This window comes from Leptodactylus fuscus, chromosome 2 (assembly GCF_031893055.1).
Source record: "Leptodactylus fuscus isolate aLepFus1 chromosome 2, aLepFus1.hap2, whole genome shotgun sequence".
Lineage (NCBI taxonomy): Eukaryota > Metazoa > Chordata > Amphibia > Anura > Leptodactylidae > Leptodactylus > Leptodactylus fuscus.
Window position 1 is genome coordinate 248370542 of NC_134266.1, and position 72089 is coordinate 248442630.

General features: G+C 42.5%; 2 protein-coding genes across 2 annotated transcripts in view; both read right to left on the minus strand.

Annotated features, from left to right (window-relative positions):
* The window catches only part of LOC142193937 (uncharacterized), a 3788-nt gene extending 1404 nt beyond the window's left edge, over positions 1–2384 (minus strand). The window contains exons 1-2 of the mRNA XM_075262954.1: positions 1173–2384; positions 1–72 (exon numbers count right to left, since the gene is read on the minus strand). The exon at positions 1–72 is cut by the window's left edge and continues 14 nt beyond it. Coding sequence (XP_075119055.1) covers positions 1–72; positions 1173–2352 — 1252 coding nt within the window. The 5' untranslated portion in view covers positions 2353–2384. The remainder of the gene's footprint in view (positions 73–1172) is intronic.
* Positions 2385–11337: 8953 nt separating this feature from the next.
* LOC142195897 (NEDD4-binding protein 2-like 2) lies at positions 11338–25243 on the minus strand. The gene is made up of 6 exons (XM_075265992.1): positions 25172–25243; positions 16463–17742; positions 13695–13819; positions 13189–13277; positions 13008–13084; positions 11338–11900 (listed from the first exon to the last, which is right to left on the minus strand). The coding sequence occupies exons 1-6, from the start codon at positions 25235–25237 to the stop codon at positions 11702–11704; spliced, it is 1836 nt and encodes a 611-aa protein (XP_075122093.1). The 5' UTR covers positions 25238–25243; the 3' UTR covers positions 11338–11701.
* Positions 25244–72089: the final 46846 nt, after the last annotated feature.

The following is a 72089-nucleotide window of genomic DNA, read 5'->3' on the forward strand; positions in this document are numbered from 1 at the left end:
TCCATTTTAGATAGATTCTTCGGGACAGATCATATCCAAGTGGTACAATGAAGTCCGCTGGATCAAACGCATCTGTAGAGTTACATATAATGGAGGGTTTATTATACAGTAGATATGCTCAGCAAATACAAAAAGCAGCAGCACCAAGATACATGTGTACAAAATATAGAGGGGGTGTGAACTGAGACAAGAAGTCTGAAAATACATCAGACTCCATATACACACAAACTTTTTTTTCCAGAAAACAATTTAGATGCTTCTGACTGAGAAAGGATGGGGGGGGGGGGGAGGCATTGCTTCCCTGGGGTTATTTGAAATGAAAGGGACATAAGAATAATAAGATCAGGCTGCTTATGTTCTCCTATACACTCTAGTTAAAGTGAGAGTGCCAGTGTATGCCCCTCCGCTTTAACCAGGGATATTTCTAAATCTGTTATGCTAGGTTCACAGAATTCAAGCTTTCCATTCTTCGGGTCCGCTTGGAAAAAAAAAAAAAAAAACAGAATGCCAACCGGCTTAAAAAGTGAATACCCACGGACCCCACAGACTGTAATGGGGTCCGTCGGGTTTCTATAAAAAAAATAAAAAAATTCAGAGAGAAACATCTTTTTTTTTAAGCGGGATCAGGGATGGAAACTCTGAACATATACAGAGCGCTAGTGTGAACCTAGCCTTAAAGATGTTATTTGTTTTAGAAAAAAAACAAAAACACACGATTAGGGCCCAAACCCCAACAGCACCAGAATTGGAGCTGTTTAAAGTTCAGGGTCCTGCTCAGGGTAAACTGTAACGCACTTTGCTCAAACCCCAGACAGGACATGTTCAAGAGGGGGGTTGTCTTTGTGTTACCTGAAATCAGTTAAAGGAAAGTGACTGCATTAATATAACTTATACTGACATCTCATTTTATATCCAGGTCAATACCAGCCTGGCAGGGTACTAGTAGAGCCTGCAGCTACTTGTATAATGTACCCTATGCTGGCAATTTCATTTTTTTTCTTCCCCCTGGCTCCATTTAGCTGTGAACTCCATTATTATTGCCAAATACCCATTGAATTGCCTGACACACACACACACACACCTCTGTAAAGTAGCTGTTTCCTATTGAAAAAGCAAAAAATAAAAAAAATAAAAAATACAAAATTCTGACAATACTTTTAAGAAATACTTACCTAATTTTACACCGGGGTGTCCAAAGAGTTCAACAAGCTGCCTGGCAAAATGTTCTGGCAAGCAGAGACTGGGACAAGACTGTGCCCCTGGGGGGAAACCGGTGTCACTTCTTACTGCCGAGTTCTCATGACCATCTGAGTGCTTGGAGGTCTCAGGATAGAGGTCATCTTCAAAAACACCCACATTGCTCGCAATTCCATCCTTTGCTCTATGACTTGTCTCTCTTTTGAGCAGACCATCTTCACAGCCATCTGGGATCAACTTTCTTACATCATGTTTCAGTGGATTCTGCATTGCCAATGTTGCATCAGTTTGGGCATGTTGATCACTCGCTCCATCTTCACCGCTGTTTTCCCAAGTACTTATTTGGGTCTCTGATAGAATTCTTCGATGCTGAAACGTTGGTGCCAATTTGTAGACTTTCCTTAGGCGCTTTTGACGCCCTGTGGTTGTCTGCTTGATTTCCATATGCGTTTTTGAATTGTCCCCGATCTCAATACACTCAGGTTTACTTCTTTCTGTATCTAAACAAGGATCCTTGCATATTTTGTACTCTAAACACTTCTTAAATTTTCCATCTTGGTTCTTACTTACTCTAATGATTAATTGATTCTTTGGCAAATTGACATTGTGAGGAATGAAACATTTCATCCCAGAGAGGTGCAAAGTTTGTCCTGCAAACATTTTGACTAGATTAGAATACAGGTCACAGCTGGCATTAATAATGTCCCGACCTCTAGAATGGGCTTGGTCTTTACTATGGAGTCCTTTGGACCAAGCTTGGAGCCAGCAGAAGAATGGACTTACACAATTTGTGCCTGTATATAACATACTCGTCATCGGCAGAGATCGCCTAGAAGAAAGCAAACACCGTCTATAGGCAAGTAGAGTCCCAGTCTCAGGCATTAACGGAGTTCTAGGATTACCTGGAAGAGCCAGGAGTCTGGCCACCAGTCCAAAAAATGCAGCGATACTAAAATTTGTGCATTGTGGCAAAAATGCTGTTAGAGAACCAGATAAATATCCTTCTCTCGCAAAATAAATAATCTTCACTTGCACGTTTGCAGTTCCCTCAACATGTAGTATGCAATCCCCTACAGCATAGCTATTCCTCATCTTCTCTACTGCCATGGTCTCCAGTCTATCTTCTTGGGGTGGTAAACTGGGTTTCCTACTCATGGTTTCCCTTCCATTCTTCCAGTGTCTCGATCTGTGAGGTTTCTCTTTCAGCTTGTGCGTCCTTTAAAAGAAGAACAAAGAAAGAGGATTTCTTAGATGTTTTCCGAAATTATTAAACATTCAACTTCTCAATGCCCAACACCTCTATAATCTATCAGACCAGAAGAAATTATGTCTAATAATCTGTTCTTTAGACCTTTGGTAGAGCTGGATCATCTCCTTTGAGAACAGAAGAATTAGGAATGTCAATACAGTCCACCTCCCAAACATGTATCAAACATGTATGGCCACATTATAGAGGTTGTCCAGGATTTGGGGCAACCTCAGGGGCTGCCAGATGGGGTGTAAAGAAAAAAAAAATTTCCAATGCTCTGGTTCCAATTATGTCCTCCATCCCTATGCTGGGGCCTGCAGCGACAGAATCAATGTCACTGGTAAGCGAGTCTCAGTGGTCTTGTAGGCCCCGTTACATAATGGAAATAGGAATAGGGCCAAACAGACGAGTATATATTTTATATATTTATTTTAAACACCTGCCCGACCATCTGCTTCCCATTGCACTCATAGCAGAATCCGCCTCCAAACATCCAACATCTGAACATACCCTAAGCCCATGATGGCGAACCAATGGCACGGGTGCCAGAGGTGGCACTCAGAGCCCTCTCTTTGGGCACCCATCTGTGGCACAGATCATACTGTGTGTGGTCCACTGTGAAGCAGAGTGTAATGAGTGGGGGCCCTTCACTATTTACATCAGACAATATAGGTTATAAAGCAGACGTGATATTATTACAGGTCATAACATAGCATGGTCACTATAAAACAGATCTGTGCGATGTAAATGGTGAACATTGTTAAAAATTTATACCAAAAGCAGAACAAAATGGTTTCTATAATTGAAAGCTCTGTAAAGCCCCAGTCACATGACTGTATTTTGTGGGTCCGTAATTGCCTGCACTTGTGGATCCGCACAGTATTAAGGTTAAATGGACGTGTTGGAACTTTGCAATGTTTTAGTGGGTTTTGGGTTGCAGTTTTGGCACTCTCTCAAAGGTTCGCCATCAGTCCTAAGCCTTTAACTTTATATTAAAAAAAAAACCAAAAAAAAAAAAACACACACACCACCACACTAAGGCTATAGATGACCATTATAGAACTCAATCTGTATTTGTAGCCATTTTTCCCATGCTGCAGTCTGTGTCTTTCTTGAATTCCAACTTGTACCTGAGCTAGTGGGTGGAAGCGAGCTGTCAAGAGGTGTGCCAAAAACAGCACACAGAGAAAACCAGAAGCAGCGGCATATGCAATGAATGGCCACTTTATTAGAGATACCCATCTACCAGATTTTTTTTGTTGCTAATTAGGCCAGGGGAGAAGATGATAAAGACCCCCCCCACCCCCTTCAAAACATACCCACCTGTTCGTAATGCTCCAGTGTCTCCCAGTGTGGTCCGCTCCTGCTGCTCTGAGGTTTTCCTCTGGCAGAAGTCTCCACTGACTACCAAGGACAGTCAGTGGCCTAAGGAAGGGGCACGGGACATCACAAGTACAACCCCTGGCAAAAACTATGGAATCACCAGTCCCTGAGGATGTTCCTTCAGTTATTTAATTTTGTTGGGGGGGGGGAAAAAAAAAAAAAAGGCATTTCATATGGCAACTTTCTGGCTTTAAGAAACACTAACAGAAAAGAAAAATATTTGTGGTAGCCAGTAACAGATTTTTAGAACAAGTACAGGGAATAAATTATGAAATCACTCAATTCTGGAGGGAAAAAAATAAATTATGGAATCATGAAAAACAAAATAACACTCCAACACTAGGACTTTGTTGCACCACCTCTGGCTTTTCTAACTGCCTGCAGTCTCTTAGGCACTGACTTCATGAGTGATAAATAGGACTCTTCAAAGATGGGATTTACATACAGAAAAGCTAGAAGAAAGCCATCACTAACACCTAAACAGAAATAACAAGGTTACAATGGGCTAAGGAAAGGTAATTGTGGACTGTGGATGAAAGTCATTTAGTGAGGACTCTCAAATCTGCATTGGGCAAGGAACTTGCTGGAACTTTTGTTTGGTGCCTTCCAGTGAGATTTATGCAGACAACTGTCTGAAGAAAACATACAAATTTCCACAGTCATTGATGATATGGGGCTGCATGTCAGGTAAAGGCACTGGGGAGACAGCTGTCATTAAATCTTCAATAAATGCACAGATTTGCATTGAAATTTTGGACACTTTTCTTATCCATCTATCGAAAGGATGTTTGGGGAATGATTAAATAATTTAGCAAAACGATAATGCATCTTACCATAGAGCAAAAACATTCCTTGAAGAAAGACACATAAGGTCAATGTCATGGCCTGCAAACAGTCCGAATCTCAATCCGATTGAAAATCTGTGGTGAAGATTAAAGAAAGGTCCATGACAAGGCTGATCTGGCCACAGCAATGAGAGAAGGCTGGAGCCAGATTGATAAAGAGTAAGGTTCATCACTCATGTAGTCAATGCCTCAGAGTCCACAAGCAGTTATAAAAGCCAGAGGTGGTGCAACAAAGTCCTAGTTGGAGTGTTATTTGTTTTTCATGATTCCATATTTTTTTCTTCAGAATTGAGTGATTCCATGATTTATTCCCTGTGCTAGTTCTAAAAATGTAACTGTTACTGGCTACCACAAATATTTTTCTTGATTTCTTTTAGTGCTTCTTAAAGCCAGAAAGTTGCCATATGCAATGCCTTTAGTTTTTTTTCATGGCTCTGCGGTTTTTTTTCTACAAAATTAAACAATTGAAGGAACATCCTCAGGGACTGGCGATTCCATAATTTTTGCCAGGGGTTGTAGACACATCCCGTGTCCTTCACGGAGGCCGATGATTGGCCTCTGCAGTCACATATTAGTTGGACATTTCTGTGGTTTTCAGCTGTAGTCCCCCCCCCCCCCCCCTCTTCCTTCCTTGACGGTGCACTACCTGTTCATGAGACAGATTCCGGATATCCTCCTCTGGCTACTTTGGTCAAGAACTTTAAATCCAGAGGATCATTTTTAGTTGGAAGTTTCTTCCTGATCACACCTTACACTGTTGGCCAAAAGTATTGGCACCCCTGCAATTCTGTCAGATAATACTCAGTTTCTTCCAGAACATGATTGCAAGCTCAAACTCTTTGGTATTAAATATCTTCATTTATTTTGCTTGCAATGAAAAAACACAAGAGAATGAAAAAAAAAGTCAAATCATTGATCATTTTACACAAAACTCCAAAAAGGGGCCGGACAAAAGTATTGACACCCTCAGCCTAATACTTGGTAGAACAACCTTTAGACACAATAACTGCGCACAACCGCTTCCGGTAACCATCAATGAGTTTCTTACAATGCTCTGCCAAAGAAGAATGGTCTAAAATTCCAGCAAACTGCTCCAGGTCCCCCCTGAGATGTGAAGGGGGCCTTCTCCAAACTGCCATCAAGAGATCTCTCCACAGGTGTTCTATGGGATTCAGGTCTGGACTCATTGCTGGCCACTTTACAAGTCTCCAGTGCTTTCTCTCACCACCATTTTCTAGTGCTGACCTGAAGTGTGTTTTGGGTCATTGTCCTGCTGGAAGACCCATGACCTCTGAGGGAGACCCAGCTTTCTCACACTGGGCCCTACATTATGCTGCAAAATGTGTTGGTAGTCTTCAGACTTCATAATGCCATGCACACGGTCAAGCAGTCCAGTGCCATAGGCAGCAAAGCAACCCCAAAACATCAGGGAACCTCCGCCATGTTTGACTGCAGGGACCGTGTTCTTTTCTTTGAAGGCCTCTTTTTTTTTTTTTTCCTGTAAACTCTATGTTGAGGCCTTTTCCTACTTTTGTCTCATCTAACCAGAGAACATTCTTCCAAAACGTTTTTGGCTTTCTCAGGTAAGTTTTGGCAAACTCCAGCCTGGCTTTTTTATGTCTCTGGGTAAGAAGTGGGGTCTTCCTGGGTCTCCTACCATACAGTCCCTTTTCATTCAGACGCCGACAGATCGTACGGGTGGACACTGTTGCACCCTCGGACTGCAGGGCAGCTTGAACTTGTTTGGATGTTAGTCGAGGTTCTTTATCCACCATCTGCACAATCTTGCGTTGAAATCTCTTGTCAATTTTTCTTTACCGTCCACATCTAGGGAGGTTAGCCACAGTGCCATGGCTTTAAACTTCTTGATGACACTGCGCACGGTAGACACAGGAACATTCAGGTCTTTGGAGATGGACTTGTAGCCTTGAGATTGTTCATGCTTCCTCACAATTTTGCTTCTCAAGTCCTCAGACAGTTCTTTGGTCTTTCTTTTCTCCATGCTCAATGTGGTACACACAAGGACACAGGACAGAGGTTGAGCCAACTTTAATCCATTTCAACTGGCTGCAAGTGTGATTTAGTTATTGCCATCACCTGTTAGGTGCCTCAGGTAAGTAACAGGTGCTGTTAATTACACAAATTAGAGAAGCATCACATGATTTTTCAAACAGTGCCAATACTTTTGTCCACCCCCGTTTTTATGTTTGGTGTGGAATTATATCCAATTTGGCTTTTTGACAATTCTCTTTGTGGTTTTCCATTGAAGACAAATTAAATGAAGATAATACCAAAGAATTTGTGATTGCAATCATTTTCTGAAAGAAAATGAGTATTATCTGACAGAATTGCAGGGGTGCCAATACTTTTGGCCAACACTGTATATTCTCAATACCAACACAGGGTGGGCAATCTTTGAAATAAAGGCCTGGCTAATGCAGCATCGGTGACCATCTTTCACTCACAGTTTCTTAGATCTCAACTGTCCCTTTCCAACATGGATTCACACAGAAAGGGATCCAAAGGAAGCTTGGTCACTTGATCTTCTGCTACACTCCGATGTGTATTTCTGATTTCCATACAAGGAGGTGCTAATCGCAAAAGGGCATTGAACAGTTTTCAACAGGACATGACAGTACTGAAGAACTTCCCTCTTGGCTGCCAGAGTCCCTTCTCTCCTCTCCCATCCACTCTCCATATAGACTTTTATGGATGCAGCTGATTCAATCTATCTTGGAGACAGATTTAGGAGAGCGTTTGTGAATATCAGTTTAGGAGGTAATGGGGGACTCTGGAGGAAAACGGCATGATAGTGGACAGAAGAAATATTATGTGGTTATGTCACGAAAAATATTTATCCTAAAAGATAGAGGATAAACACCTGATTGGTGGAGGGGTCTGACCGATCCCAAGAATGAGGGGTCCTTTTCCCTGCTGCACATTCAGCCTGACAACAGCCTCATGGCATAACTAAATTTCACCTATATTACCGATTATGGAAATTTTGTTGAGAAGTTAGTTTACCTCTCCCCCCACACGTACTCTGGGGTAAGCTTTATGAAAATTGACATTACCAAAACCATTCTTCAAGGACCCAAAACTAGCAGAGGGTTTGCCTCTTATTTGGCACACCATATATCGAATGTTACGATGGATACAACCCCTGCCCCACCTTTTTTAGAAATGTGGCAAGAGCGGTTCAGAAAACAAAAAGTTGCTAATTTTTTGTGTGCAAAAGCCCAATTTGCAAAAAAAAAAAAAAAATAAACTGTGACTTATGCTTTGTATGTTAGAAAACTGGTATAGAAAGTATATTGTATAGAAATTTCTATCCAAACATTGGGCACATGCTAATTCATTTAACTCATCTACATTCACATGACACAAACTATCAAAAACAAAACACTATGTAGACAATAAGAAACATCTTAGACACTTACCTCAGTATTTCATGAGCCATTATATAGTAAAGCATTTACAGATGAATATTAAATCGGTCATAAACCAATACATCACACAGAAGCGAATATACAATATTCCAAAATGTTCGATTTCAAAGACAACTGGAAAGCTCATGTGAGCCATAACAAAGACCGCGCCATGGGCTGGTTACTTTTAGTTAACACCTTTCCAAATGTTCTCTTTGCGAACCAATATAGGGGCCCTATATGTCCTACTGTTACCTTAACCCTTAAGTACCATCATGGTGTCCATCATAATGATGTGTAGGATAGTGGTGTAGTATAGACATCATAATAGTACTTAAGGGTTAACAAAGAAAAAAAAAGTACATCAGGTCTGTGAATAAGGCTGGTTTCACAAGTTTTGAGCATAAAACCTTTGCGCCAGGTTTACCACCCTGAACACTATGCTGCGAGACAGATTCCAGTCGTGGATGATGTTGAAGTCCCTGCCTCCCTATATAAAGGTGTCCTGCAGGGATTACCATACAGGACAGTATAATATCTATACTGTTAGGCCATCTCCCTGCATAGTCTTCAGGTTGGTAAATCCTTCACACACGGACTAAATTTCGCAGCCAAAACGAGGTCATGTGAATCAAGCCCAATAATGGGATATTCCAAAATGCTTAGAAATCTCTACAGTGCAACAACCATAGGACAGAGGCAACCCTGCAAGGAGCTGTGACAAACCGTGAAATGTGGCCATATTACATTTGTCTGAAGAAATGTCATCGAAACATTCAGCCACAATAGTTGCACAGATAACACTGAGGAACAGCAATATAATTCAGGTTTTATAGAGCGTCCATCACCATCCACTTTATCTAATCAGATAATATTTATTTTATGTTCTTACCATTCTAAATAAAGACCACCCATAAACAGAGAAAAGACAAGACAAACCAGCCGATGGGGCTTCCCAACCCTTCCTCAACACAACTTTGGAGGAAAAGGAAGGATTGGCAAGTTGAATTTCATCATTCATGAGATGAGCGGCAGCTTACCCTTCATGTCCTTATAGAACACTATATGAGGTTTTTTTTATATTATAAGACAGTCATATAGTGTTCTAAGATATAAAGAATAAGCTGCTGCCAGACACCTCTGGTAGCCACTTGTCTCCCCTGAAATGTAAAATTCGACTTGCCCAAATCGCTTGTTTTCTCAACCAGTTGTAACCCTGGACGCCCAGGAGGCCTAGACTACAATGAAATTGCTCCCTAGAGACTGAACTCAGGAGTGGACTCCATTTAATATACGTTCAACTAAATTCTGCTCCAGTGCAGCATGCTAGGTCCTGAGGATGTGAGCAGGGAGTATGGGTGCTGGGTGAGCAAGTGGAAGGAGGTTTCGCACAATGTCTCCCCCCTCAAAAAAGCTTTTTATATAAAAAATAAATGCATTTTTACATGTATTTTCACAGTGAGAGGGGACAAAAACAAAAAAAGACCCAAACCATACACATCCCGACACCAAGTAAACGTAGGCTATGACTAAGGCAAGCACCACATTGCAAAAGCCAAGGAGAAGAAAAAAAAAAAAAAATGCAACAGAAAAGCGAAAATCTGCATTTTCAAAACCATTTGTCAATTATACCTGTGGAAACTCTGTCATTTTATCTATAGATATTATAAGGACAAAGTCCGCAGAGGAAAACTCTGCAAAAATGCAATGAAAAACATTGCACAAAAAACATGTGTTTCCACCGCTTTTTTTTCTGCATTTCACTACGTGGGGCCTTAGCCTAAGGGTCCATTCACACGGAGGAAAACGGTGAGGAATTTGGTGTGGAATTTCCGTGCTGAAAAGAAAGCCTTTTTGTGAAAGGAACCCATTGAAGTCAACGGGAGGCTTTTTTTTTTTTCAGTGCTGAAATTCCACACCAAATTCTTCTGTGTGAATGGACCCTTAAAGTACAACTCTTATACTTCTCCCTTCTTCTAAACCTACTATTGCAAATCTGCAACAACGAAAAAAAAAAAAAAAAAAATCCATCTTTTCCACAACATGTGGCCTCAGCCTAGAGCAGCGACTATACATTAGATTGAGATCAGCTGAACAGTGTGATTTTGGTATGTCCAGTCAATGAACCAATGTGAACCACTGCAGTTTCCAAAAAAGGAAATCTCTGAACTTTCTGTTCAAAGCACTGCGGGAAAAACCGTGATGCGTTTCCACGACAGCTTTTCCCGCAGTGCTTTAGCGCCGCCAATTGTCCCGTAGGGTCTTAGTTTTAGGACGGGGCCTCACAAGACGTAAACGCCACGATTCGCCCGCAGCGGAGAGAAAAAAAAAAAAAAAGCGTAGGGGTGGACACACTGCCATTTCAGCTTTGCAAATCGCAGCATGTCAATTATATCTATGGAAATGCCGGTGGCTTTCCTGTAGCTATAATGTTAAGAGAAAGTCAAGAGAACTTTCTGTTGAAAGCGCTGCGGAAAGAACTCAGTGCTTTAGCGCTGCGATTATGGCAGTGGGGCCTTAGCCTTAGAGTACAAAGTATCTTTATATCAAAAAAGGCTCCGGCTGCCAATGTTCTTTCTGTATAAATGTAGTCTGCATCTATATCATGTAAGATGGTGGCAGGGACTCTGGATGACCCGCTTTACCATATAATTATACACAGAAAACTTAGATGTTAAAGTACTTTCTTACTGAAGTTGTCTTTATGCAGCACATTTCTACCCGAGCGTCTTCCGATAATACAATTATAACCAAATCCACATCACTATGTATGTGGAGTCATCACACTCAGGCGCTCCATAAGTTTACATTGAATTGTAATGGCTGTGCTGCTTTTGTATTTTATATGTACAGTATTTCTCAAAAAAAAAAAAAAAAGGCAAAGATGTTATATATCCACGAGTCACCTTCTCAGACTTCCTACATGCAGGATTTCACAGAAAGGAGCCAAAATTTGTTAATAAAAGTATAAATGACACAAACGCCACTAGAAAATCAAAAGGGGTCCAAAGGTTTACTTACACTTTACAGGTAATTTGTAGGAAATGGACAGTATTTATATAACTTACCATTGTAAATCTGTACGGATTACGACATCTGAGACGAAGGATTTTATTTTTAGGAAAATAAATTATCGCTGTACATTTTATATAAAGACAAGTAGTGAAAATCTCATGAACAGAGGTCAGCGTTTCTTTTATTATTTTTTATTTTAATTTCTCTTTTTTAAAAAAAAAAAAAAATTGTTTAGGGAGAGTCTTAATTAAAAATCCTGTGCTGTTTTCTGACACTACAAATAAAATAGATGTGGATAAAAATGAGTCAGTGTGTGTAAAAAAGGGAACTTACCCTGAGAGCCTTAGTAAAATACAGACTGGCTTGTACCATAATGATCTTCTACCAGAAAAAGGGCAATGGCATTAAAACTGCCACAAACACTTCTGTGCCTCAGTAAATTCATAAATTAAAAATAAAAAAAAATAAAAAAATTGGGGTGGGGGGGTGCGTGTACTTTGAGGAGGGATATTTAAGCAGAAATGTTTTATCTGTCTAGTATCTCCCTCCTGATTCCCATGGCTGCTCAAAAATACTGAAGAGTGTTATTTGCTATGGAATGATGAGCTGTTTTGTGAACAGTCAACAGGGGCTCCCCACCTCGGCCGGGCCTCTGGAGGTGGGCGATTAGGGCGAACACGGCGGGGCTCCACTGAGTTCATGACCACATGGACAGTCATATCATGCTCAAACCGTTCCAACATTTGAGAAATCTTTTCACGTGGGACTCGGTGCGTGTTCCTCCTGAGGACAGAGAAATTACGTAATTGGTTTAACCACTAGCAGAATTGTGAATGCAGCTCTGGAGTATAATACAGGATCAGATAAAAATAGATCAGTTCTGATAATTAAAGGGATTCTATCATTAAAATCACACTTTTTCCCCTCAATCACATGTAGGAATAGCCTTAAGAAAGGCTATACTTCTCCTACCTTTAGAAGTCTTCTCTGCGCCGCAGTTTGAAAGAAATCCGCTTCTCTTCTGTATGCAAATGAGTTCTCTGAAACCCAGGACGGAAGACGACACAGGGAGAGGGCGTTCCAGAAGAAGATTGAGGCGTCACTGGAGATTTCTCTCACAGCATTAGGGACACCCCCAGTGCTGCGAGAGAACTCATTTGCATACAGACGGAAACAGGGATTTCTACCGAACGGCGGTGCGGAGAAGACATCTAAAGGTAGGAGAAGAATAGCCTTTCTTAAGGCTATTCCTACGTGTTAGCGAGAAAAAAAAAAAGAAGTGATTTTAATGATAGAATCCCTTTAAGTTATGCAATTTACTGTAGATTACAGAACCATCAATAACAGCTGAAGCACAAGTTGGTCATTACTTTTCCCCTGATGTGGCAAAGCAGTAAAAACATAGAACACAGCTTTCAAAAGAAAAGCCACATGAGAAGAAGTTCACCCCTCTATGAAATCCTTATGCTTCACGAGGTCATATAGAAGGGGTTACTATGACTTTAGAGGGGGTTTCCTACACAAAATTAAGTTGTAACTTGCAAATCAGCAAAGGACTGACCACACAGAGCCCCCATAGATAGAGCAGTATTCGCCGCACCATTAATTTCAATGGGAGTTCCTGAGATAGCGGATGTACAGTGCTTGGCTACCATTGGCAATCCTATTGAAATCAAGAGAGCAGTGCACGCACAGCCTGCCTGACCACCCCCCAAATCTGCAAGCTTTAACTTCCTTTTATAGAAACCCCCCACTAAATAGCATTCCCTTCAATATATCCTCTTGATCAGTGAGGATCAGAGCACAGTCGAACCCCACTGATCTTATGGATAGAGGATAGCTTTGTTTACTTCTAAGATTGAGTGACTGAGAACAGAGAGAAGATCTTACTTTTCCAGTTCATGAGCATCTTGTTTCCACCAGGTATCTGGCTCCAAGAATTCTACATCATATGCCCGGTCTACGGCCTAGAAAATAAAGGTATAAAAGTGAAACGAGTTAAGCTCATCAGTCTTCTGCTTGTACATTTCCTTGGATTCTTTATGTTCCAGTTTTTGTTCATGGTCCTCACCATCTGCACATACGGCTTCATTTCCCAGCCCTGGATATTCGTGTTATCGATAATAACAGGAGATCGGCCGTCATCCAGCGCTCTTCTGGCTGCAGGGATAATTCAAAGGTCACAAGATTCTTCACATTAGGTCATGATATTGAAAAAGTAGGGGGGGGGGGAGAGAAGGCAAATACATGTATAAAATTTAATTTATAAAATTTTAATTTATCCCTTTAAGGGTGCTGTTCAGACTGTGGAATTTCACCTCAAAAATCAGCGCCAAATTCTGCCTGAAATCGCTCTCCCATAGATAACAATGGAAGGCAAAGATGGAAGCAGGACACTAAACAAAAATAAGCGTCCTGCTTGATCTTGCTGCAGAGCCCATAGCACAAACCCTATTCATCAGAGCCTAGTCAGGGACAGAAAGCGGAGGCTCTGCTCTACACTATTAGCATAGCATACTATTATTTCACAATATATAAGCCATTCCTCTACAAGTAATACCCATATACATTACTCACCTCTATTCTGATTCCAGTTATGGGCATCCCCGAGCAGCACAACATCGTACGTGTATCCATTTTCTTGGCAAAAGTAATCATCGGTGCTGAGGACAATGCCGCCAGGAGACTCCTGGAGCAGAGTACTGTGAACAGAGAGAAATCATAGGGATATCATCTCAAAACTTACATGCAAGATATATTGCAATGCGTGGTGCTTGCAGAAAATAAACTAGCTATCTGGGACCCCTACAGATCCTGGGAATGAAGGGGCCGCAGTGTCGGTTTAATCTTGCAACTACATTTTGTAAAATTGTAAAGCCAGCAGCCATGGTGCTCAGGAAACTGCTCAGGGAGTCTGTAAGCCAAAATTCGGACTCCTTCATAAATGGCTGACAGAAGACAAAGCAGTAAATACGGTATATAACATACCATACATTATACAATATTAACTGTTTAAAAAAAAATAATTTAAATAATTTTATTTTGAGTCCGTAAATTCTTCCAGACTTCATAGCCCTTGTCTCTTAGATTTGACCTGCAAAGATGATGGCTGGGCTGTGAATAGGACAAAAATAAATAAAACTCTGGGAGGGGGAGACTGGGGGCTGGGTTCGCACTACAATAGTTTTCCATAACCATCTAGTCATGTATATCTTACCTGTCCAGGCGTGGGATGTAATACATAAGAATCCATATGGAGCCCTAGTCAATATTTTATATTCATTAATACAATAAATGTTCTAAACTCACGTGTGGCCCAATAATCCCAGAATTACAACAGGTCTGCCACGCTATGGATACTATTACATAACTATTAGAGATGAGCGAACACTATCCCAAACAGCCGTTTCAAATAGCACGCTCCCATAGAAGTGAATGTACGTAGTCAGCACGTGGGGGATTAAACGGCTGGCTGCCGGCCGCTTCCATTCATTTCTATGGGAGCGTGCTAATCGAAACGGCTGTTTCGAATAGTGTTCGCTCATCTGTAATAACTATGCCTCGGACAGCTTATAATTGGTCTGCCATACTATACTATACATACAACATGCACTTAATACATTACTCTTATCCATTACTATACATCTATATATGAACATTCACAACCATAGGTGTGCACAGTTCATGATGGATCACAACCAAGCACAGTATAGAAATACATTACCAGAATCAAGCACAGTAAGCACATTACCAGAACTTGTCCGGATTAGTACCTAGCACCCCAGTCAATCTGGAGGAATGCTGCAGCCTGTCTACTGTTTTATAATGCTATGTAGTTATTGAAATTCCTTGTACTCTAATGGGGCAAAGCTTCAAACAGACCATGTGACCAATGTATATGACATCACCTGAGCAAGCATTTCTTTCAACAGCTGATTGAAAAGGGTTTGACATCTGTTAAACCACCAAATCTAATATTAATGGAAAACTCCTTTAGGCTAAAGCTCCACGTTGCGGAAACGCATCTTTTTTTGTTGCAGATTTTGCTGTGGTTTTTTTTGAGCCAAAGCCAGGAGTGGATTGAGCAGTAGGGACAAGTATAAGAACCTCTCATATATCTCCCATTCCTTTGGTAGCCATTCTTGGCTTTGGCTCAAAAAAAAAAAAAGAAAAAAAAAACAAAACACACAGCAAAATCTGCAACAAAAAAAGCTGCGTTTTCGCAACATGGGACCCCAGCCTTAAAAAGCTAAAAAAAAAAAAAAAAAAGCCACACCCACACATTTGGGCAGATTTATGATTACTGGCACACTCTGCGCAAGAGGAAGTCCACCTTCCATACAGGGATATGGACAGTACTGTCAGGAGGGGCACGTCTCACAGCCCAGCTGCCAGGAACGCCCTTCTGACAGTGGGAGATATCTGTACCTGCAGCAAAATCTCCAGCCCCAGGGCACATAACGGGAAAGCCAACAGCGCGCTGAATTCAGCACACTGTCGGCTTTCTAACAGTACATAGAACTGCATGTGCTCGAGGACATGAAAGGCTTTCAGGCTATAGCCTTACATCACAAAAATAAGAAGGCCGTATATACTAGAGTATAAGCCGACCAGAATATAAGCCGAGACCCCTAATTTTACCACAAAAAAACTGGGAAAACTTATTGACTCGACTATAAGCCGAGGGGGCGAATCCACCATTGCAGATAAAAAGTCTGGTCATGTGTCATGGGCATTGCATCTTAACATTAATAGGCAGAGTAATTAAAGGAAGGTCCCTGTGTGTGTCACGTTATTGTAGCTTCCTCTCCTCCATACAACAGACATCTTCCATAAGACACAATGAATCCTGGCCACTCATCTGCAGGGGAGATGCTAAATCCTAGTGTGCTAAAGGACCTCTGATGACGTCATCACCAGTACCATTACATACCAGTGGCTACAGGCCCTTTGATGACATCACAGTCACGTGACCTCATGACAAGCCAATTACAGAGCAGTAGCACTAAAGGACCTTCCCCTTCCAGTTTTCTGTGCTCCGTGGACCCTGACTCATGTATGACTCATGAAAAATGTGCTGAAAAAGTCGGCTTATACTCGAGTATATAAGGTAAGCTAGAAAAACCTTTGCAGAAAAATAGAGTTTTTGTTGCGTTCTCAGAATTGAGAATTTTTGAGCCAAAGTCTGGAGTGGATTTAGCAGAACAGAAGTATTTCATTTATATATTCCCCATTCCTTTTACTGCCTCTCTTGGCTTGCCCCCCCCCCAAAAAAAAAAAAAAACCCACAAACAAACAAAAACACACAAGACGATCATGCAAGTAGCAATTCTTATGATACTAACCGAGCCAGCGTACTTTTACCCGAGCCAGGAACTCCTCTTAAAAGCACCATTTTCCTTGAACTGTCATCCTTGAACCTGCCAGGACATTGCTCATATGGCACATTAGCCGTCTGAGGTAACATTCTTTCACCAAATTGTCCATTTTCTGGTCCACAAATCTCATTCCGTTGAAGGTCTTGCCACTTCCTTTCAGCTGTGCTTTGTGAGAATGGTTTGTTATAGGGGGTCCCCTGAGAGGTGAAGCAGCTGCCAGGAGGTACAGGAGGTCTATGCCACGGAGGAGGCTCATTTCTACTACTGTAATTAAAATTTGGAGAAAGTTGTTGGGGGTGGACATTACTTGGCCTTGGAAAAGTCATTGGATAATTAAATCGTGGGGGTGGAGGACCATAAGGTACTATAAAAGTAGGTGGAGGAGGACCTTCAAACCGGGGAGGAGGTATTGCATGGTTTACAAATGTTCTTGGATGATAAGGAACTTGACCATCACGATAAAACTGATTATTAGGAGGTAGTGGAGGTCTATCAAGGTGTGGTCTAGGTTCTTCTCGAGCATGACAGGTAACCGATAAGTTTGAAGGTCCGAAAGTCTGTGAGGTAGGCACCTGGCCATGATGGTGGTTGGAAAGCCGAGTCGCTGGTGTCCTGTCGGAGTAAGGATCAATACGCTGCTTAACATCTACATCGGTATAGGTGACCTTGTTAGCCTGGTCATCGGCATCTAGTTCATTTAGCTCCTTGTAAAACTGGCGTAGCTCGTAGTCCATGCCATCCTTGCCTTTCGACTGACTGGCCAATTTACCCAACTGCACAGTTGTAATTCTGAAAGAAGAAGCAGCCGTTACATTATTTGTCACCTCAGTGACCGGTTTTTCTTGAGGTGAAGGCCGACATTGTGGTCCTATAAAAGAAGTACTGGTTCCTGAAAATATCACATCCGGTTTGTATTCAGCTTCCTCAACAAATGGATGCGGGCTGGTTTTATTGCAGTCTCTTCCATTGGCATCACCTTGACCCAGGTGATACCTCACATATTCTAGATCGTATTTTACATCTATAGCACTTCGACCTCCTTCACTTTCACATCGGTTGGACTGATGGGATTTTTCCTCCAAGCTGGTAGACAAACTCCATTGCTGAGAGTTAACTTCATGTTCTCTGTATAAATCAGTATCTCTCCGTGCCCATGGCGAGGAGTGGTCCGCCCTGGACTTTTTTAAGCAAGGTTCAACGATGGAATCACGCATGTGGTGTGATATGTTTTTTTCAGCATGAGGCATCTAAAAGGGGGAATATAGACAAACTCAATGAATAAACCTCACAATAAAAGCAACCTACACATTTGATACATTTCGTAATCTAACATTAGACGCATAGGTTAGGCGCAGAAATATTTGGACAGTGACACACATCTTCATGATTTGGGCTCTGCGGCCACCACATTGGATTTGACATGAAACAACTCAGATACAACTGAAGTGTAGATTTTCGGCTTTAATGAGAGGGACTGCACAAACACATCCTGTGAAAAGTTTAAGAATTGCAACAATTTTCCTACAAAGGGGCTCAGAACTAATTGGACAAATTAATATTACCATAAATAAAAGGTACATTTTTAATACTTTGTACAGAATCCTTTGCAGGCAATGAATAGTCATGTTCATGGGTTTCAAACTGAAGGAAATTGCCGTATTTCCGCCTTTGTGAAGCTTTGGCAGGCCTTTAGTGCAGCAGTCTTCGGTTGTTGCTGGTTTGTGGGTCTCTGCCTTTAGTACGGTCCCAAGCAGGTGAGATCTGGGGAGTGACTCGGCCATTGTAGAATATTCCACTTCTTTTCCTTAAAAACTCCTGGGGTGCTTTCTTCTCCTACCTTTAGATGTCTTCTCCATGCCACCGTTTGGTAAAAATCCCGGTTTTCATCGGTATGCAAAAAGAGTTCTCTCACAGTACTGGGTGCAAGAACTCTCCAGCAGCGCCGCCTCCATCTTCGTCTGGAACGGTGCATGCCTGCCAGCCACAAGAAAAGGACTGCTTACACTTACTGTGTGCGCAGTTGGCTTTGCCCGAGACCTAGAAGCTTGAACCAAGCTCTGGAAGAAGACGCGTGAAGAGGCCGTTCCAGATGAAAATGGAGGCGGTGCTGGAGAGTTCTCTCGCAGCATTGGGGACGCCCCGTTGCTGTTTGAGCGCTGGGGCCCACCCCCAGTGCTGCAAGAGAACTCATCTGCATACCAACGAAAACCGGGATTTCTACTGAACAGCGGCGCGGAGAAGACATCTAAAGGTAGGAGAAGAACAGCTTTTCTTAAGGCTATTCCTACGTGGTAGGCAGAAAAAAAATACAATTTTAATGATTGAATCCCTTTAAGAAAGATTAATGGCTAAACAGGGCTCTGTGCAGCTGACCAATGCAATCTGTACGAGTAAGCATGAATGAACAGATTCACAATACTCCCCATAAGCACTTGCTGCAGAAAACCATACAAACCTGCTCTAAGGATAGGGGCTACACGGCTCATATTGCAAGACCAAATATTGATCTGTCGCCCTGTGGTGACTGGAGAGGCATTGCAACCTAGGGGGATGTTGTAGTGTGAGATGTTTTTTTGCAACTGGAAGCCATGGTCACAGCATCCCCCAGAGAACACTGGACTCCATTCCCTTGTATCAGTTAATCTGCTGCAGGGTGACTAATATTTGGTTGCTTGCCAAGAGTTGCAGCCAAAGTCGCCATCTAACTCTAGCCTATAGACCTTGTTCACATTACGGCAGAAAAAGTGGATAAGCCCTTAAAGAGTTTGTGCAGTCTGATAGTACAGTAGGACAGAAGTCTGGAAATGTAATTCCCCGAGGTCTCATGCTCCACCGTCTATAAAGGGGGAAATTCAATCCTAGTCGTTGCAGTATAGTTCTATATACCGTATATACTCAAGTATAAGCCGACCCGGATATAAGCCGAGGCCCCTAATTTTACCACAAAAAACTGGGAAAACTTATTGACTCGAGTATAAACCGAGGGGGGAAATGCAGCAGCTACTGGAAAATTTCAAAAATTAAAATAGTCGGAGTTTTTGGATGCAGTAGGTGCTGGGGAAGGGGAGGGGGTGTTTTGGTTGTCTGTCTGCCCCTTCCCTGAGCTTGAGGACTGGGTTTTCTCTCCCCCACATGGAATTCAGCCTGGCTGACTATAGGGTATCTGCAGTGCTCCTATTAACCCCTTCCCGACGGAACAGGAGCACTGCAGATCCCCTATATTCAGTAGACCGGGCACTGTCAGACACAGGGATACCTAATGTGTATGTGTGTCACAGTCATGTTCTACTTTTATATGTGTTCTAGGGAAAGGAGGGATTTAGAACTTTTAATTATTCTATTTTTCTTATATTTTTTAAAGCTTTTTTTCTTCACTATTTTATAGGAGATGCTATACATTACTATTGCGGCTGGTCATAGATAGTTGTCGGTCAGAAGATGTTCGGAGACTCGAGTAATGACAGCACATTGATACCAATGAGCACCGTAATGCATCATTTGCCCTGTGGGGACGCTGCAGGCCTTGTGGGGTAATACTGATAGCCAGGTTATCCCATAAATCAAAGAATGCAGTGAAAATGTTCCCAGCACATCTGGCATTTGTATTCATAGGGCCCCAGTCTCCCAAGTGTCAGACGGGTATCCCTCTGGAAAACACTGGTATACCCATGTCCCCAATGGTATAGAACAAAACAGTCCGGGAAAGCAATGTATCTTGCATAAGTTTATATTTTCAGTTATATGGGAGCCTATGGGTTACCTACAATAACAGTCCCACACGTTGGAGCCTTGTGTCAGAGACATATGTTGGGAAATCCTGCAAGTGTTATGTGAACAGAGCCTTACATATACATGACTAATCCTAGATAAGACACCAGTCAGGTAATGTTGTACTATTAAATTGTAGGACTCTGTATCAGAGGTACATGGGGGCGCTATAGGCTGACCTTGGTAGTGGATATTTTCTGGTAGGTTCCTCCGGCTGTTTGTTAAACAGTCACCCGTGAGCTGCCAACATCTACTGTAATGTCCTTGTGCCGTGTGATGCCAGGCCTAAAGCATGCCATGCTGACTGTGCAATGTGTAACATGGCAGCGTAACTTGTCTCCAGTCATTTCCATAAGGCTGGAAAAATTTGCTTGGCTTTCTTCACAAAGAGACTGTATGAGGGGCATCTTCTGCACCCCCCACAAAGTAGGCTACTCTTAGACGAAATTCGCCAAACAGGGATCATTTTGCTAATAAAGTAAGGGAAAGGATCACATAGAAGTGAAAGTTTAATCCATTAACTAATCGGTTGCTGTTATATGACTTTTAGATAGGACAGGGGTCGGCAATCCCCAACACATGAACCAAGAGTGGCACGTGAGCCATAACCCCCTGACATGGCGGCTTCCCACCTGTGATGAACGATACTGATGATGGCTCAGCTTCTGGCAGCCACACGTAGTGATCCCCTCCAGAGCGTGGCAGTGAGTGGAGGACCATGTGACTATACACAGCACTCCGCCTTTATTAGTAAGAGTGCAGTGTGCTACTATACAGGAGGCTGAAGGACATGTACAGGTACATGGGCCTCCACTCACTGGCAAGCTATGGACAGGAGTGTTATGTGCAGGTGCCATTGGCTAAAAGAATGATCATCAGGAATAAAGCACAAGATAGGCAGGACTTTGTGGGGCACTAACTAACGGGCGCTCAATGGGGCATCATACTCTGTGAGGAACTTATACTCAGACACTATACTATGCATAGGGGACAAGAAGGGGCATTATACTGTACTGTATGTAGGGGGCCTGGCATTCTGCTGCACTTTTTGTTAGAATGTTTTCAGGTTCACACAGCTGTAATACTGAGATAACGCAAGTCTTGATATAACTTTTATATAAGGGTTTATGATGCTCATTATTGCACAGCACCAAGTACCTTATCCTTGATCTTTTTATTTAAAGGGAGTCTATCATTGGCTAGATAGTTTTTTTAAAATAATCATATTATATAGCCTTTAGAAAGGCTACTCTAGGCATACCTGTCATTCATTGATCCTCGCAGACGTTTTTTTAATTAACCCAGTTTTCTTCATATGCAACCTAATCTTCAGGGAGCGTTATTTCTGTTCCCCAAGTACCGTTGAGTCATCAGCTGCCTTCTTGGAAGACTATCCCCCTCCTTCTACACCTCTTTACTGCTTCCTTCAGAGCAGCTAGTCACGTACAGCGCATGTGCGAGATTTTAATTGCGCTGTACGTGACTAGCTGCTCTGAAGGAAGCAGTGAAGAGGCGTAGAAGGAAGGATCATCTGTAAGGCTCTGTTCCCATGGAGTAATGCTCCGCTCATTCTGACACGTAAACACGTGTCAGAGTGGAAGCGTTCAAAACAGATCCCATTCACTTCAATGGGTGTCGACTTACGGGCGCCACACATTGAAGTCAATGGGAGGCTTTTTAACCCATTGATTTCAATGTGTCGCACACGTGAGCTGGCACACATTGAAGTGAACTGGATCTGTTTTGGGCGCTCACACTCTGACACGTGTACTTGTGTCTGAATGTGCAGCGTGTTACTCCGTGGGAACAGAGCCTTAAGAAGGGGACGGTGAGAGACTGAGGCGGTTGATGACGCACAGATGCTTGGGGAACAGGGATAACGCCCCCAGTGCTCCCTGAACAGTAATTTGCATATCAAGAAAACCAGGTTAAAAATCAAAAACAGCTGCGAAGATCAATGAATGACAGGTATGCCTAGATTAGCCTTTGTAACGGCTACGTAAAAAAAAAAAAAAATGCTTATTTAAAAACCAATCTAGTCAATGATAGACTCCCTTTAAAAGGGCCTGCCATACAACAAAGGTTGCCTAGCACCTTACATTTATTGCAAGGCACACAGTTTAAAAAAAAAAAAAAAAAAAAAAAAAAACACACACAAACTTCATCATGACCCATCAGAAAAAAAAAAAGTCAGTTAAAGAAAAACAATGTAAGCGACTCCCACTGATGTGAATGGGAGAGCTGAGATGATTCCACTTAATCTGCCTGTAAAGAAACTCTGTGTGAACTTACCCTAAGGCCTAGTTCACACGGAGTTTTTTGGATCGGAACCTGAGGCGGAGGCTGCCTCAGGTTCCGATCCATAAAACGTGTTGCGGAACTGAAAGCAGGTGCACGGCACCGGCTTCCAGCTGCGCACCCGCCTCCGGATCAGGCTCAATGAATGGGCCGAGTCCGGAAGAGGGTGTGTCTTCAGGCTGACTCGCGAGGCGACTCGGCTGAAGAATGAACACCTCGCTTCTTTTTTCCGGGAGGCGGAAGAAACGGCTCCTGATTTCAATGGGAGCCGTCTTTTTGGTACGGGTTGTGAGGCGTTTACGGCCTCAAAACCCTGACCAAAAAACGCCGTGTGAACTAGCCCTAAAGGCTCGTACCAAAAAGGTGTGGTGGCTGGTGGGGGATATGTTAGTGGGATAGAGTCCCAATCCTTATAATACAATGAGAAAAGATCCCACTAGAATGCAATTAGTTGATTGAAGGTGTTTATTCACAAGAAGGGTACATATTGCTTGGTGTAGAATATAATCTGGCCTTCTTCAGACTCATGACAATTTTATGAATAGTAGAAAACACGAGGAGGTCTACAAAGACAGTGGTGAATCCTCCTAAATGTATGGAGATGGCATATAAAGTTGTTGGTAGATAGTGAATGCATACGGTTCATGCAGACAAACACTATCTACCAACAACTTTATATGCCATCTCCATACATTTAGGAGGATTCACCACTGTCTTTGTAGACATCCTCGTGTTTTCTACTATTCATAAAATTGTCATGAGTCTGAAGGCGGCCAGATTATATTCTGCACCAAGCAATATGTACCCTTCTTGTGAATAAACACCTGCAATCAACTAATTGCATTCTAGTGGGATCTTTTCTCATTGTACCCTAAAGGCTATCACATTCACCATCATCAGTTACAATGTAAGGGCTAGTTCACACAGGGATTTGGACAGCGCAATCCACGTCATAATCCTCCTCCATATGTAGATTGCTAGCCTTTTTTTTTTCTGCTAGCTGATTTTTTTTGCTAGCAGAGAAAAAGCAGCGACATGACCTTTCTTCAGGCGTTTTCTGCCTGAAGAAGGCAATAGAAGTGAACGGGAGTCGAAAACCGTGCGTTTTTTTGCAAAAATAAGCGACACTTTTTTTTTCAGCCCATTCACTTTACAGGAGGGGAAAACAGCCTGGCTTTTTTTTTTAAAGCTGTTTTTACACACAAAAAAAAAAAAAAAAAAAAAAAAAAAAAATGGAAAAGCTCCAAAAGCTTGGCAATGTCCAAAAAAAGCTTCCTAATTATGAAGCTCATTTTTCCGGTGCCAAAATAAGCCACACGTTATTTATGTGTGAACTAACCTGTAGTACAGGAGTTTTTCCTCGCCCAAAATTGAACATCACCCTGTATCCCTAGCCTTAAAGCAGAACTAAACTTTTGGACAACTTGAGTTTCTGGCAGTATGTGTGTCATTAATAGATTTTGTTATAGACTTTATTACCTAATTTTGGCTCCTTTCTGTGACATCGTCCATTTTTTCACTCTTTACCTTGTTCCTGTATTGAGAGCTGTTTTTAGGAGTAGGAGAGGGTCACTCCAAACAGTTATATCTTGGGTGTTATACACAAGGCCGCAGCGCTAGCTAAATTACTTTCAGACATATCGCTGGTTGTTAAAGCAGTCTGGATTGGGATTCTTAGATCACAGCCCCGTCCTCCGTACACAGTAACATTCATAGAGGTAGAAACAGATCTCAATACAAGTATATACAATTATACACAAATTATACTTGTATATTAGGCCCCGTTCCCACGGAGTAACGCCGCACTCATTTTGCCAATAAGTGATCAGCGAGTCTCACACCTGGGACATTGGCTGATCAGCTGTTTAGGGTCCATTCACACGTTGGAATTTGGTTTGCAGAAAAAGGAACCCATTGACGTCAGCGCTGAAATTCCTCACCATTTTCCTCCGTGTGAATGGACCCTAAGGGGCCCCAGCACCTGTACGAGCACCATTACCCCTCACAATTCACGCTGTCGGTTTCATAGCGGCCACGTCATGTACTTACAGCCGCCGTCCATATAAGCGAATAGCGTTACCTCACATGGCCAGCATAAATCATATCAGCCATTTACCTGGGAGTGTCGTGATACCGCCAGATACCCGCTGTCCATCAGCGATCCCGGGACCAGGTAAGTAAATGACTACACACCGCCCCTTTAAGGCTAGGACAACATGGCGCCTTGTAGTCACAGGAGATAAAACCACCATACGTTACTCTACCACATATATCCGACTGTACTGGATTTCCCCATCATTAATGGCTACGGCGACATCCGCCATGTCAGCCTACGATATGGCGTATAATGAAAGTAAATGGGTCAGAAGTTCTCACGGCAAACGCTGCCTAGCCCTCCAGTGAAAAAAAAAATAACAGCGTGACAACCAAGATGGACGCCACCCTGACAACCAGGGGACATGAAATGAAGAAACACAAACAATAATAAATACGCAGAGCTGTACTGACTGTGAGTGTGTACTAGTGTTTATATACTCAGAAAAAAAAATGGCCGCCACACGAGTATAACAACCAGGAGCACGTTATAGCTCGCACCGTGTGTACATTTACCTCAAGCGATAAGAGACCTCGGAGCGGCCGCCACATCCATAGACAGGGCGACAAGGCCCGACACATACTACTCCATCCAGCCCCGCCGCGCACTGACGTCATATATACAGACGCCAGGGATGCCGGGAAATGTAGTTCTGCGGTGACAGCTGTGGCGAGCCCTCATGGCTTATGTGTGTATACAGAGTGCCGGGCTGCGGGGCTCTACATGAGGGGATGACGGGTTTTTCCATATAGTTTTATTTCCTGTAGTTGTTTCACTTCAGCCCCTTCCCCGAATATTCCTGTCAGGATGTTTTATTTCTATTATATTTGTGTATTCCAGGACCCTGCACAGACACCCATGTTATAGCATAGTTATAATGTTATGGCTATGGATCTAGCACATATACTTACACCTTTTGATGTCTTATAAAGTATATTTTTGACACAATTTACAACGGATGACGTTACAAATGTGAACAGAGAGATTTCCGGCTCTAAGTCGACTTCTCATCCTGATGGCCTATCCACCAGAGCTGACGCTAAGTTCACACCTGCTCTCAAGTTCGTTTTGGAGAAAAACGGAAACCCAATCCGCTTAAAAATAAGTTACCCCCAGACCCCATAGACTATAATATCCTTACAGGGCTGTTCTCTCTAAGGGCTCGTTTACACAGGGCAAGAGGGGGGCGGATTTTGATGCTGAATCCACCTCAAAATCCGCCTCCTCACAATAGAGGTCTATGTAGACTGCTAGCGTCCTTTATCCGTGAGCGGTTTGTTCTCACTCACAGAAAAAAGAAGTGAGCTGTCCTTTCTTCAGGAGGATTCTGCGGCTGATTCAGCCGCAGTGTCTGCCTCGCGGCAGCACCCTCCAGGCTAGTCCCATTCATTTGGGCCTACTCCGGAACAGGAAGCCGCGACTGTCAGACACCGTGACAGTCGTGGCAGGCACATTCTGGTCCTATTCTGATGCGGCTTCCCACTTCAAAATCAGGACCAAAATACGCAGTCACTAGCCCCGTGTAAACTAGCCTTAGCAATTTGAAGCAGAATCTACGGTGGCAGGCCGTACATTGCCCAGGTCTGCCATAGACTATAATGGGGTCCATGTGCTTTCCACACAAGTCATACGGACAGGAAAGTAGATTGTGAACGACTTTTCTGTCCACATGTTTCATGCGGAAAGCACACAGACCCCATTATAGTCTATGGGGTCCATGTGCTTTCACTGTACACTGCATACCAATGCACTCGGTAGTCCATTCGGGGAGGTCCCCATGCGGACTCCCCCAAACGGATTACCGACGCAGATGTGAAACAGGCCTAAAATTGGTGGAGAGAAAAGTCCTTCAAGGAGGACTTATTTCTCTGTATTATAGTCTATGGCAGGGGTAGGGAACGTACGGCTCTCCAGCTGTTGCAAAACTACAACTCCCAGCATGCATACTGGCTCTGCTTTTCTTGGCACTCCCATGGAAGTGAATGGAGCATGTTGGGAGTTGTAGTTTCACAGCAGCTGGAGAGCCGAAGGTTCCCTATCCCTGGTCTATGGGTTCCACGGGTAACCCCATTTTGGCTGGGGCCCCACAAGACGGAAACGCCGCAATTCTCCCACGGGAAAAATCATGGCATATTACAGTCAGGCAAAATGGATATTCTAGCAAATCCCATGCCCACTTTGCGATAAAAACCACAGTGCCGACATGCCGCGATTTCCAAAACAGACGCAGTTTTGGAAACCGTAGAATGTCAATTATACCTACGGAAACGCTGGCATTTTCCCCATAGGTATAATTGTAACAGAAAGTCTGTAAAGGAAATCTCAGCGAACTTTCTGTCTATAGTGCTGCGGGAAGCGCTGTGCTTTTTTGCTGCAGGATGCCCGTGAAGCCTTTGCCTTTAGGTGGAAACCTGAGCGCAGGTGTGATCCTAGGGTCAGTTAACAAAAATCTAAAAATCTGCAGCAGACATGACATAATCTAAAAGTGTTAACAAGGAAAAAAGCCATTTATACCCCATGTTCAGAAGCTATGTACTTATCCATCTCTCTGTAGAAGCAAATTTCCAAGCTTCTCCTAATGCAAGAGGAATTTATGACTGCTCATAAAGCAAACACCAATGGCAGATGTTAAATGTATTACTTCTCCCATATGCTTCAAATGATGATCATAACTAGCGGACCTGCTAGATTTCTTGCCTTTAGCTCCATGTGAAAAGTGAGTATTCAGCATGGCCTACAGTGTTGGCCAAAAGTATTGGCACCCCTGCAATTCTGTCAGATAATACTCATTTTCTTCCAGAAAATGATTGCAATCACAAATTCTTTGGTATTATTATCTACATTTAATTTGTCTTCAATGGAAAACCACAAAAGAATTGTCAAAAAGCCAAATTGGATATAATTCCACAGCAAACATAAAAAGGGGTGAACAAAAGTATTGGCACTGCTTGAAAAATCATGTGATGCTTCTCTAATTTGTGTAATTAACAGCACCTGTTACTTACCTGAGGCACCTAACAGGTGGTGGAAATAACTAAATCACACTTGCAGCCAGTTGAAATGGATTAAAGTTGACTCAACCTCTGTCCTGTGTCCTTGTGTGTACCACATTGAGCATGGAGAAAAGAAAGAAGACCAAAGAACTGTCTGAGGACTTGAGAAGCAAAATTGTGAGGAAGCATGAGCAATCTCAAGGCTACAAGTCCATTTCCAAAGACGTGAATGTTCCTGTGTCTACCGTGCGCAGTGTCATCAAGAAGTGTAAAGTTCATGGCACTGTGGCTAACCTCCCTAGATGTGGACGGAAAAGAAAAATTGACGATAGATTTCAACGCTAGATTGTGCAGATGGTGGATAAAGAACCTCAACTAACATCCAAACAAGTTCAAGCTGCCCTGCAGTCTGAGGGTACAACAGTGTCACCCCGTACTATCCGTCAGCGTCTGAATGAGAAGGGACTGTATGGTAGGATACCCAGGAAGACCCCACTTCTTACCCAGAGACATAAAAAAGCCAGGCTGGAGTTTACCAAAACTTACCTGAAAAAGCCAAAAACGTTTTGGAAGAATGTTCTGTGGTCAGATGAGACAAAAGTAGGAAAAGGCATCAACATAGAGTTTACAGGAAAAAAAAGAGGCCTTCAAAGAAAAGAACACGGTCTCTGCAGTCAAACATGGCGGAGGGTCCCTGATGGTTTGGGGTTGCTTTGCTGCCTCTGGCACTGGACTGCTTGACCGTGTGCATGGCATTATGAAGTCTGAAGACGACCAACACATTGTGCAGCATAATGTAGGGCCCAGTGTTAGAAAGCTGGGTCTCCCTCAGAGGTCATGGGTCTTCCAGCAGGACAATGACCCAAAACACACTTCAGGTCAGCACTAGAAAATGGTTTGAGAGAAAGCACTGGAGTAAAGTGGCAGCAATGAGTCCAGCCCTGAATCCCATAGAACACCTGTGGGGGAGAGATCTCTTGATGGCAGTTTGGAGAAGGCCCCCTTCACATCTCAGGGACCTGGAGCAGTTTGCTAAAGAAGAATGGTCTAAAATTCCAGCAGAGCCTTGTAAGAAACTCAGTGATGGTTACCGGAAGCGGTTGTGCGCAGTTATTTTGTCTAAAGGTTGTTCTACCAAGTATTAGGCTGAGGGGGCCAATACTTTTGTCCGGCCCATTTTTGGAGTTTTGTATAAAATGATCAATGATTTGACTTTTTTTTCATTCTCTTTTGTGTTTTTTCATTGCAAGCAAAATAAATGAAGATATTAATACCAAAGAGTTTGTGCTTGCAATCATTTTCTGGAAAAAACTGAGTATTATCTGACAGAATTGCAGGGGGGCCAATACTTTTGGCCAACACTGCATATTGTATAGATAGAGAATACTGTACTAGCAATTGTACTTTTAAAGTGTTACTGTCACAATGTGCAAAATTGTTCAGGTGCCAGGGGCAACACAGTTGCTCAGTGGTTGGCACTGCCGCCTTGCAGCGCTGGAGTCCTGGGCTCAAACCCTGCCAAGGAACAACATCTGCAAGGAGTTTGTATGTTCTCCCCGTGTTTGTGTGAATTTCCTCCCATTCTACAAAGCCATACTTAAATGAAAAAAAAAAAAAAAGTACATTGTGATCCCTATATGGGGCTCACAATCTACAAAAAAAAAAAAAATGTTCAGGTGCCAATGTGATGAATCAGAAGACTGGAACAGTTACATAGCTACATGATGGATGCAGACACAAGACTATCAAGTCCAACCTATAACCCTACAGTGTAAGACAGGCAAAAAAAAAACAAACAAAAAAAAACAAGGTTTATGCCAATTGTCCCATACCAAGGGAAACAATTCCTTCCTGACTCCAAATACAGCAATCAGCTTTTCTGGATCAACTTTTGTTTACCAAAATCTAAAACCCATAACCTGTAATATATTTCTGTTTAAGAAAGGTATCCAGGCCATCCTTGTAATTACACAATGAATCCACCATCACCCCATCCTGGGACAGCGAGCTCCATTGCCTCACTCCTCTTAGGGGGCATTCATACGGAATAACTCGTGTAAGAATCAGCGCTGCAAATCAGAATCCCATTGACTTCAATGGGTTCCGTTTACCGTGCTTAACACATTGAAATCAATGGGTTAACCCCTTAGCGACCTTTGACGTACTATTACGTCATGGACGCGAGGTACTTCGCGCACCATGAAGTAATATTACGTCATGGTGATTCCGCCCGCTCACTAGCTGAGCGGGCGGAATCGGAACTGAGTGATAGCTGTTACTGACAGCTATCACCCTTTTCCATAACCTCCGGTCGGTACTTTTACCGATCGGAGGTTTTAACCCTTTGATTGCGATGGTCAAACATGACCACCGCAAACAAAGGGTGCCGCGATCTCTCCCCCCCCCGCCGGCACCCCCCGGACCGAGATCGGGGGGTGCCGGTATCTGTAGTACGTAGTCTGGGGTCTGGTTAGTGACCCCAGACAGCCCTGAGCAATCACTTACCTGGTGATGCTCCCGGCGTCTTCTGGAAGTGAGTCTGTGCCGTCCGCACAGCTCACTTCCTGTGTCTACAGTGAGACACGTGCAGGCTGTCACTGCAGCCTGTGTCTCAGTCTAGAGTAGAGAATCAGTGATGCAATCTTCACTGATCCATGTGTCCCATAGACACAAGAACAAGTAAAAAAAAAAGTGTAAAATAAAAAAAAAGTATTTGAAAACAATTAATAAAGTTATAAAGTCCCAAAAATCCCTTTTTTCTATAAAAAATGAATTATGTAAAAAAAAACACAAAAAATTAATAAAAACAATACATATTTGGTATTGTCGCGTCCGTAACAACCTGTACAACAAAACTGAAACAATATTTAATGTACACAGTGAACGGCGGTAAAAAATAACGGAAAAAACCCGCCGGAAGTAGTGATTTTTCGCCATCTCACCTTACAAAATGATCAAAAAGTCATATGCACCCCAAAATAGTACCAATAAAATGCACAGGTTGTCCCGCAAAAAATAAGCCCTCAACCAACACTGTCAAGCGAAAAATAAAAATGTTACGCCTCTCAGAAGATGGCGATGCAAAAATCACTGATTTATGTCCCCAAATGTGTTTTTGTTCTGCAGACTTAGTATCGCATAAAAAAATAACATAAATGAGGTATCGCTGTAACCGTACCAACCCGCAGAATAAAGGTCACATGTTACTTATACTGTACGCTGCATGGCGCAAAAATGTAAAAGGTAAAACTCAATACCAGAATTGATTTTTTCTCTTTTAAATCCAGCAAAAAAAGAGTTAATAAAATGTAATCAGTAAGTTTTAGGCACCCCAAGATGGTGTCATTACAAAATACATCGTATCCCGCAAACAACAAGCCCTTATGTGGCCACGTCAGCAGAAAAATAAAGAAAATATAGCCTCTACCAATGTGAAGACAAAATCACGCAAAATCGCCAAATCATTAGAACACAACTGGGTGCGGCAGGCAGGGAATGTATAAGCTGTGCAAGCGAATATCAGGGGACACCCTATATTTACAGCTTATGAGGGAAAATATACCAGAAGTGACCCCCAAAGTGACCCCAGTGTGACTCCCCCAATCATAGGAGCTACTGGGGGTACAGTAGGGAATTTAGTGTCTGCAATGTCCTCCGCACCGCTTATATATTCCCTCTTTGCCATCCGCTGTGCAGTCACGTCCGGGATACTAATACTCACTACACACCCTGATAAATTCTTTTAGGGGTGCAGTTTTCAAAATGGGGTCACTCCTTTGGGGAATCCACTTTTCTGGTACCTTACAGGCTCTACAAACATGACATGGCGTCTAGATACCAAACATCTGAATCTGTACTCCAAAAGCCGCATCGCGCTCCTTCCCTTCTGCCCCCTGCTGTGCGCCCAAACTACAGTTTATGCCACATGTATGACACTGGTGTAACCGAGGTAATGTCATATGTGAGTATAAACTGATATTAGGGCACATGTATGACACTGGTGTACCCCGGATAACGTACGTAATGTCATATGTGGGTATAAACTGATATTAGGGCACATATATGACACTGGTGTACCCCGGATAACGTACGTAATGTCATATGTGGGTATAAACTGATATTAGGGCCAGCCAGACACAGAAGGGAAGAAGGTTATTTGGTTTTTGGAGCACAGACTTAGACGGTTTGGTTTTTGGATGCCATGGCACTTTTGCAGAGACTCTAAAATTTCCCCTACAAAATGGGGTCACTTCTTGGCGAATTCCAGTTTACTGGCACCTCCAGGGCTCTGCAAAAACAACATGGCACCCAGAAAGTCCCTCTAAATCTGTACCCCAAAAGCTATAAAGCGCAGTGCTCCTTCCCTTCTGAGCCCTGCTGTGCACCCAAGCAGCAGTTTATACCCACATATATAATTTTTTTGCCCCTCGGGATCGCCCACTTAATAGTTTTAGGAGTGCAGGTCTCTGACAATACAAAGTGGGTGCAATGCATTGGATACCAAAATGGCATATTTCTTTAAAAATTTCAAATTTTGGGAAGCATTTTTAGTCTCAAAATCATAATACCACTTGATACATTCCTTGATGGGTGTAGTTTCTAAAATGGGGTCACTTTTGAGGGGTTTCTATTGTATTGATACTTTAGGGGCTCAGCAAATCCGACATGGCACCTCAAAACTATTCCAGCAATATATGCCCTCCAAAATCCAAATAGCGCTCTTTCCATTCTGAGCCCCAACATGTACCCATACAGCAGATTATGATTCCATATGGGGTATTGCCGTGTTCAGGGGAAATTGTGTAACAAACTGTGGGGGGCTCTTAATTCTCTAAGTACTTGCAAAAATTAAAAATATGGCGCTAAATGGACGATTTATTGGAAAAAAAGTAATTTTTCATTTTCACATCTCAATGGTAAAAAAATCTGTGAAACACCTGTAGGGTCCAAGTGCTCACTAAACCCCTTGATAAATTCCTTGAGGGGTCTAGTTTTCAAAATGGGGTCGTTTTTGGGGGGGGGGGTTTCCACTGTTCTAGCACTTCAGGGGCTCTCCAAATGCAACATGGTGCCTGAAACAGATTTCAGCTAAATTTGCCCTCCAAAATCCCAATAGCGATCCTTCAGCTCTGGACTTTACAGTGTGCCCATACATCACTTTACATCCACATGTGGGGCATTTCTGTAGTTGGGGCAAAGTGCTTGACAATTTGTGGGGTGCATTTTCTTTTTTAACCCGTTGTGGAAATGCATAATTTGGGGTTAAAGCTACATTTTATAGCAAAAAATGTCACTTTTCCTTTTGTTGGGCCAATTCTGTTACACTCCTGTAGGGTCAAAGGGCTCACTAAACCCCTTGGTAAATTCCTTGAGGGGTATAGTTTCCAAAATGGGGTGACATTTTGGGAGTTTCCACTGTTTTGACACATTGGGGGCTCTGCAAAAGGGACATGGTGCCTGAAAAGTATTCTAGTAAAATCTGGCCTACAAAATCCAATTAGCGCTCTATCCGTTCTGAGAGCGACCGTGTGCCCGTACATTAGGGTACCAGCACATATGGGGTATTGTCGTGTTCGGGAGAAATTGTGTAACAAAATGTGGGGTGCAGTTTCTCCTTTAACCCTTTGTGAAGATGAAAAATTTGGGGCTACAGTGACATTTTATTATAAAAAAAGTAATTTTTCATTTTCACATCTCAATGGTAAAAAAATCTGTGAAACACCTGTAGGGTCCAAGTGCTCACTATACCCCTTGATAAATTCCTTGAGGGGTCTAGTTTCCAAAATGGGGTGACATTTTGGGGTTTTCCACTGTTTTGGCACCTTGGGGGCTTTGCAATCGGGGCATGGCGCCTGAAAAATATTCTAGCAAAATCTGGCCTACAAAATCCAATTAGTGCTCCATCTGTTCTGAGAGCGACCGTGTGCCCGTACATTAGGGTACCAGCACATATGGGGTATTGTCGTGTTCGGGAGAAATTGTGTAACAAAATGTGGGGTGCAGTTTCTCCTTTAAACCTTAGTAAATGTGTAAATTCTAGGGCTAAATGAATATATTAGTGACAGAAATTGAAAAATGTAAATTTGACCTCCATTTTGTTTTAATTGTTGTGAAATGCTGAAAGGGTTAAGAAACTTTCTAACTGCTGTTTTAGATTCTTTCAGGAGTGCAGTTTTTAGAATGGGGTGACTTTTGGGGGGTTTTATTAGAGAGGCCTTTCAAGTTCCCTTCAGAACTGAACTGGTCCCTTGAAAAATGTGTTTTGGAAATTTTCTTGAAAATTTGGAAAATTACTGCTTGACTTGTAAGCCTTATAATATCTGAAAAAAATTAAAGGGTGCTTAAAATTTGATTGCTACATAAATCAGAGACATGGTTAATTATATTTATGAAAAAATTCGGGTAGTATGACTTTCTATTTCAAAGGCTTGCAATTTCAAAGTTTGAAAACTGCATTTTTTTCAAAATTTTCACCAAATTTCCTATTTTTTCATAATTAAAGACAAAACATATCAACGAAAATTTACTACTGACATGAAGTACAATGTGTTACGAAAAAACAATCTCAGAATCACTTGTGTAAGTTAAAGCGTCTCAAAGTTATCGCCATTTAAAGTGACACATGTCAGATTTGAAAAAAGAGGCCTGGTCCTTAAGTCACTTTTGGGCTGTGTCTCTAAGGGGTTAAAAAGCCTCCCATTGATTTCAATGTGTTACGTGCGTCAAACGGAACCCATTGAAGTCAATGGGATTCTGTTTTGCAGCGCTGATTTTTACGCGAGTTATTGTGCCAGAATCAGTGCGGTGTTACTCCGTGTGACTGCCCCCTTACAGGAAATAATCTCTGTCTACGTTGCTCTCCTCTAGACGTAGAAGATGTCTCCTTGTTCTGGAAGGGGCAAGGGGCGTTTATGCTCATTTCTGGCAGTTTACTGAGGCATATGATGCCTAAAAGGTACACCAGCTATAGCGGAGTGTGTGCCTGATTTATAAAGAGGTTTGCGCCTCCTCATAAAGGAGACCTACGCCTCCTCATAAAGGAGACCTACCCTCTGCCAATAATTCTGAGGAATGAAAAAGAAAACAGATTGTCTGCAGAATCCACTAGTCCAGCTGACTAGCAGAATACTGTAAACCTTTCAGCTACATGTATTACATGCCATATCATAAATCTCAGTAAAAAGAGCAGGGGCAAGGATTTATGACACTTAGACTGCCAGACATCGGGCCTGTGGGCCCCTCTGTTTACGGGCGACATAGCAGTTGCCTCCATTTTGGGTACACAGTTTTTAAGAAGCATTAAGTTGACTAAGGCAATTGGCTGAAGAGGAGGGATTACTGTGTACAGGGGAAAAAAACTTCTATCTGGGGTATCAGTAAAATCCTCAAGTTGGACTAAATATTGTAAGCCGATGACCGGCAAAATAATGGAGGGGGTGCACATCTCACCCAGACTACTAAGGTGGGTGAGATGAGAAAACTCCAGAAAGAATGTTTCTCAGCAGATATTTTAGTCTGCTGAGGGTTATTTCAAAGTTCTGGTTACTGGGCTGTATTTTTAGGAATGGCAGGTAGGTTGGCAGTGGGACCTGTCATTCCACCCCCCTCCAGTCCACACTTTGGGGATGTTCCGGCAGCAACTCAGCTGCAGAGAGTCTCCTCGTCAAGGAGGTTTAAGAAGTTGCTCCAGCAGACTGGGTGCAGCAGAGCTTGGCTAGAGAGTCAACAGAGAGGTCATATTTTTGGAGCTGTGTCCTGAATGATTCTACTGGCTTTTGGTTTTCTGTTATTCTAGATGAGGTAACCTATTCTATGTTTAGTTAGAGCCTAGCCGGGCAGGGATTTATTTTTGTATTGTTTCCTTTTGTTGCTGCACTACCTTTTTGAGTGAAAATAAACTCTACCTTTGTTTTGGACTAAAGAAACTGGACTTGTGTGTCTCTGCCACCCCACCTAGCAACCCCCAACCCCAGAAAATATATAAATAAAAAAAGTTTTTAAAAACTATTATAAAACACAAAAATATTTTACCTACAAAAAACACATGTAACAAGTATAGTCACATCCAATAATGCCTGAACTAGCGCGATATAAACGCTTTTATCCTGTATGTAAACATTGTAATGAAAAAAAAATCAAAACGCTCAAAAAATGCTCTTTTGTTACTTCAACTGAGAGAAAATGTAATAAATAGTTAACAAAAGGTCATAGGCAACTGATAATGGTACCAATAAAAAAATACAACTTGTCCTGCAAAAAGAGAGCCTTTACATATCTCAGGAGACAGAAATGTATAAATGCTATTGGAATATAAAACAACAATGCCAAAACAAAAAATTTGTATAGTTTTTAATTTTATATTTGTATTTATTTTTGCTGATATAAAGCATAAAAAATGTAATGTGGTATTGCTATATAGTTAGGGTAAGTTCACACGGGGTTTTTTGGTCCGGAACCTGAGCATCTCACTTCTTTTTCCGGGAGACTGTAACAAACGGCTCACGGAAAGAAAAAAAAAATGGCCAGCTTTTTGGATACGGATACGGCCTCAAAATCCTGCCCAAGAAACTCTATGTGAACTTACCCTGAGGCTGCGGCCCCACGTTGCGGAAACCTAGCTTTTTTTGTTGCAGATTTTGTTGTGTTTTTTTGAGCCAGGAATGGCTACAAAAGGAATGGGTAATATATAGAAAGTTCTTATACTTCTCCCTTCTGCTCAATCCACTCCTGGCTTTGGCTCAAAAAACCGCAACAAAATCTGCAACAAAAAAAGTTGCGTTTCTGCAACGTGGGGCCGTAACCTTACTGATTCACAGAGGAAGGGTAAGTTCACACGGGGTTTTTTGGACCAGATTTTGAGGCGGAATCTGCCTCAGTTTCCGGCTTAAAAAAACGCCTCCCATTGATTTCAATGGGAGCCGTTCGCTTCCTTTTTCCGTGAGCGGTTTCTTCCCGCTCGCAGAAAAAAAGAAGCAACCTGCCCTTATTTTGCTGCGAATTCTGTAGCTGAATCAGCCGCAGGCATCCACGACGCGACACTCCCTCCCAACTAGGCACTTTCATTTGGGCCTAATCCGGAGCGGAATGCCGCGATTGTTGGAATGCCATGACCATCGCGACTAGCCGCAGGAGCCGTTTTTTGAACTGGATTCTGAGGCGGATTCTCGCATCAAAACCCTGTGTGAATTTACCCTAAAGGTAGCTATTAAATTTTTGTCAAAACTGTAAACACAATACAAATTAAACCCTGTGACAGAATTGTAGTTTTTTTTTTATTTCACCCCACAATTTCAGTATTTTTTTCCCCATTTCAGAGTACATTTATGTAAAAATTAAATGGTGTTGTTACAAAATACAACTTGTCCAGCAAAAAATAAGCCCTCACGTGGCTATGTTGATAGAAAAATGAAACAGTTATGGCTCATGGAAGGTGGTAAGGAAAAGGTAATAGTAATACCCTGGTACCAATGGCTGAGATCACAAATGTTACTGCTGTGAATACAACAAGCGTATTAAAGGGGTTTTCCTGGATTTAGTATAGGTCAGCAATTAAAGATCAGCAAGGGTCTGATACCCGGCCTCCTGGTCAATCAGCTGTCTGAAGAGACTGCAGGATTCGTGTGAGAGCTGTAGCCTCTGCAGTAGCTGTGCTTGGTATCATAGCGCAACCTATTCACACGAATAGAACTGATAAGGCCACGAGTCTGATGAATATTAGGTCACATGACCTGTGAAGTGGAAACCGTTGCAAACAGTTGATCCCTGGTGTCGAAGAAAGATGTTTAATTGACGACCTATCCTAAGTTCTGGAAAAATCCTTAAAGGGTAAGTTTAGGGTCCAATCACACGGAGGAAAATTCCACTAGTGGAATAAAAAGCTAGCAGAACCCATAGAAATCAATGGGAGGTTTTATTTTCAATGTGGAAAATTCCACACCAAATTCCTCACCATTTTCATCTGTGTGAATGGACCCTCACATGGGTTTTTTTGGTCAAGATTTTGAAATCAATGGCTTATTCAGTCTTTTTCAGATAATTTGAGGGTTTGACCCTCTTTGTATTGTTTGATCTTATATGCTCGTAGTGTTCATACCACTGCAACCTCCTTTTTATGTTTTATTTTCTGTAAAAAAAAAAAATGAAAATGTTAATAAAATGAGATTTGAAAAAAAAAAAAAGAAGATTTTGAAATCAATGGGAGTCAGTCAGTTCTTTTTTTCTGGGAGCCGTCTGTTCCAGCTCCCAGAAAAAGAAGCAAGACACTCCCTTCTCAACTAGGCCCATTCATTTGGGCCTAATCTAGAGTGGAATGCGTAACTGGATTTTACACTAAGGGGGAGTTCACACGGAGTAACGTGCCGCGTGATGTGGCACGTATACGGCGTGTGAGACTTTGCGCGCCGTAAAAGCTCCCATTGATTTCATTGATCGTATGCGGCCGCAAAATCACGGCCGCAAAATAACGTGGCGTATACGATCCAGGCTCCCATTGAAATCAATGGGAGCGTATACGGCGCTCAAAATCTCACACGCCATATACTGTACGTGCCAGGTCACGCGGCACATTACTCCGTGTAAATGGACCCTAAGGCTAAGTTCACATGGGTTTTTTTGGACCGGAACATGAGGCGGAGGCCTCAGGTTCCAATTAAAAAAAACAGGTAGCCGCAACTGCACTACACCGGTATCCAGTCATGCACTTCGCTCTGGATTAGGCCCAATGAATGGGCCTAGCCGAGAGTGTCTTCAAGCCGAATCGCGAGGCAAAACGACCTGAAGAATGAGCATCTCGCTTCTTTTTCCGAGAGCTGGAACAAACCAGCTCCTGGAAAAAAAACACCTGACTAGCACCCATTGATTTTCCATCTTTTTGAGACCGTATCCGCCTGAAAATCCTGACCAAAAAACCCTGTGTGAACTTAGCCTAAGGCTAATGCCCTACGGGTGTCCTGCAGCAAAAGAGTGCTGTGGGAAAAACCATGGCAGCAACACATCTCTATTCTTCCCACAGCGCTTTAGATAAAAAATTTGCAGAGGTTTCCTCTGCGGACTTTCTATTTCAATTATACTTATGGGGAAACTGTCAGCATTTCTGTAGGTATAATTGACATGCTGCGATTTCCAAAACAACGCCAGTTTTGGAAATTGTGGCATGTCCGCACCACAGTTTTTACCGCAAAGTGGGCATGGGATTCACTAGATTCATGAGATTCCACTTTGCCCTGACTGTAAAACGCTGCTATTTCTCCAAATCGTGGCATTTACGACCTGTGGGGCCCCGGCCTAAAGTTAAGGCCCTACACTCTGGAAACGCAGCTTTTTTGTTGCAGATTTTGTTGCAGTCTTTTGAGCCAAAGCCAGGAGTGGATTGAGCAGAAGGTAGAAGTATAAGAACTTCCTATATATTTCCCATTACTTTTGCAGCCATTCATGGCCTTGGCTCAAAATAACCACAACAAAAACTGCAACAAAATAAAGCTTTAGCTGTAAGGCCCCATGTTGCGGAAACACAGCTTTTTTGGTGCAGATTTTTTTTGCATTCTTTTTTAACCAAAGCCAACAATGGCTACAAAAGGAATGGTAAATGTATAGGAATTTGTTATACTTCTCCCTTTTGCTCAGTTCAGTCTTGGCTTTGGCACAAAACAACGCAACAAAATCTGCAACAAAAAAACTGCGTTTCCGCAATGTGGGTCCTCAGCCTAAGGGCCAATCCATCAGGTAGTTTTTTGTTCTTCCGATATGGGTCTGGTTTTTTGCATTGGTTTGCGGGAGTGCATTTGTCTCCCAGTCATGTGAAATATTTAGCACATGTAGGCTGAGCTATAACACATCCTTCAGTATATTACCCTTTGATGCTACCACTATATACAACACATTTAAAAAAAAATCTTACCGTGATGAAAAATGTGTCCAGGAATAATGGCTGACATTTGTTTAGTCTGTTGAGCAGGTTGTCGGGCAGGCATTATACATTGGAATTGCAGTAACATTAAATCAGTGAGCCGTGTATTGTAACAGCCTTTACACTGTTTCCAGTGTGTGAATCACATTATAACAGCACGGAGCCAAATGATGGAGGCGATTGATAAATCATACACATTGCTGCAAGTTAAGGAACCACTGCGTCTGGAACACAATTGCTATTTGTAACATGTATTAAAGGCTAACTCTGCCAGAAATGAAGGAAAATGCTTTTGGCTGCAGAAAACAAACTATAATAAAATAACCAACCTTATATTGTTTTACCAGATCTTCTTCTCTACCAGATCTAGTATTAGGAGTGGGTGAAAATGAAGGCAAAGTTGAAGGAAACTAACCCCATAGTGATCAGGCTTTAATGTATGCATTTGAGAGCTTATTTTTTGTGGGATGAGTATTTAGCAATGGCACTATTGTGGTTTACATATGGCTTATTATTAGCCCATGTGAGAAGGTGACAGGCAGAGTGCTATAGTCCCGATATATCAGCTCCAGGTTTCTGACATATGTGTGGTCCAGTGCGGGGCTTCAGTAGGCCTCTGCCCTAGGTGTGGGTCCTGGGCTCGTTACTGGGAGTGAGAGGAGGTGCCTTGGTCTATCCTGACTCACTGAGAGTCTGGTAAGATGGTTTTGTGCTATTTTTGTTTATTTGTGTGATTGGTAGTAAGCCACCCATATAGTTTGTACTTTATTGTTTATTTAGTGCTCAGACGAGCAGGGTTTTGTTTGACATTATTTAGCTTGAAGTAAAGACTGTATTTTACTTTGCTTATTTTGTACCTGAAGTAAAGGTTTATTTACTTAGCAGTTTTTCTAAATAAACCTTTGCTACAGATTTTGTGCCCCTGTCTCTGACTGGGCGGGGCCACACCATTGCTGCTACCCAGCTACCTTCCGCACATCCCTTGTTATTAACTCCTGAATGATTGAACCTTATTGACAAAGCCTTTATTTCCTCTTTTTCTGCCAATGTAGTTGTGAGGGCTTATTTATTGTGGGATGGGTTGTATTTATCAATGCAACCATTTTGGAATACATATGGCTTATTTTCAGCTCTTCCTTGGAGAAAAATATGAATAGAAAAAATTATTTGCCATTATTTTATTCATATATTGTGCACCGCTCACCATGCAGAATAAATCACATAATAAATATATTCTGTAGGTCACAAAATCTTTGCCATTTTTTTTTTCGTGCAATAATTTTAGAGCTGACTTTGAAGAACAGGTCACGATGATGCTAATGTAAGATCTCTGCCTGTTCGGGTCACTGCACCACCCTCTGCTCGCATGCAGCGGTGCAGGAGGCATGTGCAGTTTGGTTCTTTGCTTAAAGTTTTTGGTTGCACTGTGTGAACACGGCTCTAGTTCTGTGCTTGAATTTCCCCCACACCCGTCTTCTGCCCTTGTTTGCCTCTGTTCATTAAGTGGTTAATTCGTGTGATTGACAGCCTGTCTACTTATTAACTTCAGGGCGGGGTCTTCCTCCCTATTTAAGCTTGACTCGCATTCACACCAGTGCTTGCTATTGCCTTGTGCATAATTGCTTTTTTCTGTTGCTGTTATTGCTTGTATTCTAATCCTTGACCTGTGGCTTTCCCTACTGACTATTCTTTGGACTCCGAGTTGGCACTGCATTGCTCGACTGTTACTGACCCTTGGCTAGCTGAACTCCCTTTGTTGTTGTTCGTCTTGTCTGCGTTTTTTGTATCACATATATAGGAAGGGATCGTCTTCGTGGTTGCCGCCTATTACGTAGGATAGGGCCTGGCAATAAGAAGGGACAGTGGGCTTAGGGCTCACTGTCTCTTGTGCCCCGCCCCAGGGTTTCCAGCAGCTACTGGGGAATTGCTGTCCTAGCAATTCCATAACAGCTAGGCTGTAAGGCCCGCTTTTCTGACAGTGGGAAGATATCGGTGCTGAAATTAACAGCACCAATATCTCCAGTATCAGGGAACATGCCGGGAAAGCTTTCTAGCAGTATATAATACTGCACATCAACCAAGATGTGAAATGTCTTCTTTAAGTTATTTAGGGAATTAAGGTGAACAATGATGGCTGTGGGTTGCAGACACAAGCATGAAGGTAAGCAGAATCAAGTAGAATCCCCCTCCGCTTTGTCAAGTGCAGGAAAAATAGCTTGTTTCAGAGAGGTGATCCAGGTAGGAATGTAACTTATACAAGGCACATATTTTAATAAAGTGCCATGACGTAAACTGCACTGCAACTACTTAGTGTATGACGTTTCCCAGTCATAAGCTTATCATAAGACATGGTACTATGAGATAGAGCTGACTGTTTTGTACACTATTTCAGATTTTTGTTCTTTTAATACTACAACATGCTACTAAAATGCTACTAAAATATTTTCTTGAAATAGTCTTCCATCTCTGTTATACTGTAGGTGACACATATGTAGCATAGGCACATAGGATCTGTGACACATAGGACCAGTGATAGTGACGATCTTTCTTTTTTTCATCTTTTTTTTATGTCCTAATTCTTTTTTTTTTCAATTTAGATTGTGAGCACCATATAGGGATCACAATGTACAATTTTTTTCCTATCAGTATGTCTTTGTAGAATGGGAGGAAATCCACGCAAACACGGGGAGAATATTCAAACTCCTTGCAGATATTGTTCCTGGCAGGACTCGAACTCAGGACTGCAGCACTGCAAGGCAGCAGTGCTAACCATCAAGTCACCGTGTTGTCACTTTAAATTTATGTTATTTTACACATTGTGCCCTTTATTTGGTCCTAAAATTTGGTGGACATATAATATATACACTCACAACAGAGCTGATCTGGTTCTTCTAGGAGTTCCCAGCACCCCACAATCATGTGACCGCTGATTTGGGAGAAAGCAGCATCATGGTGGCTTCTATAGCTGTATACACAGCGCTATGGAAGCTGTCTCTCCACTCCTCCCCCATCTTGTGCAGCTGCAAACTCTATAAAGGACATATTAGTACATCCTTAAAGAATTAGACTCTGACCATCAGGATGTATACTTATCTATTTAGCTTCTTTAAATCATCATTGCCATTATATTCTGCAGCACTTTACAGATATTCTCAATATTGTCTCAAGTAGGGCTCATTTTCGAAATTCCCTGTCAGTATGTCTTTGGACTGTGGGCGGAAACCGGAGGACCCAGAGAAAACCCACACAAAACAGGTAAGGAATTTCCAAACTCCCTGTAATATACACCAATATACAGTATATACTGTGTTTCCAAGATACAGGAAGTATCATTTCCTCGCAGTTTTCTAGATCTCTGTTTGCTGTTATTCATTCTGTTTATTATCAGTGGATAAACATCAGTTGATGGTCATGTGATGGGCACACAGGTACACAGCTTGTTATCACGCAGATGTCTGATTACTGTTCTGTCACTATAACGAGTTGTGAAATGGTGTCCATCACATGACCATGGACTGTACATCACATGACCATGGACTGTATATCACATAACCATGGACTGTATATCACATGACCATGGACAGTATATCACATGACCATGGACTATAGATCACATGACCATGGACTGTAGATCACATGACCATGGACTGTAGATCATATGACCATGGACTGTATATCACATAACCATGGACTGTAGATCATATGACCATGAACTGTCCATAACATGACCAGGAACTGATATTTTTCCACTGAAAGTAAGCAGAATGAATGACAGCAAGCAGAGATTAGAAAACTGATACAGAAAGTATATTGGAAAATTGCACAACTGTTCATTATACAAACAGTAACATTTGTCTCTCAATATTGGTCTTAAACTTGCCAACCCCTTAAAGTACAGTGATGCACCAACCAACGGGTCCAGACCGCTCTCCGGATGGAACAAACTATATTTAATTTTTTTATCTATTTATTTATTTAACGCTATTGATCCCTGCATGGCTGACTTCATTGTAACCATAAGCAGACAGCATGTATGTGTGTGTACAATGTGATAATTTGTGTATAATGTGCACTGTATGTGTTTGTGTGTAGTATATATAGCTTAGTGTAGATGTACCACGGAAGGATATCCTTAAAGGATATAAAATGACACATAAGTGCTGATTAGCCATTTTGGTTGATTTGGTATTGTGTTCATTATTAACACTTCACTTGTCTTGTTTGTTCCAATCTTCCCCCGACCTCTGGGATTTCATTTACTTTGTGTTATCGGCAAAGAACATGTGAAAATTGTTGTTATCCTCATTTTGGAGAGAACTGAGCTCTGGATTATGTCTCATTGTTTATCTCCCATTATCACTGGTGCATTTTATCTATTCTGCATTGAGTATTTCCTATTTATTAATTTTTAGGCTACACTTGTATCTTCATTATTTCAATCTTCCTGCTCCATAATAAATACTATAAGCATCAGATCTGTGGCATTCATTTGATCATGGCATCAGTCATATTAGCAGAATTGTTAGTTCATTCTATTGCATAGAATTGGTTTATAGATAACTCCATGGTAACCATTATAGTAGGTTTTTAATATTTAATTACGATATGGTAATATTGGGTGTGATATTGTGGCATATTGAGAATATTATCGTTTGCTGATATTATTATTAATGTTAGATGAGTGGCATTTGACACCCAGGACCCCCACCACTTAGCTCTACTGAGTAGCTGTAAGCTATACAAATACAGAAGTTTATAGCTTATGTATATGTAGCAGCTGTATACAGTTACTGTAGCTCACCTCCCACGTATTGTAATGGTATGTTGCTATATGGTATTGTGACATCATCCTAAATTATTGCTATGTGAACAGAATAATAAAAAAGTTATAGCTATTGCAACGCGGAGATGGAAAAATGAAAAAAGTCAGTGGAGCCTTAAACTTACCTGTCTCTTAAAAGGGTTAAAAAATAGAATAGAGTTAAAAAAAACTTAGGCTGCGTTCACACGGAGTAACGCGCCGCTCATTCTGACACGTAAACACGGAGTTACTCTGTGTGAATGCAGCCTTATTGTTATCAGCAGCAGGATATTTCTTCCTCTTCCTCCTCCCCCTCTCCACTCCTTAGACTTCTATATACTGCAGACAGTCTACATTGAACAGTGAATTGAACAGTTTAGGATGGAGGAATGGGAAAGGAGACCAGTGGATAGAGTGAAAAGTGAAAGTGGATAAAGAAGCTTTCTTTCTGATAAAACACATCATACAATTTCTTGTATTCCCTGTACTATTCATTTATGAAAAAATTTGAAACCGTGGTTTATGCCACAATGTTGCATAGCAACTGATAGAAGGAAAACTGACACTGTCTTTTAGGGTATAACAGTGATGGCCTATCCCTAGTGTTACAGCATTTTTTTCCAACATCATATAAGTGTGAAATGAATGTAGTGTGATTTCAAGCCACATTAAGTGTGTACAGAGAGCAATACATAAAGAGAGAGATAAATGCATGAGATATATTTTAGAAAACATCAACCTTTCTATTAAATGATTCAATCATTAAAATGCAATTTTTTCTCCCTTACACGTAGGAATAGTCTTAAGAAGACTATTCTTCTCCTACCTTTAGATGTCTTCTCCGCGCCGCCGTTCAATAGAAATCCCGGTTGTCTTCGGTATTCAAATGAGTTATCTTGCAGTACTGGGGGAGGTCCTCGGCGCTCAAACAGCACTGGGGGCGTCCCTAATGCTGCAAGAGAACTCTCCAGTGCCACCTCGATCTTCATCTGGAATGGTCTCTCCCTGCATCTTCTTCGGGCACTGGCTTCAAACTTCTAGGCATGCACAGTCGGCTCTGCCGTCGTGCCTCGGGCAGAGCCGACTGCGCATGCCTGCGGCCATTTTGTTGTGGCCACTTACCCCAGCTTATGGTGTAAGCAGCCACAAGAAAATAGCCGCTTACACCAGTTTACTGTGTGAGCTGCCACAGGAAAAAGGCCGCGGGCATGTGCAGTTGGCTCTGCCGAAGGCCCGATGGCAGAGTCGACTGTACAGTCATGGCCAAAAGTTTTGAGAATGATAGAAATATTAATTTTTACAAAGTCTACTGCTTCAGTTTTTCTAATGGCAATTTGCATATACTCCAGAATGTTATAGAGCAGGGGTCGGCAACCCCTGGCACGTGTGCCAAGAGTGGCACGCGAGGCATATTTTGCTGGCACGGCAGCCAGCCCGCAACTTTCATACACTAAATTGAGAGAGAGAGAGCGTCCTTTCAGTGCTCTGCTAGAGCTGAGGTGTAGGACACGCCCCCTTCTCTCACTGCCCACCAATCAGAGGTGAGCCTTTCACTGCACAGGATAAGGGCTCCCTGGACCTGCTGCTACACGTGAGGAGCTCCTGCCGTCTGCAGCCCTGAGGAGGAGAGGAAGCTCCGGGGAGCAAAGTGAAAGTAAAAACAACAGTAGGTACGTGTGTTACTAACTATTCTTATTAATGTCAGGCATTTGGTTTTATTAATTTAGTTTTAGTAACTCCATGTGCCTCACATTAATAGCAGTTAACCCCATCATGTCCCTCACATTAACCCCTGTGTGGCTCACATAAGGGTTACTGATGTGTGAGACATATGGGGGTACTAATAAAGGACCTATATAATGAAGATGTTCACTTATTACCTCCATATGTCTCACATATCAGTGTCCCTTATGTAAAGCACACAGGGGGTTAATGTGAGGGACATGATGGGGTTAACTGCTATTAATATGAGGCACATTGAGTTGTAACCTGCAATGCACATGACCAGACTCTTTATCTACAACTGTGGATAAAAGTACAGACCTATATATTTCAATTGACCCACATATACAGCCATTCTTTTTGTGGCTGTGTATCTGGGCCAAATTGAAGAGCTAAAAACTATGGAGCAGGTCCTATATGTGTCCTATACATCCCCTATTTTTAACATATAGGTCAGTGACAACCACATGCGTGCCACTTGTATGCAGGAGGCGTAAGGCTGAGGCCCCACGTTGCAGAAACGCAGCGTTTTTGTTGCAGATTTTCATGCGGTTTATTTCAACCAAAGCTAAAAATGGCTACAGAAGGAATGGGAAATATATAGGGAGCTTCTTATACATCTCCCTTCTGATCAATCCACTCCTGGCTTAGGCTCAGAAAAACACAGCAAAATATGTAACAAAAAAAGCTGTGTTCCCTGTGCCTCAGCCTTAGGCTAAAGCCCCACGTTGCAGAAACAGCTTTTTTTCGTTGCAGATTTTGCTGGGTTTTTTAGCCGAAGCCAGGAGTAGATTGAGCAGGATGGAGACATATAAGAAGCTTCCTATATATTTCCCGTTCCTTTTCTAGCCATTCTTGGCTTTGACGGAAAAAAAAAACGCAGCTAAATCTGCAATAAAAAAAAAGCTGCATTTTTGTAATGTGGGGCCTCAGCCTTAGTGTGATTCTATTGGATGGTGACACTGTAACTAGATGCAATTAAAGCCAAATCCAGTTCCTGGGCACCAGTGCGGCCACTTTGTTGAAAGTGTGACACCCATTAATTTCTGGCTGGGGTTTTGCTGTTACTGCACCGCCAGGAACTAAAAGTGACTGAAATTAATCTGCGTTTCACTTAGGGAGTGTTCACACTACCGTCTGTGTCCAACAGCTAGTGTCCGCTGCTAATGTCTGTTCAAAATCTTGTGCGGACATTAGCAGCGGACACTAGCTGTCGGACACCGACGGTTGTGTGACCGCTCCCTTACAGAATACTGAAGTTACTAACAGCCGAGGACTGGATAGAGCATACAGGTGCATTGTGTGTCAGCTCTTTACAGGTGTTACCTTACTCTGCTCCCAGTCACATACATTACCACTAATTGTGGGTTACGCATGTACTCCTATTACTTCTAATGGAAAAGAACATGTGTATCGAGACAAATAGTGGTAAGCGCATGTGGCTTGGATCACAGTATGACAGCACCCCTGTGCTATATAACTTTAGTGTAGGTGTCGTCGGCTTTACAATTATTGCCCGGCACTCCGAGGACCTCATCTTTGATTTTTTAATTTAAATCGGCACGCCGAACAAAAAAGGTTGCCTACCCCTGTTATAGAGTGATCAGCTTAACAGCAATTACTTGCAAAGTCAATATTTGCCTAGAAAATGAACTTTATCCCCCAAAACACATTTCAACATCATTGCAGCCCTGCCTTAAAAGGACCAGCTAACATCGTTTCAGTGATTTCTCCATGAACACAGGTGTGGGTGTTGATGAGGACAGGGCTGGAGATCAATCTGGCATGATTAAGTAAGAATGACACCACTGGACACTTTAAAAGGAGGCTGGTGCTTGGCATCATTGCTTCTCTTCTGTTAACCATGGTTATCTCTAAAGAAACACGTGCAGTTATTGCAATGCACAAAAATGGCCTAACAGGGAAGAGTATTGCAGCTAGAAAGATTGCACCTCAGTCAACAATCTATCAGATCATCAAGAACTCCAAGGAGAGAGGTTCCATTGTTGGCAAAAAGGCTCCAGGGTGCCCAAGAAAGACCAGCAAGCGCCAGGACCGTCTGTTAAAAATGTTTCAGCTGCGGGATCGGGCTACCAGCAGTGCAGAGCTTGCTGAGGAATGGCAGCAGGCAGGTGTGAGTGCATCTGCATGCACTGTGAGGCGGAGACTCTTGGAGCAAGGCCTGGTCTCAAGGAAGGCAGCAAAGAAGCCACTTCTCTCCAGAAAAAAACATCAGGGACAGACTGATATTCTGCGAAAGGTACAGGGAGTGGACTGCTGAGGATTGGGGTAAAGTCATTTTCTCTGATGAATCCCCTTTTTGATTGTTTGGGACATCTGGAAAACAGCTTATTCGGAGAAGACGAGGTGAGCGCTACCACCAGTCTTGTCTTATGCCAACTGTAAAGCATCCTGAAACCATTCATGTGTGGGGTTGCTTCTCAGCCAAGGGAATCGGCTCTCTCACAGTCTTGCCTAAAAACACAGCCATGAATAAAGAATGGTACCAGAATGTCCTCAAGATCAACTTCTCCCAACCGTCCAAGAGCAGTTTGGCCATCAACAATGCCTTTTCCAGCATGATGGAGCACCTTGCCATAAAGCAAAGGTGATAACTAAATGGTTCAGGGAACAAAACAGAGAGATTTTGGGTCCATGGCCTGGAAACTCCCCAGATCTTAATCCCATTGAGAACTTGTGGTCAATCATCAAGAGACGGGTGGACAAACAAAAACCTACAAATTCTGACAAAATGCAAGCATTGATTGTGCAAGAATGGACTGCTATCAGTCAGGATTTGGTCCAGAAGTTGATTGAGAGCATGCCAGGGAGAATTGCAGAGGTCCTGAAGAAGAAGGGTCAACACTGCAAATATTGACTTGCTGCATTAACTCATTCTGTCAATATAAGCTTTTGTTACTCATAATTGCAATTATATTTCTGTATGTGATAAAAACATCTGACAAACACACAGAAAAAACAGAGGGCAGCAGATCATGTGAAAATACATATTTGTGTCATTCTCAAAACTTTTGGCCATGACTGTACATGCCTAGAAGTTTGAAGCCAGCGCCCAAAGAAGATGCAGGGAGAGGCTGTTTCAAGCAAAGATAGAGGCGGCGCTGGAGATTTCTCTTGCAGCATTGGGGACCGCCCCCAGTGCAGCGAGAGAACTCATTTGCATACAAAAGAAAACAGGGATTTCTACCGAACGGTGGCGCAGAGAGGAAATCTAAAGGTAGGAGAAGAATAGCCTTTCTTAAGGCTATTCCTACATGTTAGGGAGAAAAAAATTGCAGTTTAATGATTGAATCCCTTTAAGCGGCATTCACACTACCACCACTGTCCACCCCGGGGTTTCCGCCATAAACCCCGGGGAAACTGGACAGGGGAAAGCTTGCTGGCGGTCAGCTTTAAAACCCATTCATTTGAATGGGTTTTTAAAGGTGACTGCCGGTGTCCGTATGTAGCCTCTCCACCTGGAAACCATTTTTTTTGCACTGACACAAAGTCCTACATGGAAGCTGCAAATGGTTCTTTTAATTCTGTATTTTTATTTTATTCATACCAATAATTTTTTTTCCCAATATTTTCCAGTAACTGCTTTACAATTTGATAGCAAGTCACTAGTTCTGTACAAACACCTAGTTAACAGGTCAGCCTTTTTTGGCAGGCTTTGCTAAGTTAAATCTTATTGATATAAATACAATATGCTGTTGTCTGCTAGAAAACAGAGTTCATTCCGCAGAATTGTACTGATTGTCATCACTCATATCTATAGTCCTTGTCTACATTACAGTTCACAATCTAAATACAGCTCACCAAAGTGGTGCTAATGCACATAATCCATATCAGGCCTAGGGTCAAGGAAATCGCCATCACTCTAGACTTTCAAGTCATGGCAGTTTCCAAACTGCATCAGCACCTCCATGGGGCACATGCTAATGAAGAAAGTGTCCACCTATTTCTTAAACATTGAGGGGGGCCACTCAAATGAAGGGGCAGTCTAGCCAAAGCTGTGTTCACCCTATATTTTTATTGAAAGGGCTTTTCGCATCTCACTGTTTCAACAGTCTGCCTGCAGTGTCTTCTTCTCACTTCCTGTATTTCAACCCCCCCCCCCCCCCCTTGCTGTACAGGATACACAACACTTATGCAGATCAGATAATATGCAGATGCTTGTAAAGAACAAACTCAGTTTTATCTATGTGTTTACATAGAGAGATAACAGACTCAGCTTTATCAGCAAACTGCAATTAGCTGAATGGATTGCCATTTTGGCAAGAGCAGTGATAAAGTGACATCGCTGCGCTCCTCTGCCCTGCATGAAGCCAGCAGCGGCAGCGGCGATGCTATTCCGCTCCTCCGTCCCCCCGCCGCTGGCTTCATGCAGGGCAGAGGAGCGCAGCGATGTCTCAGGCCCCGGCACCTGTGCTGGCGTCTATCCCTCGCCGGCATCCGCCTCTCTAGTACAGCGGATGCCGGGTCTGTAGTCAGTATCGGTGGCCCCTTCTCCCCCGGGGCCGGTCCCCACCGACCCCATACCTGTGGAGTTGCAGGCCGGCTCCTGCGCGGCGATATCGCAGGAGCCGACCTGTTCGGGTGACAGCCGGGAGCCTAATGAGGCTCCCAGGCCTGTCACGGCTATATTAGTATTGCGGCTGGGTCTATGACCAGCCGTAATACTAATATACAGAATGTCCCATAGACGGCAATACAGTTGTATTGCCGTCTATGGGACTTGCAATCAAGCGACTGCAGGTTCAAGCCCCCGGGGGAGAATAAAATAGTAAAAAAAAAAAAAGCTTTAAAAATATATAATAAAAATATGAAATAAATAAAAGTTCTAAATCACCTCCTGTCCCTAGAATATCCTATTAATATTATAAATGTGAAAGTTTGTGGGTTTGTGAGATTTGGATGTTCGGATGTTTGTTCCTCAATCACGCAAAACCCGCTCGACCGATTTGGCTGAAAGTTTCCACAAACATAGTTAATACACCCGATTGCGCAATAGGCTACTTTTTGTCACAATAGCGCACATACGTTTGTGCCAGGACCCCCACAAAACCCAAACTCACACCACCTTCTCTGCAATCTCACACACTTTGGACCATAGCAAGCCACAAAATTCATATTGCCCTCTACAGCCTCGCCCCTAACCCCACACAATCTCATATACATATACTTTACCACTTTGCCCCTCACCTTAACGATACTCCAGGAGGCGCTTTATAACGCTCCGGAGCAGCCATGTTTGCCGACCCCCACTGCTCTGACAATCCGCGACACCGCCCACCCATGTCAATACCCCTAGGCGGTCTAATAAATGCAAAAAAAAAGTTTAAAAAAAAGTAAAAAAAAAAATAAAAACAAATAAAAAGGATTAAAAATTAGAGATGAGCGAACACTAAAATGTTCGAGGTTCGAAATTCGATTCGAACAGCCGCTCACTGTTCGAGTGTTCGAATGGGTTTCGAACCCCATTATAGTCTATGGGGAACATAAACTCGTTAAGGGGGAAACCCAAATTCGTGTCTGGAGGGTCACCAAGTCCACTATGACACCCCAGGAAATGATACCAACACCCTGGAATGACACTGGGACAGCAGGGGAAGCATGTCTGGGGGCATAAAAGTCACTTTATTTCATGGAAATCCCTGTCAGTTTGCGATTTTCGCAAGCTAACTTTTCCCCATAGAAATGCATTGGCCAGTGCTGATTGGCCAGAGTACGGAACTCGACCAATCAGCGCTGGCTCTGCTGGAGGAGGCGGAGTCTAAGATCGCTCCACACCAGTCTCCATTCAGGTCCGACCTTAGACTCTGCCTCCTCCGGCAGAGCCAGCGCTGATTGGCCGAAGGCTGGCCAATGCATTCCTATGCGAATGCAGAGACTTAGCAGTGCTGAGTCAGTTTTGCTCAACTACACATCTGATGCACACTCGGCACTGCTACATCAGATGTAGCAATCTGATGTAGCAGAGCCGAGGGTGCACTAGAACCCCTGTGCAAACTCAGTTCACGCTAATAGAATGCATTGGCCAGCGCTGATTGGCCAATGCATTCTATTAGCCCGATGAAGTAGAGCTGAATGTGTGTGTTAAGCACACACATTCAGCACTGCTTCATCACGCCAATACAATGCATTAGCCAGTGCTGATTGGCCAGAGTACGGAATTCGGCCAATCAGCGCTGGCTCTGCTGGAGGAGGCGGAGTCTAAGGTCGGACCTGAATGGAGACTGGTGTGGAGCGATCTTAGACTCCGCCTCCTCCAGCAGAGCCAGCGCTGATTGGCCGAATTCCGTACTCTGGCCAATCAGCGCTGGCCAATGCATTCTATTAGCCCGATGAAGTAGAGCTGAATGTGTGTGCTAAGCACACACATTCAGCACTGCTTCATCACACCAATACAATGCATTAGCCAGTGCTGATTGGCCAGAGTACGGAATTCGGCCAATCAGCGCTGGCTCTGCTGGAGGAGGCGGAGTCTAAGGTCGGACCTGAATGGAGACTGGTGTGGAGCGATCTTAGACTCCGCCTCCTCCAGCAGAGCCAGCGCTGATTGGCCAGAGTACGGAATTCGGCCAATCAGCGCTGGCCAATGCATTCTATTAGCCCGATGAAGTAGAGCTGAATGTGTGTGCTTAGCACACACATTCAGCTCTACTTCATCGGGCTAATAGAATGCATTGGCCAATCAGCGCTGGCCAATGCATTCTATTAGCTTGATGAAGCAGAGTGTGCACAAGGGTTCAAGCGCACCCTCGGCTCTGATGTAGCAGAGCCGAGGGTGCACAAGGGTTCAAGTGCACCCTCGGCTCTCCTACATCAGAGCCGAGGGTGCGCTTGAACCCTTGTGCAGCCTCAGCTCTGCTACATCAGAGCCGAGGGTGCGCTTGAACCCTTGTGCACACTCTGCTTCATCAAGCTAATAGAATGCATTGGCCAGCACTGATTGGCCAGAGTACGGAATTCGGCCAATCAGCGCTGGCCAATGCATCCCTATGGGAAAAAGTTTATCTCACAAAAATCACAATTACACACCCGATAGAGCCCCAAAAAGTTATTTTTAATAACATTCCCCCCTAAATAAAGGTTATCCCTAGCTATCCCTGCCTGTACAGCTATCCCTGTCTCATAGTCACAAAGTTCACATTCTCATATGACCCGGATTTGAAATCCACTATTCGTCTAAAATGGAGGTCACCTGATTTCGGCAGCCAATGACTTTTTCCAATTTTTTTCAATGCCCCCAGTGTCGTAGTTCCTGTCCCACCTCCCCTGCGCTGTTATTGGTGCAAAAAAGGCGCCAGGGAAGGTGGGAGGGGAATCGAATTTTGGCGCACTTTACCACGCGGTGTTCGATTCGATTCGAACATGGCGAACACCCTGATATCCGATCGAACATGTGTTCGATAGAACACTGTTCGCTCATCTCTATTAAAAATTCAAATCACCCCCTTTTCCCTAAAACACATATAAAAGTAGTTAAAAACTGTGAAACACATACATGTTAGGTATCCCCACGTCCGAAATCGCCCGCTCTACAAAGCTATACAAATATTTTTCCTGTTCGGTAAACGCCGTAGCGGGAAAAATGGTCAAAAGTGCCAAACCGCCTTTTTTTCACTGTTTTGATTCTGATAAAAATTTGAATAAAAAGTGATCAAAGCAATAACATTTCCCGAAAATGGTAGAACTACAAAGTACACCCGGTCCCGCAAAAAAAGACGCCCTATGCATCCCCGTACACAGACGTATAAAAAAGTTACGACTGTCGGAATATGGCGACTTTTCAAAAAAAAAAAAATTTTTAACATAGTTTTGGATTTTTTAAAGGGGTCAAAATGCAAATAAAACCATATAAATTTGGTATCCCCGGAATCATAACGAAACACAGAATACAGGGGACATGTCATTTTGGCTGCACAGTGAACGCCGTAAAACCAAAGCCCGTAAGAAAGTCGCAGAAATGCATTTTTTCTTCAAATCCACCCCATTCTGAATTTTTTCCCTGCTTCCCAGTACATTATATAGAATAAATAATGGTGGAATCATAAAGAAAAATTTGTCCCAGAAAAATTAAGACCTCATATGACTCTGGGAGCGGAGAAATAAAAAAGTTATGGGGTTTAGAAGAAGGGGAGTCAAAAACGAAAAACCAAAATCAAAAAATGCCATCGGCGGGAAAGGGTTAACTTCAAATACTTCTGTCCCAAAGTCACTATGTGAAGTTTCTCACAACACCGTATATATAGCAGCTCAAATACAAAGTAACTTCAACACAAAAGTCTCACGTATTCTCTGAATTTAAGCAAAAACAAGATACAAACTTACATTTCATATCCCATACCTTATACACAGTACGAAAACCTTACGCACGCCTGTATATACCCACTGCTACAATCACCGCAGACGAAGTCGCGGGTACCAGCTAGTATATATATAAAAGTAGAAAATCCTATATCATAAACCACCAGGTTTTTTTTCAATACAAGGTGATCTAAGAAATAGATATTCCCCAAAATGGTATAACTAAAAAGTACTTCTGGCCCCGCACAAAAAAACACTCTATGCATCCCCGTACAGCTGCAGGGTCACCTGTCAATGTGGCCTTGCAGCTGTTGCAAAACTACAACTCCCATATATTAAATATTTTACTAGTTTTTGCTTCAAATTTTTTTTTCCCAATTTTCCTCCTCTAAAACCTAGGTGCGTCTTATAGTCCGAAAAATACGGTATGTCACGATGCAGAAGGACACCATGACACTGCACCCAGTGTCCTTGCATCCTTCATCAGCTACAGCGCACCCTAGAGGTGGCAGCGGAGATGGCCTGCACAGGAGCGTGGAAATGTGAATAAAACGCATCGGCTGCTACCTATTGCAATAATGGCCAATAAAAAAAAAAAAACTAAAAAAATGGGGTCATAAACTGTTGTGGGGTGATAAAAAAAGGGGGATCATATACTGTGGGGGAAAGAAAGGAGGTGATACTGTGTGGGCCAAAAAGGGGATCATATATAGTTGGAGGGGGGCAAAATAGGAGGTCATACACTATGGGGGGGACATAAAAAGGGTGCCATAACTGTGGGTGAGGTGGACTTTTTTTTCACTCTAGCACACTTTATGGACCTAGAAAACCCACTTTAAAAAAAAAAAGCCTCCCATTGATTTCAATGGATTTTTTAAGGCTGTATCTATCTGAAGATAGGTCATGTCATATCTGCTATTGACTTCCAGACGTCACATGACCGCCCCAGCAATATATAAATATAGATTTTTGGTAAAGTGAATAAGTTAGTAGTTAGGCAGATGGAGGGTGTTTAGCAATATGATTTTATCCTGGACAACCCCTTTCACTGTATACGCTCAGTGCAATGTCATTGTGTGGCACAGACAGGGTTAATACATTAGCTGCATGGGCTGTACGTGGATGATAGTTACTATTACAATAACCTTCATATGCTTTTCCAGTTTACAAAAAAAACACAGATGCATCTTTTTCTTTTTACAGATGCTAGAAATAAAGTTTCCTATTTTCCAGGCTCTCCATGAGTTTACAGATGGTTGGCAGCCCTGGTAGGTTTGGATAGGAGAATGTTCTAATATACAGTCCTATGAAAAAGTTTGGGCACCCCTATTAATCTTAATCATTTTTAGTTCTAAATATTTTGGTATTTGCAACAGCCATTTCAGTTTGATATATCTAATAACTGATGGACACAGTAATATTTCAGGATTGAAATGAGGTTTATTGTACTAACAGAAAATGTGCAATATGCATTAAACCAAAATTTGACCGGTGCAAAAGTATGGGCACCTCAACAGAAAAGTGACATTAATATTTAGTAGATCCTCCTTTTGCAAAGATAACAGCCTCTAGTCGCTTCCTGTAGCTTTTAATCAGTTCCTGGATCCTGGATAAAGGTATTTTGGACAAACAATTCAAGTTCAGTTAAGTTAGATGGTCGCCGAGCATGGACAGCCCGCTTCAAATCATCCCACAGATGTTCAATGAGATTCAGGTCTGGGGACTGGGATGGCCATTCCAGAACATTGTAATTGTTCCTCTGCATGAATGCCTGAGGATTTGGAGTGGTGTTTTGGATCATTGTCTTGCTGAAATATCCATCCCCGGCGTAACTTCAACTTCGTCACTGATTCTTGAACATTAGTCTCAAGAATCTGCTGATACTGAGTGGAATCCATGCGACCCTCAACTTTAACAAGATTCCCGATGCCGGCATTGGCCACACAGCCCCAAAGCATGATGGAACCTCCACCAAATTTTATAGTGGGTAGCATGTGTTTTTCTTGGAATGCTGTTTCTTTTTGGACGCCATGCATAACGCCTTTTTTTATAACCAAACAACTCAATTTTTGTTTCCAAAATGAAGCTGCCTTGTCCAAATGTGCTTTTTCATACCTCAGGCAACTCTATTTGTGGCGTACGTGCAGAAACGGCTTCTTTCTCATCACTCTCCCATACAGCTTCTATTTGTGCAAAGTGCGCTGTATAGTTGACCGATGCACAGTGACACCATCTGCAGCAAGATGATGCTGCAGCTCTTTGGAGGTGGTCTGTGGATTGTCCTTGACTGTTCTCACCATTCTTCTTCTTTGCCTTTCTGATATTTTTCTTGGCCTGCCACTTCTGGGCTTAACAAGAACTGTCCCTGTGGTCTTCCATTTCCTTACTATGTTCCTCACAGTGGAAACTGACAGGTTAAATCTCTGAGACAACGTTTTGTATCCTTCCCCTGAACAACTATGTTGAACAATCTTTGTTTTCAGATCATTTGAGAGCGGGCTGTCCATGTTCGGCGACCATCAAACTTAACTGAACTTGAATTGTTTTGTAGAAAGAAATGGTCCAAAATACCTTCATCCAGGATCCAGGAACTGATTAAAAGCTACAGGAAGCGACTAGAGGCTGTTATCTTTGCAAAAGGAGGATGTACTAAATATTAATGTCACTTTTCTGTTGAGGTGCCCATATTTTTGCACCGGTCAAATTTTGGTTTAATGCATATTGCGCATTTTCTGTTAGTACAATAAACCTCATTTCAATCCTGAAATATTACTGTGTCCATCAGTTATTAGATATATCAAACTGAAATGGCTGTTGCAAACACCAAAATATTTAGAACTAAAAATGATTAAGATTAATAGGGGTGCCCAAACTTTTTCATAGGACTGTAATTCCAAAGAACATGAATATGATAAAGGCGTCGCACACAGCACAGCGCTGGAAATACTGGGAAGAATGAGTGCACCTGGATTACCAGGAAACCATAGCATTAATAATAGAACTGGAAAGGGAGAGCAACAAAGACCCTGAAATATAAATTCATTGGACGTATGTTTTCTCCACTCCGGTGTTAGAGAGATACAATCTGACTTATCTGTCACTGGCTATTTATTCTACTAACCCAGGGTTGATATCACATAATGACTGTGTTTGGAATATGCAAACATATTGCATTTGCTGATTACTGTGCAGAGTATATCTATATACTGTATCCATACTATAGACCGCGGAGAATACAGAACATTAATATTAGCTGCATCTGATAAGCCCTTAAATAAAGACAGATGGACAAGGAGCTCATGTGTTAAATCCTCGATCCTAAAATGCAAATTACCACACACCAGTCACAATATGGCAATATGTGGGATCAACCGCTCCTTATTTATGAAAATAAACGGCACATTTGGATACCCCAGTAAAAATACAAAGCCTCACATGATGGGCTTGGGCACATCTGTCCCAGCTAAGAATCAGAAGTACCTGCATTGGCTCCTGCCAGCACCCCTGACCAATATTGGTTGCCCAGGTCCATCTGAACTAGGAACCTAACACATAGCCTTGCAAAAGGAGCAGGGTGGGCTTTGTTTCACCCTGTAAGTACAGAACAACTCCAAACCTTTCCCTGCTCCTGAGCTAAATCTCCCTAGTCAATACTTAGTGATTAGCGTACCTAAGTCTGGTGGTGGTTGGAGTACCCTTGATGGCGAATGCAGAATTGAAATCCAGGAGTGACAGCCAAAGCTCACTCATGGAGAACTGGTTGCAAACAGTTGAACTTCATCCATACAATAGGGACTTTCACTGCACTGGAGCCGAGGTTTGGTGATGTTGCTTACCAGTCAGTCTGTGTCTTCTTTGCAGGTTTAGTCCTTCTTTTGTGCAGTGTGCTCCAAGTCCTAATCTCTGTCCATAACGTGTCTGCAATGCCCTGCCTGTGGGGTGCAAATCCAGAATGGCCCTGTCTGACCTGAGGCTAACAGGCAGGGTTGTAGCTATGTGCTCTGTATAACAATTATACTCACATTCTCATCAACTTTCACAAAAAGAGCAGGGATTGCTCCCATCTCTCAAATGCACAACACCACCATGGTTGACTATTAGCTCGTTCAATCCAGTCCAACCAGAGACTCTAGTTCAGGCCCCTTACTCTACCTTTACCACATAGCACAGGGAAGAAGATAGTCACTCTCCCTATGAATTCCTCCTAAGAGACTCAATGTCTCCTACCTCTCCCTAACTAGAAGTTCCTCTAGTTATGGGACCTACAATCATCTCAACTCACGACTCTGGTTTGTCTCACTAAATGTACATTACACAGAAAATGACAAAACAGATATGACAATACACATATACACAACAATGCAGTGCTCCACTGGGATACTACAAAAATGCTGCCTATTATTCTCCTATGTACCCACTTAGACTACCTGGAACCGCCATCCATGTGGCCAGAGACGTTTTTCCTACAGACTCCTGTGTCTTTTACTCTTCTTCTCAGGGGCACGTGGCATGTATTATTGATTCTCATTGGCAATATGCCCGTTCTTCAATCTTTTTCGAGAAAATGAGCCATGTTTATTTTCAGACAACTCATAAAAGCAAAAGTAGTCTGCAACACCTCACCCCTGAGACTGGAGACCACTTACTGTGATGTTCCAACGTCAAGCCCCTAGCTTAACCCTGCCATCTTAGCTTGTGTACCTACATACTGACATGGTAGCACATAGCCTGCCTCCTGGGGTAACCTGTGTCCTTCTAACAAACTTCTATATATAATTCTTACAGTAAGGTGACAAAAATTGTTACCCATCACAAAGTAAATCGTCCTAGTCTTTTCAGACCCCGGAGTATAATGATAGGAGGCCGAGGGGAGATGAGGAAATATAAAAAAAACACTGTTACTTACCTCTCCTGCGCTTTGGCAGACTTCAGACCAATTTGTGACATCCCAGACGTGACGTGGGCCAGGCCACCATCACAACGCCAGCCTGGTTCAGGTGACATCTTTACCAATATTGAAGATGGACGAAAGTAGCGTGGAGTGTGCCAGAGCCAGGTAGAGGTAAGTAACATTGTTTTTTTAATGTTTGTTTGTATCCTCCCCTGAGTGTCGGATCATGATACTCTGGGGTCTGAAAAGAACACATGATATAATTGTTCATGGGTGGTCCACAATGGGACATAGTGTATGTAAGGGCCACTATCCTACTAATATTATATGTGTGAAAGTTTGTGTGTTTGGATGTTTGTGAGTTTGGAAAAACGCCTGGACGGATTTGCGTGCAATTTTCCACAAACATAGTTAGGATTGAGTCACAGGCTACTTTTGGTGCCACTAAACAACATGGCTTCCTAGCAGGAGACTCACAAAAGCAGGACTCCTAGCCCCAGCTATAGACTCACACACACTGCCTGGCATTTCCTGCCTCAACCCGCCTGCACACTCCTTACTGTCACCTCAGGAGTAGCCCTCACTCTACTCACTCACATTTTACATGTAGCTTTCCACTATATAACACATCACATTGTCTGTATCACGACATACACAATACAACACATCACATTGTCTGACACAATACAACACATCACATTGTCTGTATCACGACATACACAATACAACACATCACATTGTCTGACACAATACAACACATCACATTGTCTGACACAATACAACACATCACATTGTCTGTATCACGACATACACAATACAACACATCACATTGTCTGACACAATATAACACATCACATTGTCTGACACAATACAACACATCACATTGTCTGACACAATACAACACATCACATTATCTGTATCACGACATACACAATACAACACATCACATTGTCTGTATCACGACATACACAATACAACACATCACATTGTCTGACACAATACAACACATCACATTGTCTGTATCACGACATACACAATACAACACATCACATTGTCTGACACAATACAACACATCACATTGTCTGACACAATACAACACATCACATTGTCTGTATCACGACATACACAATACAACACATCACATTGTCTGACACAATATAACACATCACATTGTCTGACACAATACAACACATCACATTGTCTGACACAATACAACACATCACATTATCTGTATCACGACATACACAATACAACACATCACATTGTCTGTATCACGACATACACAATACAACACATCACATTGTCTGACACAATACAACACATCACATTGTCTGTATCACGACATACACAATACAACACATCACATTGTCTGACACAATATAACACATCACATTGTCTGACACAATACAACACATCACATTGTCTGACACAATACAACACATCACATTGTCTGTATCACGACATACACAATACAACACATCACATTGTCTGACACAATATAACACATCACATTGTCTGACACAATACAACACATCACATTGTCTGACACAATACAACACATCACATTGTCTGTATCACGACATACACAATACAACACATCACATTGTCTGACACAATACAACACATCACATTGTCTGTATCACGACATACACAATACAACACATCACATTGTCTGACACAATATAACACATCACATTGTCTGACACAATACAACACATCACATTGTCTGACACAATACAACACATCACATTGTCTGTATCACGACATACACAATACAACACATCACATTGTCTGACACAATATAACACATCACATTGTCTGACACAATACAACACATCACATTGTCTGACACAATACAACACATCACATTGTCTGACACAATACAACACATCACATTGTCTGTATCACGACATACACAATACAACACATCACATTGTCTGACACAATATAACACATCACATTGTCTGACACAATATAACACATCACATTGTCTGACACAATACAACACATCACATTGTCTGTATCACGACATACACAATACAACACATCACATTGTCTGTATCACGACATACACAATACAACACATCACATTGTCTGTATCACTAGATACACAATACAACACATCACATCACATTTGCTAGCCCACCAAACTTTTTTAACGCACTTTTACAGTTTCACACGTCTGTGTCTGCCCAATTCTCAAATCACCGCAGACGAAGTCGCGGGTAAAAGCTAGTGGAGCATAATACTGTGTGCAGGGCCACTATGGGGCATAATAGTGTGTGCAGGGGCCACTATGGGGCATAATAGTGTCTGCAGGAATGCAGTTTGGAAAGGGGAAGGTGGGGTCGTTGGGAGGGGGCCCATGTCAAATGTTCGCCTTGGGGCCCAGCCATTCCTAGTTACGCCACTGCATCTGCAAATCCGAATATTTTTGTCCAACGAAAATAATGCAAACTTGCCGGATGGTTCTCATTATAGTCAATAATATCTTTGGATCTATTTTATTGTTTAATCCATTCTTCTGGTCTTACAATGAACAAGGAGAATGGATTAAATGACATAAATGTGAACCTACTCTTATCTGGCTTCCTAAAATAACTAAATAGAACAAGCCCTCAACAGTTATTGAACGTGTGTGGGCCCCTCATGGGCAAACACATCATAAGATAACCATGACTATACAGTACATGACGTGAGATAGGAACTGCATTACCACATAACAAGAGGAACTCTCTAAGGTCTGGTGACTCTTCATCTGGATGATGTGAGATACATCTGTAGCACATCGTGGACTATCATGAATGTGTTATATGGAGGTATCTTATTACTATGCACTGTATTAAATTCACGAGAACACAGCTGAACGCTCCTAGGTGACCTCAGAGATGATGTGCTCTGTTGTTAAGCAACTGATGGAAATAACAATGATATATAGGAACGGTTTCACCTAATGGTGTGGTTTATCAGGATATGGATCCCATTACTGATGGATATACCATAGACAAGCATACTAAATAAGAAATATATCTGTTATTGAATTTACAGTCTTTAATTCTGAATAGTAACAGCTTAAAAAGTCAAGGTCGTAATTTTATTTATATGATGCTATCATATTCTGCTGAATTTTACAATACAGAGGATTCATAGACAAACAATATCAGACATTAAATAGTAAGGGCGCGTTCACATCTGTGCTGTTTAGGCTCTATTCAGATCACATTTTTTTTATATCCACTTAGCATATCCATTCAACATTTTTTCTTAAAGTCACCATATTCTGATTATATACCACTAGAAAGCTGACAGGGCTGTGAATTCTGCATACTGTCAGCTTTACTGTTACGCTCTTGGGTGCTGGAGATAGCAGTGCCATTAGTTTCAGCACCAATATCAAGTACTTACATTGGAAAAAAATTTTTAGGCGGAACTCTGGAATAATGGCTCCACCCTCAGCAAAACTCCGCTCCTCCACCACAACTCTGACCCCATGGACACGCGCATTCTTGCAAACACTATTATGCCCCATAGTGGCCCCTGCACACAGTATTATGCCCCATAGTGGCCCCTGCACACAGTATTATGCCCCATAGTGGCCCCTGCACACAGTATTATGCCCCATAGTGGCCCCTGCACACAGTATTATGCCCCATAGTGGTCCCTGCACACAGTATTATGCCCCATAGTGGCCCCTGCACAAAGTATGATTCCCCAAAGTGGCCCCTGCACACAGTATTATGCCCCATAGTGGTCCCTGCACACAGTATTATGCCCCAAAGTGGCCTCTGCACACAGTGTTATGCTCCATAGTGGCCCCTGCACACAGTATTATATGCCCACAAGTGGCTCTTGCACCCAGTATTATATGCCCCCAAGAGGCCCTTGAACACAGTATTATGCCCAATTGTGGACACCCATGAACAATTATTATACTCTGGGGTCTTTTCAGACCCTAGAGTATAATAATTGGAGACCCAGGGCAAGGGGAGGAAACATAAAAAAATTGTTACTTACCTCTCCCTAGCTCCGGAGCACCTCCTGCAGATCATGTTGGTCATTTTCAATGTAGTACACCGGGACTCCGGACGTCATGTGAGCAGGGGCTTGCGTCACGATGCATAAGAACACAAGCCCCATGACCATGTGACGTCTGGGACGTCATCCAAGTAGGCTTGAAGCCTTCGTGAGCCAGGAAAGGTAAGTTACAGTGTTTATTATGTTCTGCATTTTGTTTCAGACAATTTCTTAGTTTATACTGTATAAATTATAAACTAAGAAATTATACCAGAACGCTGACAGGCATTTTTTATTTATGCCGGAACTGAGTTTCGCCACGTTCCGGCCCAATTTGACCACTGCTGATTTCCCTCTAATGTCAATAGGGCAGGCCTTACAGCCTAGCATCATCGCTGAGCTGTGAGGAACGCCCCCACCCCAAACAGTACTCTTTGATAGCCAAAACGACCAAAAGCCAACACACCCCTTTAAAGTCAATGTGGTTCGCCAGGTTCTGCATGTAACTGCTGTATGAAAAAGTTGAACTTGCAAAACTTTTTTGCCTGAAATTTGTGAACATAGCCTAACAGACCAAATAATTCTAATAACCATCTGTAAGAAAATAAGTGTAAAACAAGTGGTAAAAAAAGGTGCCCATTTTGTCTGGTGTTTTTCCATAGAAAACAGGGTAGTACACATAAGGCAGTATGAGCTATTCACCAGTCAGTTTCTGTGTATGTATACATATAAAGTGATACTGCTGAACAAAGGGATCAGGATCTGAGGAATAATGAACAAGGAAAGTATGGGTGGAGTGTGTGCCTGTGTAGGTGTGGAGGGGGGTAAAAGGAGTCAGATTAGGGAATGTGATACACCTACCTGAAACAGACATATTAGAGCATACTTAAAGGGGTATTCTGGAGTTTACATATGAAGAGTCAGATGAAAGAACGATAAAGGTCCTAAAATTTGTCAAATTGAGATGATGGCGCCCCGTAGTGTATGGTGCTTGAACCTACAGGCTGCCAGTTAAAAGTTGGAAAAAGCAATCAAAGTCAATGTTTAGATTAGACTTGCAAATACAAGTTATAGTGTATAAGAAGTAGAATTATAAGTCTCCAAATATTAAAAACTGACTTTACTAAAAATTTACATTTTTGAACCTTGATCGTTCTTCCATCTGACTCTTCATATACTATACTTAGTACAGGTCATCAATACAAAGGGGCTTTATTAGCATAACTGAAAAAAAACAAAAAAACAATTGGTATTGCCAAAGCAAAGAATGGTTTGGGGTGGGAGAAGAGGGTGGGGTGGGTGGTTTGGGGGTACGTGTGTCCTTGGGGTCTCGTCGTTTTTGTGTGGGTATGGGTGGGCGCAGAGTGGGTGTGGGGGTTTAATAGTCTTTGGGGTCTCATCTTCCTCTTGTTTGGTGGCAGCTGGACACGTATTGGGCACCGATCCCCACAGTGGCCTCTTCTTCTCCCAGTAGGATGTAGAGTTTCCTTTTCTCTTCTGCAGATGTGAAGTTTGGGATGTGGGCAGAGAGTCTTTCAAAGTAGATGGTCCCCGTTGCTGAGTATTTGGTGCAGTGTAGTAGGAAATGGGCCTCATCTTCTAGGGCCCCTTGGTCGCAGTGCTGGTACAGTCTGTTTTCCCGTGGCTTGTATGACTGCTTGTGCCACCCCGTTTCAATCTCTAGGTTGTGGGCGCTCCGTCTGTACCAGCTCAGGGTCTGTCTGTGTTTGGGGTGGGGTATTTTCTCCAGGTAGGGGGCCAAGGTGTAGTTCCTTTGCAGTGACTGGTACACGGTGAGTTTCTTGGAGTTATTTATTTTGTTTCTCCATTCTTCGATGTATTGTTCTTTGTTTGCCATTTTTGGTCATCGCCTGTTGGTGAATGATCAATATGTGATCAGTGGAGGCTGGGACCCCCCAAGACCCCACCCAGAGGCTGGTTGAAGAAGTCACAGTTTGGAATACCAAGCACAGCATCGGTCAGTGTATCATGACTATGCTTGGTATTGCAGTTCATCCCCATTCACTTAAATGGGACTGAGCTACTGCTGTTCCATATGACCAACAAACATGATGTAATTGGCACAGAGAAAAAGGTGTAGTGTTGCAGCATCTTCAAACAACCAATTGGTGGGGGTGTTAGATGTTGGTAGGTATCATCAATATGTAGATATCGGAAAAAAAAAACCTTAAAACTGTGGATGTTGGGAATTAATTTCATTAATTTAATTATCTAAGGTAGTATTCCAAGAAACATTGCACCCCACGAAAAGTTTTGGAGACAGGAGTTGCTGTTGTAGGAAGACACTTGATGTAATCCCAGAATACTTTATTACACATTTTGGGAATGTTCTGATCTCTTCTTCAGGTATCCAGCAGCCACTGATCAAATCCCCAGCAGTGCCACCACAGGTGAAATGAGGCACTGCAACAAACTATAGGTCGCAATTGAGAAATCTTTAGACATTACCAAAAGTGGTTCCAGGAAATGTTTAAAGGCTGTGTATGGTCTAAATCAGTGATTCTTAACCTTCAGTATACAGTATGTACCCTAGGGGATATACTCCACAATCCCTGGGTATACATGTCACAGCTAATAACCTCTGTTTTGTACTACATTCTGCACTGCTTGCAGGTCTCACCTGCCCAGGATAGATACCTATGCATTATGTTACATGTGGGGGCACGGTGGGGTCCATTATGTTACTTGTAGGAGCCATTATATTACATGTGGGGGCCTATGTACTACATGTGGGGACTATTATATAACATGTGTGCTGTTTTACTACATGTCGGATGTATTATATTACTTTTTTGGGGTACTGAGGGGTTGTTTTATTCCATGTTGGAGCATTGAAGGGGCCATGACATAATTGATACATATGATATATGGTATACGTCATTTATAAGAAATCAGTACTTTTAGTGTACTTGGTCAGGATTTTTTCTCACTTAGGGATACTTTGCTTATATGGTGAGAAATCCCACCAAAACTGCTGTGCATGATTGTAATAATGGGGGCATAGGCATAGGGGATGCGGAGGTAGCCTCTTTACATTATAAGTAGATACCTGTACTATGTATAGCACATGGTAAGTGGGGGCCCTGTTACAGATTGGGTATGAGGAACTGCCCAATTTATAGCCCACTAACCATATTCTAAAAATAATGTAAAAAATGGCAACTGTTTCTACATGGCATGGAACCATGATAAGGTAGGTATAGAAATCTACAGGGTCATATTATATGTGTCTATAAATTGAGTTTTTCTCCCTGGCAGGTATCCTTGTATACATATTATAGCAGTATTCTCCATTAGTAGCAATGCTTCTATGTTAATATATTGCCATATAGAAGCACCATATTGTGGCACAAAAACTGGGGTATAACTCATATAAGCTGGTCACCCGTTGGTATAAGACACCTGCTTGGCTCCATAGAATTAACCCCTCCATCCCTGATGTTTGCTGGAGGTGCTCAGCTGGAACTGGGGATCTCTTACATATATGGTGGCAATGTCCCCTCATTGCTCCATTTTGGAGCGAGGTTCTTAATGCAATTGACAAGATTTGCTCAGTATCGATTCCCCGTTCCCCTGAGCATGTTCTTTTGTGGCTCCCCCACGAGCAGTTTCGTCCACGAAGGGGTGATTTGGCAACCCTCCTACTCTCTGCCGCAAAACTTCTTATCCCTCTGCATTGGAGAGACACCAACCCACCATCACTGGCCCAATGGGTTCTTAAAGTTTCGGACATTTGTAGGCTAGAGGAATTGGCCCATTGGCACACCATGACTAGATCTTCATTCTTGAAAACGTGGTCCTCCTGGTTGGTGTCCAAGGGGACCTTACTGTCTGACCTTTTGCCTGCTATCTCACCCCCTGCCCGTTAGATCCCCCCCCCCCACCCCCGGGCGTGTGCCTGTGTGTGAGTATGTATGTATGTGTGTGGTATGTATGTGCATGTGTGTACGCATGTATGTGTACATGTGTATGTATGTGCATAGGTATATATGTGCATGGTTCGTATATATATATATATATATATATATATATATGTATGCTAAATATTCTATATGCTCGATATACTATACATTATCTATGGTCTACCATACCTATTCTTTGAGTATATCTATTGTTTATACCCACTATGCCCGCTCCCTGGTTCTGTACTCTGTGTTCTCCCCTTCACACATACACATCTGCAAAATTGCTATAAACCATTGATTAGCCATGGCTCTGCCGTTGATAATTAACGTCAATGCTGATCTGCTATTCCGTAAATTTTTGTAATATCTCTGTTCGATGTTTTGTCTCTGCTGTTCCTGACCCTTCCCCTTGCTCCACCCATTACCCCTCCCCCCCACCTCACATTCACCCTGTTTTTACCGCCCGTTTTTGGTTACCTCCCCATGAAAATGAAAAACGTATACAATGTCTGCTCTTATAAGATTGTTTCCTCCTGTTATCTAGTGCATTGTATTCAATAAAAACAGTTTTCAAACCAAACAAAAACTGGGGTATAAGCCATAACAAATCACCTAGTAGCTGCATAGAACTGATGAAAATTTCTGTCTAGGTTCACAGACCCCGAAGGATGGGTCTGATTCATGACAAGGTGTGCAAATTCTGGCAGGGCAGGGATTATTATGGAAAACGTCAGTCTTGATAAACCAGCCCCAATGCCTAGGGAATTGTAATGTGGTACTGTCAGGATTTCTGTGCCGATTGTGATTGCTTCTTGCACCCGACTGTGCCTAAGGAAGAATGAGAAATCAGTGGAATACTGAAAATAAGAATTAGCTAATAAACAGAAGAATCCTTCCCTTTATTTCTGCACAATGTGCTCATCTGCATTGCAGCACGGCGGGTATTATTACTGCTTCACATTCGCTTTAGAATCATTTGAGGATGTAAATGCAGAACATTGTTATTTATACCTTCAAATGCACATACATAAAAGAGTCTGCAAGCCGTGTCATAAAACAAGCCTCGGGCTCGCTCCTCTCATACAGGAATACTAAACATTTCCAGCTCCACTGAAACTAAGCCAATGGGCAGAAAATGAAAACATATATCAATGGCTGCGAGATACAGTTCAGTACATTTTTATAGACTACAAAATATCCGCTACATAAGACACTAATTCAACAACAGCTCAGCTGGAAACAACAAAAAAATTCATGTAGCACACAAAAAAGTGGAGTCCATAGACTTACACTAAAACCCAGCAGAAACTGCTGCCTCTGCACCCCTATAGCTACACCCCCGCTGTCAAATTTTTACAAATTCTTTTGTATTCAGCGGTTTCTTACTTATTGTTGCTGCTGGGCAGGGTTGGTGACAACTAATGTGATTGTGGGTACATTTCAAATAGGGACTGTCAGCCAGTCTTTCTGAACTTAGTAGAAGTAATAGTAGTACTTAGAGTAGTAAATCTATACAGTATGACAAGGCAGATATACCACCCAGGGCTACAGGATACGGATAGAACTGAGAAACATCTGAAAAACATCTTAAGGGCTCGTTCACACGGTGTAACGTCCCGCGAGATTTGGCACGTGTACGTCGCGTGACCCTTTGCGTGCCGTACACGCTCCCATTGAGTTCAAGGGGAGCGGGGAGCATATGCGCCGCGCTAGTTAGCGGCCGTGAATAAATGTACGGCCGCAAACTAGCGCGGCGTACACGTGCCAAATCTCGCGGGACGTTACACCGTGTGAACGAGCCTTTACTGCTCCTGGTTTTATAACCTAGGATTTTGACATCTCGTGCATGGCCTGGAGTCTTTTTCTACCTATTCTTGACCCCTTTCCACCGCAGGCATTTTTCGACTTTCTTCTTTGAGGCCTCATTTACATCTGCATCGGTAATCCATTCAGGATTCCGCATGGGGACCCCCCGAATTGTCTACCGAACACATTGGCAAGCGGTGCGTAGTGACAGCACACGGACCCCATAAACTATAATGGGGTCCGTGTGCTTTCCGCACGGTCTCAGCATGGGTCATGTGGACAGGAAAGTAGATCGTGAACTACTTTTCTGTCCGCATGTTCTGTGCAGAGACAGTTCGGAAAGCACACGGACCCCATTATAGTCTATGGGGTCCTTGTGCTTTTACTGTACACCGCTTGCCAATGCGTTCGGTAGTCCATTGGGGGGGGGGTCCCTATGCGGACTCCCCAAACGGATTACTGACACAAAAGTAAACGAGGCCTACCTCCCACCTACCGAACCCTATAACTTTTTTAAATACAAAAAATATACATAGGCTGTAGCTCAGCATAAATTCTTCTTCGGATCTTCGGGGTGCACGACTGATGAACCTCTGGACTCATGAGGCATGAAAGACTTGCATAGAAAAAATAGGAAATATTCCGCACTACGCCAGATATCCTTAAAAATTAACTCTTAATCCAACATGGTTAAAATACAGATCAATGAATACAAAAAGTGTTAGCTAGAAAAAACATAAACTGAAAAAATGTGGTTAAAAAACGCTGATGCGTTTCGGGTTATGCTACCCCTTACTCATAGAGTACATGGCTGATCACAGGCCCATATGAGGACTTAATGTTTGCGGGAAAATTTGTAGTTCATAATAATACCATTTAATATTCCGTATAAAAAAATTCAGAATGGGGTGGAAATGGAGAAAAACTGCATTTCAGCAACTTTCATACCTTTGTTTTCACAGCGTTCATGGTGCAGCCAAAATGATGTCCTCTATGGGTCGGTGTGATTTTGTAGATACCAAATTTATATAGTTTTATTTGTTTTAACTCCTTAAAAAAATAAAAAACTGTAAAAAAAAAATTCTTGAATTTTCCATATTCTGACATCTAATTTTTTTAATATTTCCGTGTACAGGTATGCATAATGATTTTTTTTGTGGGGCCACATGTACTTTTTAGTTATACCATTTTGGGAATGTCTATTGCTTTGATCGCTTTTTATTCAACGTTTTAATTTATACTTTTATAAATTTGTGACCGGGCATTTTCAGAAACAGGGATACTTAATGTGTGTGTGTGTGTGTTTCAATTAATTTTTTTAACTTTTATATGTCTTCTAGAGAAAGTAATGGTGACTCAAATTTTTTATTCTTTTTATTTTTCTTGACTGTAATTATTAGACCCCCTAGGGGTTTGATCACTAATGCAATGAACTCAATTGCTAATGCATTGCAACACACTACAAAATACCAGCAGTTCTATTATAGGTAGTATAGAGCAGCCTGTACTAGAACCTAATGTCAAACAAGCCTGGGAGCCTTCAAAAGGGTACCAGCTGTCATGGCAATGGATCGCCAGCCCCAGATCGTTCTACTCTTTGGGAACCTCACCACTTTCTGTGCCGTCAGTGGCATATGTACCAGGGTAGCAGCCACAAGGCTCAGCCCCTGATGCTTTTTTTTTTTTTTAACAGACCATTACCAGCTGGTGTAACCCTAGCAGGTAATGGGCCCTATTTACTTACTGATCCCCACTCCTGCTCACGGCTTCCTCCGTTCCCCTTCTATCATGTTGCTGGGGCCCTCTGGAGGGCAGAAGAGGAAGCGGATGCAGTTGTGACCTGGAGCCGGGATTGGTTGGTAAGGCTGTGGGCCTATTTCAATAGCATTTGTTGGACAAACCCCAACAAATACTGCTATTATTATACTCTGGGGTCTCCGGACCCCGGAGTATAAGGATTGGAATCCCAGGGGAGGTGAGTGAACATAAAAGCCAGTGTAACTGGCAATGACTCCCTGCAATCATTGGGCCTCTTTCCCAGATGTCACATGGCCCAGGCTGGCGTCATTATGCGACGCGACGCCATCCTGGACCATGTGACGTCTGTCCTGACACTGACGAGGGCTGAAAGCAGCAGGGAGTGCACAGGAGCCCAGGAGAGGTAAGCACCACTGTTTGTTATGATCGTGGGTGGTCCACTATGGGGCATAATACTGTGTGCAGGGGCCACTATGGGGCATAATACTGTGTGGAGGGGCCACTATGTGGCATAATATTGAGTGGAAGGGCCACAATGGAACATTATACTTAGTACAGGGACCACTATGGGACATAATATTGTATGAAGGGGCCACTGTGGGACATTATACTGTGTGAAGGGGCCACTGTAGGACATTATACTGTGTTGAGGGGCCACTATTGAACATTATACTGTGTGGAGGTGCCATTGTGGGACATAATACTGTGTGGAAGGGACACTATGGGATATTATACTGTGTGTAGTGGCCACTATGGGACATAATACTGTGTAGCGGGGCCACTATGTAACATAATACTGTGTGGAGGGTCCGCTATATGTCATCATACTATGTGGAGGGGCCACTGTGTGCAGAGGCCACTATGGGACATTATAGTGTGGTTAAATGGGGCGTTATACTGTGTGGAGACCAGGAAAAGTTCAAATGTTCACAGGGACGCCCAGTCTTTGCTAGTTACGCCCCTGTGTGCTGCTAAGTGGTGTCTGTGCATACCTTTGACATAGTCTCTGTGCATGAAGGACCTATCTGGCTTTCAGAAGTACTTCTGTGGTCCTCTTGATGGCTGCTAGCATCTGCTGTTCAAACATTATGTCATAGATCTTGCAGGTGATATCTATAGCCGGTTACCTTCACATTCAGGTGATATTTACTGTGATGCAACTGATTTTCCTCTGGTATCAGGTATTATAGATTAACCTGTGGACCATGAGAGGATAGGCCATGAGTCTCAGAAACTGGATAACCCCTTTTTAAGAGGCCAATTAATGACTTGAATAAGACTCTGTCTTCCTAATTACATCA

What these genes read in the sequence shown, in the direction of transcription:
- LOC142195897 (XM_075265992.1), bottom strand. Translation starts at nt 25,237, where the DNA reads ATGTGTCGGGCCTTGTCGCCCTGTCTATGGATGTGGCGGCCGCTCCGA. An exon ending in GAGGTCTCTTATCGCTTGAG is followed by an intron (nt 17,743 to 25,171) that starts GTAAATGTACAC and finishes TCCCCCTTTTAG; the next exon opens with ATGCCTCATGCTGAAAAAAA. An exon ending in GATGCTCATGAACTGGAAAA is followed by an intron (nt 11,901 to 13,007) that starts GTAAGATCTTCT and finishes CTCTGTCCTCAG; the next exon opens with GAGGAACACGCACCGAGTCC.